This window comes from Hippocampus comes, unplaced genomic scaffold, assembly GCF_001891065.2.
Source record: "Hippocampus comes isolate QL1 unplaced genomic scaffold, H_comes_QL1_v1.1 scaffold60, whole genome shotgun sequence".
NCBI classification, from domain to species: domain Eukaryota; kingdom Metazoa; phylum Chordata; class Actinopteri; order Syngnathiformes; family Syngnathidae; genus Hippocampus; species Hippocampus comes.
The window spans coordinates 684525-756613 of NW_017805483.1; the positions used below are offsets into that span (position 1 = coordinate 684525).

At 43.2% G+C, this 72089-nt stretch overlaps 1 protein-coding gene across 1 annotated transcript in view; it reads left to right on the forward strand.

Moving 5' to 3' along the window:
- Nucleotides 1-1376, forward strand: part of zic1 (zic family member 1 (odd-paired homolog, Drosophila)) — a 3038-nt gene extending 1662 nt beyond the window's left edge. The window contains 2 exon segments of the mRNA XM_019876088.1: nucleotides 1-141; nucleotides 259-1376. The exon segment at nucleotides 1-141 is cut by the window's left edge and continues 23 nt beyond it. Of these exon segments, the coding sequence (XP_019731647.1) occupies nucleotides 1-141; nucleotides 259-483 (366 nt within the window). The 3' untranslated portion in view covers nucleotides 484-1376.
- The last annotated feature ends 70713 nt before the right edge of the window (nucleotides 1377-72089 follow it).

The following is a 72089-nucleotide window of genomic DNA, read 5'->3' on the forward strand; positions in this document are numbered from 1 at the left end:
TTCGACGGCTGCGACCGCCGCTTCGCCAACAGCAGCGATCGCAAGAAACACATGCACGTGCACACGTCCGACAAGCCCTACTTGTGCAAAATGTGCGATAAGTCCTACACGCACCCGAGTTCGCTGCGCAAACACATGAAGGTAAGGTCACTTAAACGCTCCTGTCAAGAGCTAAAAAAATGCAAAAAATTCTGCATATGATGTAAAAAAAAATCTACGGGTTCCCAAATAGACATTTTGTTGTTGTTGTTTTTCTAGGTCCACGAGTCGAGCAACCCGGGCTCGCAGCCTTCCCCCGCGGCCAGCTCGGGGTACGAGTCGTCCACTCCCCCCACCATCGTGTCCCCGTCGGCGGAGAACCCGAGCAGCGGCAGCTCCGTGTCGCCCACGGCCCCCGTGGCCGTGCAGCATCACGCCACCGCCACCACGGCGGGTGGCCACAGCGGCGCGCTCACGTCCAATTTCAATGAATGGTACGTGTAAAAAAAATATATTTCTGGGGAAAGGGCTGGGTTAAAAAAAATCGGGGTAAAGAGGTGATTTTTATTTTTTTTTGGGTGGACTGCAAAGACTTTTTTTTTGGAGCGTGGACTTAAAGAATGCATGGACCAAAAAAGTGAAAAGAAGGAGCCAACTTTCTTTTTTTTTTTTTTTTTTACCTAAGGAACTGCTCCAGTTGTTGCAAAACGGGGGAGGGGGACTAGCGGGAATTGTTTTTGTACATACCACAACCAAGATGGAAAGGAAACAAACATGTAATATTTTATTTTGTAAATATCATAAGTGGAGGAGAGGGGGGGGGTGTTCAAGAAAAAAAATGTGCTCCCTTGATATATGGACAATAGACGCCACTGAAAAAGAATGCTCTAGTCGTGTACCAAATGTGAATGATTCCCAGTATTACAAGGTGGAGCTTATAGTATTAAATGTGCTTTTTTTTTGCCATCATGTATAGCCCAGCGTGCAGCATTCTCGTCCCAAAAAGTTGGAGTGGCACACTTTTAATCCTTGTTGTTATTTAAATGTCATGTCGACGAAATCGTGTCGAATAGTGAAAAAGCCTGAACAATTCCGTGTCAACCTGTTTATTATGTATACGTGATAAATATACACAAAAAGTTACCTGTGTTGTCTGAAAGGAAGTATTATTATTATTCTGATACATGTATAACTAGCTCACTTTTCCATATTTATCCGCATGTTTTTTATTTTTTTTATTTTTTAGAAGTGCTCGGTATTTATGGAGAAATGCGCTCGTATGTCAAATTTAGTTTCGATTCAACAACAACCACTAAAAATGTTTGGATACATTTTCGTACTATATTCAACGATTAAAAAAATGCGAATGCAAAAAAAAAAAAAACAAAAAACAAAAATGCGTTGGGCTTGATTTAAGGCTGCAACTCGGACACCGACGTCAAGTTGTCAACATTTTATTCCCGCTTGTCAGTTGCGCAATAAAAAAAAACCCCACAAAAAACCTAATTGAAAATGCAGATATATTTTTAAAAACTGGTCACGTGACCCCCACTTCAGGCGGAATCGCTCAATTGGTTGAAGGCAAAGGTGGAATTCACAGCTTGTGTTTGCAACTTTAGTGACAGTCAAGAACAAGAATTGCCCTCACACACACACACACCCACACGCACACGCACACACACACGCACACACACAGACGCGGCGCGCACACACACGCACACGCAGTTCTAGCCTTCCACCCCCTTATTTCTGTTTATCCAAATTAACATCCAACACTTTTGCCCCGCAGTAATGTGCAAATTAAATCGATTAATCACGCCGGTTGTTCCTCTTGTGTATACACACAAAAAAATAAGTTGGCCTTACTTAATTGTTGGGGAATCTCATTTCGCAATCTAATTTATTTCCGTTTGTGGGATCGCCTGGATTTATCGGGGAGGAGGCAGTCAAGGGGGGGGGGGGTGCAGCAGTGCATGAAAAGCATGAAAAGTGAACCCCCTCTCCCCGACTCAAGCCCCCCCTCTGTTTTTTCTTTTTTTTTTCCCCCTCATTGTTTGTCTGCAGCTTGCTTGAGCGGCCCATTAGGCAGCCAGAGATCACGTCGTGATCGCCGTGCATGTGGCAAGTCTTTGTCAGCAATGCATGGACACCGAAAAAAAAAAGGCGAGGGAGTTTTACGAAAGATGGCGCGTACGTGCGTGTGCGTGTGTGTGTGTGTGTGTGTGTGTGTGTGTGTGTGTGTGTGTGGTCAAAATGAAAAGAAAAAATGAAGGAGGGTGTGTGTGTGTGGGGGGGCTGCAAAATGCATGCATCATCTCGGCAATATATTGAAATGTATTCATATTTCCCTTTTCATGGACTATTACATCCGGGGGATGACGCGGAAATGACTTTTTCGACGCTATTTAACAATTCTGTCGTCAGGCAGAGTCCATTCCACTCTTGTCTCACACACGGGCACGATCACACGAACACAGCAGATGCCTTAAGAAATAATCTCATTTTGGAAAAAAAAATATGTTGCGTGTATCGTGCTTCGCGTCGCAGCGAGGGATGTTTTTAAAATCGTGCGGACCATATTTGGGCAATTGAGGGCTGTCAGTGTGAGGCATACAACCACCGCAAGAATCGACTGAAGCGTTCAAAGAACACAACGGGCAAAAAAACAAAAAACAAAAAAAAAACAAAGATGTGCATGACATGTTTCAGAAAAACAACACTCGCAATCGTTTGTCTTGCTTTGCATATTTTCAACAACTCGGTCACGGTAAAGATGCCCTAAAATGTGCCTTTTAGAAACACGATGCCAACTTCATTTCATGTGCATACAATAATAAAGCCAGCTACAACCGCAACCATAAATTACACGAAAGCATCTTTGTTCACAACACAATATAAAGAAAATGAATCCATCCATATGAAACGTTTTAAAATGCCTTTAGTGACATTATAATACTCACGTTTGCTGAAATATCGCGATGCTGTGCAAACCGAAAGCACTCGAACGTTAACATATGAATCTACGATTACTTTAAATTCTCTCCTTTTATTGAATTGATTACACAATCTGAATTACTGTGCCATTTCAAACAATTTGATCCCCCGCATACAAGTGCAGGTAACCATAATGTTGCCTCATGGCTAATGTAATGTCACGGGGGGAAAAAAATGTCATTTCAAAATAAAGACGAGCTTTGAGGTATTAATAGAACGACTCCAGACTTGCACTGCCGAAAGTTGCTGACTATTTTTCAAGCTAAGTATAACCTGTCTCGCAAATGGGGTCATCATAAAAATCTTCGAAAGTGGCGAGTCGATGTCAACAGTTTTTTAATCGTGCTGTTAATTTCCAATATGGCGCCAAGTACAAGAAACATTTTTTTTCCACGACTGTCAATCAAAACTGAGCTCCATTCCCGCCCCACGTTTTTGTGCTCTGAACGAAGCGGCGTTGTATCGCTGTCTTTTGATCTATTCGAAAATACAATACGGTTGTGGAAGGGAACAAAAAAAATATCGTAACAACAACAAGAATGAGTTTATTGTGTCCTGCGCGGGCGGTGAGGATTGAGGCTGCGAGCCGTGCCTAATTTGCGGACGCGTTTCCACATGAAGCCCGATTTGGAAGCTTAGAAATCCACCCTGGATGCGTGCGCGCTCGCGCGGAAGAACTGCCAAGAAAAATAGTGCCCCCGGAAGAAGAAAAAAAAAAAACACCAACAGCAAAAGAAATCTCTTTTTAAAAAACTGCTATGTATTTCATGCGTGTACGCTCACGAGACACTTTATTCGGGATACCTTCGCAGTTACTCGAAACACCTTATTGAACAATTTGGTCCTCAGGGAACAATGTTGGACTTGGAGGTCCGCGGAGCAGGACACCAAGAGGGACGTGCCGAATATTTCCACCCTGAGGCTAAGTAAGGGAACAAAATGTGATTGACTTGCTACATAGTTAAGTAGTTGACTACCTTGTTTAACTGGATAATCTCCCATGAAAACATCACGTGGAATTAATAATTCAAGTGCTTGTGGTCTGCGGGGCAACGTTGTGAGTTGTCTCGAATAGTTTGAGGGAGGCAACCAAAATGTGATTTACATACTTCAATAGAGGACCACGAGGTTGTTTGCTACTTTTGATTGAGTTGAATGAGTAAGACGTGCTATGTTAATGAGTCCGGTTTGCAGTGCATTCCAGCTAAAGACAAATTACAATTTGCATAATGTGATGGAACGTAAATTTGGTGGGATAATTTAACACAGTGTTGTGGTCAGCAACCAAAATGTAATTGACACTTGGACTATGATCACCAGAGGTCGATTGCAATGACATAACACAGAGAAGACTCACTCTCGAATGTTGCAAAATTGGATCAGAAAATATTCCTGATTATTGTCAGAGTGTACCTAAGGCTGTGGCTGATGTGTGTGTGTGTGTGTGTGTGTGTGTGTGTGTGTGTGTGAGTCAATTTACTTGGAGGGACAAAATTAAAGTTGCTGTTTTTGAATATATCTAAATAAAAACAGGCATAAAAAAATTGGACTACACAGCAGTAGGCTACAAATATTAGACTGCGTAGTAGGTTACAGACAATTGACATTAAGGTGCTGTGCAAAAGTGGTAGGCCACCACCAGCTTCGTGCTTAGTATATACAGTACACTTGTGTATATATATATATATATATATACATACACACACACACACACACGCACGCATGCACACACACACACACACACACACACACAAGATGCATAATGTTAGAAAAATATCCAAACGGGTGTTGAATATAAGCGAGGACGGAATATTTAACAGATACGACCGATTTATTATCCCATGAAAGAAATAAAATAATTCTCCGTGCGGCAAAATTAGATGTATTCTTTGCAGTTTAATTGCAATGCCCCAAGATACTGTTCACCTATTGGAACATTTCGGGTTGTAGATGACTGGTCAGTCAGATAAAAGCATACAATTCCATAGGAAAGTGATTGCAGATCTTTGTACTGTGCAGACCGCACGGGACATGATTGCAATGATGATATTTTTGCAATATATCGGGCAGCCTCAATACAAACACACAAACAAATATATATATATATATATATATATATTTTTTTTTTTTACAAGTTGTCTAAATGTGTAATTTTTTTTTTTCCAAATGATGAAAGCACACGACTGATTGGGCCATTCATCTGCAGCTTGGGTGTTCGTTATGGTGACACATGGACTGTGAGGTGTGACCCCCGTAGCATCACTTGTGTTTTCTGACACACTATTAGGACTGCAAGGGAGATTTGTGGAGACCCCGAGTAATGTCACACACCCTTTAATTCCCAACAAAGTCACCCCTCCACCTCTATTTTTTGGGGGGGTGGGGGCGTGTTGCTAAACAAGGCTGGTCCAATTAGCTCCCTGCTGCAAGCTGGGGTAGAGAGGGCTGCAAGCGCGAGCAGGGTTCTCGGAACCTGGGGAAAGAAGTGCCTGGCTCAAGGGCTTTCTTATTAAGTACAAGTTAAATGACTCTGGGGCTCTCTACGGAACATTTTGGATTCAGGGGGAAAAAAAAAACCCTTTCCACGGACCACCACGTAATCCTAATGGTAACTGCAGATAACAATGTGCTCACAACTTGGAATCAAATTAACTAAATCCAATCTACCAAGCCATTTATTTTTCAAACCCCAAATTTTTTACCTGAGGTATTTCCAAGCTGCTAATATTTTACAGGTCACCTTGCCTTACCTCTATTGCTCTCCATGAGAAAAGAGTGAGAGGGAGCGAGAAAAAAAAATGCCAGGCTGCCAGATTTATGCGATGCAGTACAGCATAATCACATCGGTTTTTGATTAATATTTGGTACACTGAACACAAATCTCATCACTTGGATTGGATCAGCAGAAAGTTTCCATTTTTGCAAAACTATTGATCAATTTTAATGTCATAATTTTCCTATCGATCAATGACATCAAAGATCATACCCTCAGAATAAGTTATTACAGCAAACACAAACTCATTCAATCATTCTTTTAAAAAGACATTTCCAACACTTCAAAATTGTTTTTCCCCAATCCACATTTTCCATGTACTGAATGTTTATCAGCATTTTGGCAGAATTCTTCGGGTTTAATTTCCATTTTTGATCCAATGCATTTCAACGGGCCTCAAAATATGTACATTTTGGCTGAAGAGTAAATCCTTTGCGAATAAGGGTTTGGTCATGAACATTTTTTTTCTCTTTGCCTTACAAAATAATCTGAAAAATAAACAAAAGAGATTTGCAGGGTTAATTCTCGTGACCAGGAATGGGCAACTTCAATGCTGGAGAGCATCACAATTTGTCATCGGTGATACTGGATTTTAATCAGTGTCTTTTGACGAATTTTGGGGATTTGTGAAACATACAAACAATAAAAACAAATAGATAACTTTGAAAAAAAAATCAGATTACTTGATGACTCAAAAGAGGGATAATCAATAGAATTGTCAATTCGAAACATATTCACCAAGTGCAGCCCGAGTAGCCCTTCCATTTCCTGCTCTATGTTTATCATCACATTTACCATTTTTCCATGGTCAGATTAGTCCAAACACCTAAAAAAAAAAAAAAAACGACAATTTCAGCTCAAAAATATTATGTCACACATGACGGATTGAGCTCATCCTGTCCAAACGTTTGCGGTTTAAGGGATATGTTGGATGTTGGGCTATTCCCAAATTGTCTCCCAGCGCCACAAAAAAAAAAAAAAAAATGATCGCAACAATGTAAGACCATAAAGCAAAATGTGGGCGAGTAGGTCGCTCAGGCCCACATATCAACTTGATGTGGTGATAAAAGGTAAGCACAAAATGTTGCGCCGTCGCCACTCGCCGACATCTGCTTACGACTACGACTACGTTTTGTCTGCTTCCTGCTGAGCGATTCCCGATATATTCCCATCATTTCCCAATAGATTTGTTTCTCTTTTCTGGACTTTAAGGAGAGGTATCAAGTATCTGGCGTTGAAATGACAAAATGTTTGCCACTTCCAGAACGGAGTGGGTCAAATCCATTTAAAAAAAAAATAAATTCCTTGACTCTTTCCAGACGCGAACATGTGACTTGGTAAGGAATCATGGCACAACCACAAAACACAACAACAAAAAAAAAAAACATTTAAATCTTTCAAGAACGTGACATATTTCCCCCATCAAAGCACACCACCAGAACTGAGTGTTCACCATTGTGCTTTTATTTTTTTTTAACTTTTCTTCCTTGTCGTGCAACAGATTCGATGGTCATTTGATTAGGTACACATATGCAAAAGAAGTAAATATGCTATTCACATGGACAGACAATGTCTGCATCATTTGGATGGCGACCACAATATTAGGTACAGCCCTCGCTTTCATTTGGTTCCATCGACATTCCGCAAATGGACAAATTGAAGAGTTTTTGCTCTCCGCTTCCTTCGGGGATCGTCCCAAGTCATGATGATGTCACTGATTGATAGTTGAAGTGGGGCCGGGGGGGCAAGTTGGGGTGGTGGCAGGGGGTGGAGTAGGAGAGGATCGACTGCAGTGGGAGATTTGGCAAAGAAAAAGTGGTTGTCAGCTACCATCAAGCGGTGCGCTTGGCACACGCACGCACACACATGCAAACACGTCAGTTTTCACCAGGTGCAAGTGCAACATGACCACCGACGGATGCCAGCAAGCATGACTGTGTGTGTGTGTGTGTGTGTGTGTGTGTGTGTGTGTGTGTGTGTGTGTGTGTTTGTCAGTCCACTTTATAGCAAGGAGGGAAAATTATCAATGACCAGAAGAAAATACAAGCAAATGAAAAAAAAAAAAAGGGATTCAGTCTCTATGAAATGGAATTGCATCCCACAATAGAAGCAACTCATTGGTGGCCAATTAATTTCCTTATTAAACCCTTTCGGGAACAGCGGTTACTAGGGTGGACAGCTTATCATGTTATCAGGTTACAGGGTGCATGAAAGGGTGACTATCGGTCATGTAGTTGAACGTGCTTCCACACAATATCTGCGATACGTTCTGTTGACTGCTTTTCAATATATTTTAAACAAGCGGTGAATTGTTGGAGAGATTCCGCTGCAGTGCGACAAGGTGACCTCAAAGGTCATTCTGCTTGGACTGAATCTACTCGTGTGTGAATGTGATTTGTTCGTTCATTTATACAGTATGTATATATATAATTCTAAATGGGATGATTGCTAACCATTCCCAAAGTTTGCATCCAGCGCAGCACAAAAAATAATTTTGATTGTTGTATGAGCACAATAGATGAAAAAGAGCACCTGCGGTCCACACGAGCACCGCGCAGCTTTTTTTTTTTTGTCAATGCTGGTCGACGCCATCGATCAAACAAGGCAGCTGTGATCCTTCCAATTTGTTCCAATCAACACTTTGAAAATAAAATGCCAAACATCCCCTTGTACATAATAAGAGGTGTGTATCCAATTAGGCGCTGCTGCCTGTTGCTCTGATTGATCATAATTGGGCCAAAGCCGCTCGCTCGCCCTGTCCAGGTGTTTGCTGTTTATTACGCTTGCACTCACTTTGATTCATTAACTAATTGTGAGTTTCCCACCTGTGCTTCTCCGACGTGGCCAGACGCCTCACGCCGCCACTTGGCTCACAATTGAAGACAAATTGAATTTTTATTGCAAGCCGAAGGGTGGTGCTGATCTGCCTTCAACATGTCAGATATTCCTCCCTTCATCGGTCGTGCTGCCGTGTGATTCAATCAATTTCGCGGGGTTCACACGTAACCAAAAAGTGGGCCGAATTTCAGTATTTATCACCACTTTTGATCAAAATCAACAAAGGCCTGACTATCGGATGTCTGAAGTTTATCCTCTGTGATGATCTTGTCATGTATGTTAATACAATACAATACAATACAATACAATACAATACAATACAATACAATACATCCTGATTAAAGAGTGGTTTAGTCATTCCTAGCCTGCTAGGAAAATGGTTAATATCGACCACCATTAATGCTAAACCCACAATGTACTGCAGACTCCTATTGACTTCAGACACACCGATGTACAGGTTTACATCATATCTAGTTGGTCACACACCTTTAATTCAGCTAAAAGTGTTCATATCCCAACTATCAACTATCGCGTCTGGCATTCCCCAAGGGTCTTTGCTCTGCACACTTTAGTTCAATGAGCTCAAGCTGCTGACAGGCAAATAATAAAACATTTTTTTTTGGGGGGGGGGGTGCTTAATCATTTTCCTGATTTTCAGCCAGCCACACATTTCCCAAATTTTATCCGTATGTGACATAAGATATTAGGTGCAGCATTAACACAGTTTCAGGTGATAACCACAATGATCTCTCTCTCTCTCTCTCTCTCTCTCTCTCTCTCTCTCTCTCTCTCTGGCTGACTGACTGACTGAGCATTATCTTTGCATAAGCAGTTTCTGTGCAGGGTCTCATCAGTTTTCCTAAATCGTTCAGGGACAGCAGTTACTACAGTGGACAGCTTATCAGGTTATCAGTTTACAGGTTATGATTATTTGCGCACGAAAGGGTTATAGTTGTTGCTAGTGGGGGTGACGTAACAACAGATGCTGCAAATCTGTGTTTATTGATCACTGAACATTATCAGCTTTGTATTGAAATCGGCGGTTATGGATCCAGCAACAGTTTTCGGGTTAAGTCAAAGAAGCATGTAGCTTAAAAGTAAGGGGAAATGTTATAAAATACCAGCAAAACCTTGAACCCGCAAATATCAACAAGTATGTTGGTTTCACATTTGTGGCGTCAAGTCCACCAAATTCATTTTAAGATTTCAAAGAGCCATTCTTATCTGTTTCAAATGAAGTTTTGGAGGAAAGAGAATGTGAGCTACTACCACAGAGCATACAATGTTGAAAATGGTCGGCGGTGGAAGTGATAAGGCAAGATGTGTCTTATCGCATCTTGACACAAACAAGGTTCCATGTGCAGCTTCAACCCTCACAGAGTGAATAATCTGAACACGGACTGCAGAAAAACGTCATCGTGGCGTCTCCTCAACATGCTATGTTCGAAATGGCGGTGGCCACGGCGCAGCGGCGCGCGGGGAAAAGTATTGGGGTTGGCGGGGGGCGGCGGGGTGGCGACACGGGATGGAGCAAGATAAGACCGGACGCCCTTCATCTCACTGGCCACCGACAGACGTAAGTCAATTTTGCTCTCAGTGGGAGATTTTCTCTGGAGCAAGTTTTTGGCTAAATCCAATCAGCGGCTGGCGAGATCGCCGTGTTGCATGTCACCGGAACACATTTGGTTGGAGACCCGTCATTTGTAATAAACTACCGCATCGTTTACACCTCCTCCAAGAGCATTCATTATCACTTCAATTGATGTGTAATCTACATGTTTTATGTATGGAGATTTTTTTTTTCCAGAAAAAGGTTGAAGGGTTCCCATTCATTTGACATCATTCCATCATGCCAACCAACACTGCGGGTCATGCTTCATGACTTTCCCCAAACTACAGAGGCATACGTTTGGTTCAAGTGTATATGGGGTGCTTTCCTTCAAGACGGAGTCCAGTTTCAATAACTAATCTCCGCTAATGCACTGGTCAGAGTAACCAAGTTTTTTTTCTCCGTATAAAATTTCCTGTGGCCATTCTTCTCTTCTTACCAGAGTTTCAGGGGAAAAAAGGCAAAAGCAAAGGCAGAGTTTATCATTTGATGCTGGCAGAAATCAGGTCGATCGAGGGATACTGACTTTTTGTATTCCCAAAATTGGACAAGTTCAAGGCACAGCTTACCGTATTTTCCGGACTATAAATCACAGTTTTGGTTTGGTAAACTTACTAGCATGTTCTTTATGCTATAGTTATCTGAACAAGTCTTAATATGTTACGTGAACATACCAGGCACGTTCTCAGTTTGTTGTTTATGCGTCATGTAACGTTAGCATATCGTGAGCATATTTTATTTTGATTTTAAATTGCCTTTCAAGATGACATGTCTCTTTTTGGTGTTGGATTTGATCATATATATTTCCCCCAAAAATGCAACTTATACCCCAGTGCATTGCACTGCAGTGTGTGTTTTTCTTCTTTATTCTGCATTTTATAGCTGGTGCGATTTATACTCCAGAGTGATTTATAATCCGGAAAATACGGTAATTTTGCACTACTTTTGGTTTAAAAGCAAAAAAAAAAACCCCGTTCCATTAAATTATTTTTTTCCCCATTTTTGACAAGGCATGTATGAGGGGAGACACTGACTCTTGCTGGAGTGCTTTGGCGTGGCGGCCTAGCGTGAAATCTGTCCGTCTGCCAGGTGCCAGTTTCCAAATCTTTCTTCCCCCAAAACGCCCGTCACCTGACCTGACAGCCGAGACAGGCCCTGTTGCATTCTTTTTTTTTTTTTAATTCTCTTTGATTGGCTTCATTCCATCATTCCTCATTAGCATGTGCTATTATCTGCGGGAATATTCAGGGGAATGCTTCCAGGGCTGGAGTCTGACGGCTCCTTGAGCTTTTTTGTCCGGATCTTAAGTCACATGGTACTTGTTTCAAGGTCATCTGGTCCAAATTGGCCCAAAAGCGGGATGTAAAAATGTAGGGGGGGGGGGGGGGTGCATAAGGAAAGGATCCACCTTGAATTTGTGGAATTGCGTCGTTACGCTTGGATGCAACTTTGCTCACGTTGGCGGGTGACCGTTTTGGCTCTGGTACAAGCGTCAAATTCACATTAATTCACATCTGCTTTGTATTTAAGTGACAATGCATTCGCGGTATGTCTACACACCACCAAATGGATGCTTGTCCAACCAATTCAGGAGAAATTGAGTCAAACCCATCACTGAAAAACGATCGTAGTGCAATACATACATCCAACTAAAGAAGCCACTTTTCGAGTGGATTATTTCCGGCCCAAGCAACAAGCTGTGCCAAGGTCCTCTTGGAATTGTCATTTCTGCCAAGTGTTCTCAAGATAGTCTGCAAAATGTTTGGTTATAAATTATCTCGTTTCGCTGGAAAAAAAAAAAAAGCGCATTCCTACATAAGACGTGCGAAGCCAAGAAGCAGCTTTGAGCCAATTAAAAGCTCCGATATGCTTGTGGCGCATCATCACGTAAATCTGACATTCTGGATGAAGTTATTCTTGATTTTATCGTCATTCTTCTTCTTATTAATTATTATTATTATTATTTTTTAGATATAATAATCTAATTTGATCTCTTTCAGAATAAAAGGTGTAATATTAGTAAAGACGTGTTTTCGGAATTCACGAAATTTAAAATTTGATTCGTTCTTCATTAAACTTGGACTTCTTTTTACTCGCTATATTTACTCTCTCGACAGAACACGGCTTTGTTCTTGGAAAGAAAACACTTTGTCTTGAAAAAAAACCCGTTACTGTCATAACTTTACATTCTTGAACCCTTTCGGGGACAGCGGCCACTACAGTGGACAGCTTATCATGTTATCAGGTTACAGGGTGCGTGAAAGGGTTAAAACTGATGAATTTCTTGTCAGGATTCCAACTTAATCCTTACAACATTTTGGGGGATGTTCAAGTGTGGTTCGGATTACGAGAGGCACTTGGAAAGAATCTTTTCTGCCTATGCGTCGCTAATTTGGGTGGAGCCGAGTGTTTTAGCTCAAGTTTAGGCTACAAATTTGGATTTACTGTCTGAAAGTGTACATTCAGGACAAAATTTAATTCCTCAATTTAACCAGTAAAGGGTGTTAGACAGTGCGTTCGCGCTCGCATATTGAATGTGCGCATGTGGCTGATTGTCGGAGGACGACGGCATTATTTCGCTAACTCAATAATGCAGTTTAGTGGGATGGCAAGGATGAGCAATGACGCCCGCGGGGGGTCTGGACAATGAATACGAGCAGTGATGAATCTGCCGCAAGATAACAACAGGCCTAAGCATTTTTCCCAAGGATATTAATACCCTTTATTTTTTATTTATTTATTTATTTTTTATCCCCTCCATAAACTCCAGCTGTATTGGGATGTTTATGCTTGTGGTTTTGTGTTACCGCCGGGTGTGACAAATGAGTATTGTTACAATGCGAAAGATGGGAGGCATAATAGCTGTTTTATTTTTTTTTTAAGCCTTAATTCTGATATGAGCGAATATGTGTTCATTACACTCATTATTTTGATCGCAAATCTGTTGCAATCTGCAGTATGTAAATTGGAGTGAAGTGCTACGATCGTAGTACTCGGAAGCAATTTGGGGTGTACCATTACGATTTATGCAGGGTAGTTCAGGAGTTCATTTGGACTTGTTTGTGACAAAACCTGTTTGTCAACGTGCCCCCCCCAGCCCCCCAAGTCTACGCGTGTAGTCCCAGTTTATTTTGTATTGAGTGTTCCATACACCTGCCATGAATGTACTTGGAACATGGGAGTAAACTGGAATACCCGGAGAAAACCCACGCAGGCACGGGGAGAACATGCAAACTCCACACAGGAAGGCCGGAGCCACAGTCGAACTCTGCACCTCTGTACCGTGAGGCCGACGTGCTCACAAGTCATCCACCGGGCTGCCAATTTTTTTTTCCAATCATATTCAAATGTCAGAACCAGAAGGGCCTGCAAGAATTAAAATGTTGGAACAAAAGCTCAGTGAAAGCAAAGTGTATAAAGTTACTAAGGTTTTGAGAGGAAATGCTGGTCGGATTTGGGTCTGGAAAATCACCAGTATGCAAGATGAGGGTGATTAAAACTTTGTTAAATCCGGACCGATCAATCTTGTCTGTGTCACTGCACCTGCATGTTGCCAAAATGGAGCAAGCGGTATCCAAGATTTGGAGCAGGTGTGCCCCAAAAAATTTTGTGAGAACAGAGCACAGTGGCTTCAAAAGCGCTCTCTTGCGCAATTGATGAAAATCCCTCAGCCAGATTTACTCGGCAACGTAACGGGGTCTTCATTTGCCCAAATGGGATCTCGATGCAACCTTTTCACAAAAAATGATTTGATTCACCACACACACAAAAAACGGCAAATTTTGCTGACGACATTTGCGTTTGATTGTGTTCCTTGTGAGTTTTCTCAAGAGAAACACTGGTGTCGTTTTTTTTTTTCTTCTGATTGCTGCTCATTTTTGTGAATATCCTGGTATTCCATTCGAGTAGGATTTAGCACAAAATGACCGAAACAAATCAAAATGGCCGACTGCCTGTTCACTTATCGCACGTGAGTCATTCGTACGTCCCGTCATGTCCACTCAAAGTCATGACAATTGGAAAAATTGTATTTTCGGGGAGGCTTAAAATACAAATCTTCAGCAACATCCACGTTGCCGAGGACAAATTATTATTCATCGGAAGAGGAAGAAAGAGCAATCGGAGTGCCTCTGCGCTGCCCTGTCCTCCGAAAAACTCAAGGTTTTTGTCAAGGTGTCAAACCCAAGCGTTGTTTCCCTGGTGTACGTTGTTGCGTGGGCCACTTGGAGGTAGTTGAGACTGAAAGTGTGGTGGCAAAATATCGGCTAACAGCTCCCCGGAGAGTAGCAGTGATTGCACTTCAAGTCTATGAGGTGATATTATGCCTTAATGTGTTGATTTACTCCTCCGGGGCTTTTTTCCCCCAGCCGACATCTGGTGTGCTTTTAATTCTATGAACGCGTCACCTCAGTTTCACTCCACTGTCGATGCACAGCGTTCCCGCTCCGATATCGGCGCTCCCCTATTGTAGCCTCATTGTTGCAGATTTTCTCCAAGTGTTGAATACAGTGGTACCTCGACTTACGAAATTAATTGGTTCTGGTAGAATTGCGTTAACTAAAAAAAATTTGTAAGTAGAGACGCGTTTTCCATATAAATGCGCTAATCTGTTCCAAGACCCCTAAAATTCTGACATAAATGTTTTCTGAAGCATATAAATGCATCAAAATATGTAACAAATACATGTCACAATTAGATTATTGCAAAGTAAATGAGAGTTGTGTATAATGTAAAAAAACTAACAATAAAGAATCAAAATGATGGTCATTTAACTTTTAAACTGCGTTCTCATTGTTTTTCGCCTTCTTTAGAAGTCTATGTTCTTTCTCAGAAGTGGTTTTTCCCTGGCATTTTGGAAAAAACAGATCTAAGGATGCTTGCTTTTGTCGGCTTTTAACAATCCTTCGAAAATGTCCAAGGCAAACATCAGCATAGTGAGCGATCGCCCGACTGCTGAACACTTTTCCGGGTGATTCACATTTACGTAAAACTATCAGAACACCTCATGGCTCGAGGGGCGAATGACGAGGAAGCTGCATAGACACATATGGTAGAAGTCCCTCTTAGCCAATGGGATGCCAGGAAGATGCTAGGGAACAGCCAATGGCAGAGCAGCTATAATTATGTTGCGTTCAGGAAACTCGAAGCTGCGACCAGCAGCCCACCCTGTATTTTTACGTTTCATATCTTGAAATTTCTTACGTAAGAAGAGGCAATATTTTCCCGTTGAGATGTTTTGTAACTTGAAAATGTCGTCTGAAGAGACTTTCGTCCACTGTATATTGAATTGTCTATGGCAGAAAACAGCGGTTTCTCGTGTTGGCTCTGAATAAAGTGCAGTTACTGAGCTCCGTATCGTGCAGCTTCTCAGGTACAGCATCGAGCAGCGGTCTGGGACCACGGATCTAAAGCTCGAGAGTCCCGCCCACCCGCCAGAAACTGTCTTTGATTTGTTGCTGCCCCCGTGCACCGAGGGCAGTGGGGACCAAGCGTAAATGGGAGCAAGACAATAGGCCATCACTAATCAGAGACCTCAAGGTTGCCATGAGGTTAATTGTAATGCAGGTGGCGCTAGGGGAGGGCAGGGAGGGGGCAATAAGAAACATGGACTCCTTTACCCAAATAAAGCTGCCTTTAGTGCCTCGGTGGCCATTGTGCTCCGACGTGAAGCCCCGGGGCAAGGATTTGCCTTTCTCCCCCCTTGCCAGTATTTACCTTTTAATTTCTTATCATCCGCTGATTCTCCATTCACCCTCGTTGGGTTCGAGAAAACCTCTCGCCACGTGTCAAAAGGAAATGTTAATATCGGGTCTGGTCCCGCCTGTTGTGATGCACGGCCGCCCCATTGTGGGCGACTCAATAGCGTGTTTTGCATTGACTGGAAGCAGTCCTCTCACAGCATTGTTATGTGTTTAAAACGACAGAATCTCCCGGTCGCCATTGTGTCGCCCCCCCCCCCCCCGCACCAACCCAAAGACCGTCAGCCGAGTCGAGCCTCCCCATGAATACACAATGCTACGCTGTCTTTACAGCGGCATTAGCTTTGAGGGCTTTTTGTCACAAGCGCTTGGGCCTACTTTTCAGGGCCGCTGGACCAAGATATATTTACTAGCCAGGACAAGTGCTTTGGTAAGAAAGCACACGTCATCCCCTGTTCTCTGTAATACCAACAATTATCGCCCAAATGAGGTTTTAACGACTCCCACCCCCCCCAAAAAAATAAAAAAAACAACAACATGGAACTACGATCAGCCTTGACGTCCTGCAAGATTTTGTCCAGCTTTTTCATGCCATTTATTACGAAACAAGGGACGTTGGGGAAAAGTCCGCTTGGCGTGGAGATGGAATGTGCAATTTGCCGATTTCATTTCGACATTAAGAAGTGAAAAAAAAAAAATCGTAGCTCAGCAGTCGCTGGTCACGTGGGCCAAATTAACGGGTTCAAACAACTGTGACGTGTACACCGAGAGGTCACAGAATCAAAAATCAACCATGTCAAATCAAATTGCTTGTTCAGAATTAGCCGTTTCCACACCTCTGTTCAAGCTCAAATGTCAGCTTGATGTGATTAAAAAAAAAGAAATAAAATAGACCAACATAAATCAATTCAAAACTTGTTCGCACACCCGAATCGCATTTTCGGGACTCCGCACACACCTGCCACCATTTAAAGGGCCTCTGATGAAACCTAAATACATGTCAGATGTTCCACTAGCCTCTTTTACTTTCGAGCAGAACGTTATGTGCTAACATTGACATAACTATTCATAATTCCTTGCACATTAACCGGAGTTCCAGGTGAAGAAAAGCAGCCCAAATCATGACGCTGACTGCAGCTATGGTGTTCTGTTGGCGGTGGGCAGTGTTTGGTGCTTCGCCTCCACATTAACCTTCTTTTAAGGCAGGGGTTGGCAAACCAAAATATTGAAAGAGCCATACTGGACCGAAAAACAAAACAAAACAAAAAAAAAAAACCCAAAAAAACAAATATGTCCGGAGCTGCAAAAAATTAAAAGCCTTATGATGAAAGCAACGCATGCTGTATGTAGCTATATTAGCTATATTAGCCTACTATCAAAATGACGTTTGCTACAAATAAGCAAAGTTTTTTTTTCTCTTTGCAGTGCATCCTGTAGAGCAAGACCGGCGACCATTTTTAACCGAAATCTACTTTTTGATCAACCAACCACTCGCGATCGACCCATTACTGCACACGCACGTACTTACATGCGCATTACATAATGAGCAACAGCCACAACGGCCCCTAAGATGAACGAACCAGAAAAATAAAGTAGGTGATGATGTTGGCTATCCAAATACAGGTTGGAGACGATGAACAGTACCTTCGAAGGTTTTATTTACAGAATATTCCGGGCACCATTTACAGACAATGGCTGTGGATCACGAATGCAAAGAAACAAGGGATTCACACCATATTTATATCATCAGATGGGCGGTACCGAAACTTATGGTGCGGCATCAGGACTTTCGTTTCTCCTGAACAGATTCTTAGCTGACATCAACTGGCGCATTCCGATGCCTAACTGATGAGGTGGTGTGCTTCAAGGACACATCTGGCTACGAAATAGAGTTTCGCTATGGGCATGAGAAAGTTATACAGGCATGACTAAATATGGGCAGAATCCACAATTCGAGACCTGACGCGGAGGCATGGGACGCACTTTTGCGGCGTGCTAACTATTGTAGCTCATGTGTACCGTTTTCAAACGGCTCTCCAGATTCCCATTCTTTACCAGCATCCTCTGTGAATTGTACATGAAACGCCGCTAATAGAAACGTGTGTCGCAGGCTATGACGCAAATCCTCATTGAACGAAATGTTGAAATTTAATATTTATTTGACACATTTTTACAGCATTGGAAAATGTTTAGAATGTTGGTGCCATGTTTGTCCCCCTACAGAAACCATCTTAAAACCCCCCCACCATCTTTTTCCATTTTCAAACAATTTTGGGTAAAAGCTCCAGGGAACCACTAGGACGGCGCTAAAGAGCCGTATGCGGAGAGGAGAATGGTGCGCTTGACAATATTGTCCGGAGAGGATGTGGACGACATTTACATTACCGTTTTTTTTTGATAACCGGTATCTGCTGCTTGCTGTTAGCAATTTCCTGATCAATCGCAAAATTCAACCAGATGCTTCAGCTTCAAATGGAAGATCACAAGGTGGTGGCCTACGTGCAAAGTATGGGGCGGCTGATCAAGACTCAGACTCATGCATGGACCAATACTCATCCGATGAGGTGTTGGGAGTCACTTCGCGAAATGAAAAATTGATTGACTGGTTGATCAAGAATTTGTCAGATGGACCTATCTCCCTATTTTCATGTCACTGCCCCCTGAGCCTGTGACTGATCAGGTCTTGGCCTTGCAGCTGCAGGTGCAATGTCAAGGTTATGGCTCGAGGATTGTTGTTCTGTTTTTAAATGTACGCTTCATGTGCTGGGGTTTCTATCGTTTTTTTTTTCCCTTCCGCTTCCCGACTGTTTTCCTTCCACATCTAAGATACCAGGGCGCTTCACAGCGACCCGTCAGACTTCTCGTTCTGTCTCCCCCTCATGTTGGTTATTCTGAACGGCTTGTAACTGGGAAGTAAATATGGCTCGAGGATTGTTGTTCTGTTTTTAAATGTACGCTTCATGTGCTGGGGTTTCTATCGTTTTTTTTTTCCCTTCCGCTTCCCGACTGTTTTCCTTCCACATCTAAGATACCAGGGCGCTTCACAGCGACCCGTCAGACTTCTCGTTCTGTCTCCCCCTCATGTTGGTTATTCTGAACGGCTTGTAACTGGGAAGTAAATTCCTTGTGTGTTTCTTCACATACATGCCCAATAAATCGGATTCTGACGAAGGTTTTGACGGAGACGGAACAACGCCGCAGCCGAGGTTGGAATCCCAAATTTGTGATGAGTTCATGAGCAAAAGAATCAATATGTACATTGCTTCTTAATCTGTAACGTGGAAGACCCGATGCCTTATTCCATCAAACCGCCATCCTTAACCGTCGATTTAATCCTATCCGATTTAATCCCTTAGATATAATGTCCTGGAAAGTCAGACATTTCTATCCCCCCCCCCCTTCCTTATCACATTTTCCCTAAATTGCCGCATGGATGTTCTCAGCTATCAACATCGCTTCACCTTTGACTTTGAAAGGGAAACAGGTCAGGTTGTCTTTGTTCAGCCGAGGCCTGGATGACGGTCTTTGTGGAAGGATGCTGTAGTTTACGTTTGATATCAAACAAATGACACGATTAAGAACAACGGGGCTGCTGTGATGGAGCGCAGACGGAATGTTTGAAGGGGGAAGAGGCAGCTAGAGTTCCGCCAAATAGCTTTTGGGGCTTCGACATCACTTTGAAATGTAAAATATTCTTGTTCTGTGTGTTAATGCTGAAGGAGGTTATCAATATTTTTTTTTCCACCCCATTTCACGCATTGCTACATAGAGCCTGTGCATGCCTACGACAAAGTCAAACACTCTTCATCCAGACTCAGTGGTCCCAGGCTATAAAACGGGTTAAAAAGTAAAACATATTGATTGCGTTATTGCATTATTATCGATCAATGTACATACGATGCTGCTGACTATTCAATTGTATAGACTACAGGTGTCAAACTCAAGGCCCGGGGGCCAGATCCTGGCCCGCCACATCATTTTATGTGGTCCCCTGAAAGAAAATCACGTGTGTCAACTTGTATGGTCCTTGCTTAAAAAAAAAAAAAAGTCAAATTATTTTGTGTATAATAAACTATGTTGAGATTTTGCAATAATTTTGATACCCTTCCAAGTAACAATGAGATCATGCGATGAAACATTTTTGTGGTTTCACTGTCTTAACGGCCCTCCGAGGGAAGATGTAACTCAAAAGTGGCTCGCGACAAAAATGAGTTTGACACCCCTGGCATACATGATGTCTCGTATACTGTTGATATCCTGCCTGTTTTTGATTCAGAAATATTGTTTTTTTTTAACTCCACTGTTGGTGGTATCGCCGGTTTTAACGTGTGAGTGTTTATTGTTCCATGTCATCACATACGATCCTACTGACTAGTCATGCTTTGCGTTCACGTTCAGATCGGCATTGATAAGGATCAATTATTCACCAACAGTTGCCGGATACACTGCTCATTCTCATTGCCTGATCTTAGTCACCTTTCCATGCATTCTGGAACCTGATAACATGATAAGCTGTGCACTGTAGTGACCAATGAGCCTGAAAGGGTTAATAGACATATACTCGAATTATTTTTATTTATTTATTTATTTTTTTTATGGCCATCTACTGCTGCTGCTGCAAAAAAAAAAGGGCCACAAAACTAGAATGTCACAGCGGACCATGATGCGAACAGCACACTTATAAATACTACTGTACAGTCTGAGTTTTGCCAAAGATTTAGAGAGAGAAGAGAAAAAAACAAAACAAAACACTGTTGATATCTACTCCGGTGCGAAAGTAGGGGGAAAAAAAAACACGGGAAAAAAAAAAAAAAGAGTTCTTTGCTCGAGTAGAAATGTTTTCGGAAATCCTGACCACAAACAAGCCCAGCTGAGGTAACACCCCCTCCTCCCCCAAAAAGCTATTTGCCATTTGCGGAATTGCTAGCAAATACAAAGTAGTAGACCCGATTTGAACAGTCGATAAAGCCCTAATTGTTATTATTCTCCAATTACATGAAGACAAAAGCTATTGACCGAGGGCTGCAGCACCACACTTGTCTGCTGTGATCACTTGCGAGTGTCGAAAATGCTAATTAGCCTCCAAGCAGCCCTCTTTTTTTTTTTTTTTCGTTACGTCTCGCATGCAAAATTATTCATTCCGGCTTTATTTTTATTTTTTTTTAATCCGTGACTTCCAAACTTGCCCCATCCAAATAGTATTAACCAGGTGATTAAGGTGCGCGTGCTTTCAAACTGCACGTATTCTTCTACTCACCCTTCATCTCTCAGCCGCTTCGACATGACCAGCACATTGGCCTGACAAAAGCAGATTAAAAAAAAAAAAACGGTGTTCTTGAGACTCCAGGCTGATATTTACCACATTCATCCGGATATGTGACATTGAGAGGGACAAGCAGAACCAGCGGGGCGATTAAGGCCCCATTATCACCTGCGCCTCACAGACACGCGTGACTCCGGCACACATCCGCATGGGCAGGAAATCTGTCGAGCCGAGCGACTTTGAAATCAACCTCTTATGAGGGCTTGCGCCGCAAAGCGCTTTGAGAAGCAAGATGGTGTCTACCTGCGGCAGATGGGTTGTCAACATGCTTCTTACCGAGAAGGGCCATGTCGGTTGATGGCGGGCTCCGTCAACGTGTTCAGAAGTGTGCACGCACAATGCGGAAGGGTCTCCAATCACGCTTCCAGGCGGATTTTTTCTAAGCCGTCCATCGACATTTCTGTCTTTATCTCAACGCCCTAAAAAAAAAAAACAAAACTTTTCAAATTTGAATCCTTGAACTCCGTTTTGAAATCTAATTACATTCTTATTACATTGTAATTACATTCTTATGGCTTCAAATTATGTTTAAGCGGCTTGTCGATTGTTAGGTCCCATAATTATGCAATTACAAGCTTATAATATGGAAGGGGTCCTCATTTGATGACTGTGTTCCCTTCTTAGGGTGACAGCCTGTATGTTCCACAACTTGAAGCAGCTGGAAAATGAGCGTCAAAAACCTCATAGGATGGACCACAGGCACCTGAAATCTATCTCGTTATATATTTATTTAAAAAAAAAATAAAAAAAAGGGGCGGGGTCAAAATCTTCAGGTAAAGTAGCCTGGCCTTGTTGTTGGGACCTGCACTTGCAACCCCCGCCCTATCTTTTTAACATTCAAGTCAACAGCTGCAGTCCCCACTTCAGAGTCTTGTCTTCTGACAACTCTTTAAAAAAAAAAAGGTGATTACTCCAAAATGCCATTGCTTGTCTCTGGTGTAGCACCTGACTGGGAGGGTGTAGACCTTCTTAGGCTGGTGTGAAATGGTTTTAAGGCTCACTGATGGAGAATGTCACAGTCAGAGCCAGCTTCTGCCACCTCCATTCCGTGCAGTATGTGGCACACGCCATCTTAAACTTGTGAGAGGCTTTTAAGTCTTGATTTGGAGATGCTTTCACTCACCCCGGCAAACTGAATACAGTTTTAAATGCGAGCACGCTAGCGGATAATAAATGTCTGGCATTGTAACATGCAATAACTTTTGCATTTACATTGAGTCCAATGGGTTTGTCGAGAAAGTTTTTTTTCACACATTTGTTTGACATATGTTATTGTATGGAGACCTTGAGGCAGGGATGTCAGTCATTTTTTTGTCGCAGTCCACATTTCTGTTACCGTTTTCCTTGGAGGGCCGTTATGACTGGAAGCATAAAACGGTTCTTTCAACTATTGTTTAAATTACTGTCATGATGGGGTTTGGTGACCAAAAAATTCTTACAATACAGTTTCTCCCTTATTTATTACATCGAAGCATTTAAAAAATGTTGGAAGAGATTTTAGCAAGCATCATGAAAGTTGACATGTTTGATTTGCTTTCGCGCGCCCCATGAAATGATGTGGCGGGCCAGATCTGGCCCCCGGGCCTTGAGTTTGACACCTGTACCTTAAGGTGATAAGAAAGAAAAACAAAACAAAAAAAAAATGTGTGCCCTCGCAAAGTTTGGCGTTCCCTCGCAAAGATTGTGAGATAACGCAAAGTTTTTTATTACATTTTTTTCAAGGGAACGCTCTAAAAAAAAAAATGTGTGTTTATATACTTCCGGGTCATCTTCCGGGTCAATGAAAGCAACAAAGATGGAGCGTTTTCCACCCGTGAGCGAGTTTAATTGTATTTTACTTTGAGATTGGCTTGAAATACAAAGACATAAAATCCCTTTTCGATTTTAAGCATAAATAAGCGAAAGGCATCTGAAGCGGACTGTCCAGGGGCGCGAGTAGCCAAACTGACCCGGAAGTACATAAACGCGCATTTGATATCGCCGTTCCTTTGCAAAACATAAATAAAAAGAACTTTGCGTTAAGTAAAGTCATCGTAACGTAACTCGATCGCAACATTGAATCACACGGTTGCGGATGTCACGTATGCAAACATTTTCCGAAATCTAGAATGCCATTGAGTTCATTTCCGCGACGTGTGTCCATTTCTGCGATCGAGTATAGCGTGGGAACACCGCATCCGCCCAAAAAAAAAAAAAAAAAAAAAAAATTGTCTCACTCCAACCATGGAGTATAAATAAAGCCATACAGCATGTCGTGTATACTTGAGCCGATTGTCATCGGCCATAAAGACACTCAAGTGCGTTTCTCCTTTTGTTTTCTTGTGAGCCTCCGTGTCGCGATCGGGAAGCTTTTTTTTTTTCTTAAAGGACGTGAACGCTTGAGTCACAGGCTAAAATTTCACATAAGACAATAACCTCAAGTCGCAGCCCCTAAAGCTTGTGTAATTAGTCTTGCACTATAAATCAAGTCGTGTGATTGTATTTCGCCATGCCCTAATTGAAAAGCTTTTTTTTTTTTTTTTTTTTTTTTTAATAGACCGCACGGGACGGTGATGGATGCAGAATTGGGCACAAACAGTTTGAACCACTCAGGCTGTGATTGATCAGTCCTTCTGGGATATTGGGTGGATCTCCCCCCCTTTAGCCACAAGATAAAAGCCCGAACAACTCCCGACTCTTGTTGGACGTTCCGATTGTGCGCGCTTGTCAGAGTTATTATGTGGCGCTGTTTGACCTTGAAGTTTCTGTGTGCATTCAAGGCCGCATCGTCTCCGGGAGTGTTCTTTTAAGTGCCAAAACACACTTTTTTTTTTTTTTTTGCGTTTTTATGTCTCCATTGATGCTGCTGTACACACACACGACAAACGCCCCCACGGAGGAGCCCATTTGCATGAAAATTTAAGTGATTTATGACTGAATTCTATAGCGTTTTCCCCCATAATCGGATGGCGCATTTTTGCATGGCGCTTAGTAGTGGCCGTAGTGATGCCACAGTACAGTGCTTGGAAGCAGACTTCAAAGAGTATTTGGTTCACACACACACACACACACACACACACACACACACACACACACACACACACACACACACACACACACACACACACACACACACACACACAGGGGGGCACGAGAATCACAGCGAGCAGGAGAGCAGGCCACGCTGGAGGGGGGGATTCGGGTTTTGAAGCGTGGTATTTCCACGGGGTCGGGACTGATTGTAACTGGCGGCGGGGATGGATGTGGCTTTTTAGATCGGAGGAGATCGCTCGGCATCTGGCCCGAGACTCTTGTGTCATCGTGACCCCCACCGGCGAGGGCCCCCCTCAGCAGGGAGTCCCGCTGAAAGGCAACATAAATTTCAGAGGGACAATCAATAGAAGGGTGAGAATTGGAGGAGATGCATTGGTTCCGACTCTCTGACTGTGACCCTGATACTTCGCTCTTTACGGCAGACAACAATCCTCCACTCGAGAAAAAAAAACAACATCGGGAATAATATTTTCAAAATGGATTGTGACAATTTCAGGAATGGGTGTGTAATAATTCACGAGTCCGTTCATTGAACGTCAATTGCTGGTCGACTGATTATTCAAATTTAAAAAGAACGAGTCAATATTTTTGCCCCCTTCCAATATTCTTCCAACTGGAGTGCAGGAGTCAAAAATGCAATAAAGCTACTGTCTATTTGTTGACTTTGGTGAATTAATGTGACGTTTGGTTCAGTTTTTTTTTTTTGGGGGGGGACCACAGTTATTTCAAAGTGATCCTAATTTTTGAACACAGTCATGTATATATTCGTATCTGTTCATATTTGGTTCACACACACACACACATACACACACACACACACACACTGTCGACAAAAAACAACACAAATCCAATCGGCAAAAGGTAGACCAGCTGGCTTGTTTTGTTCTGCAATTCTCTTTTCCCCCCGCCGCCTTTTCTTTCCGTCTCTTCGTCGTCAACACTTTCCAATCTTTCTTTCCCGGAGCATTTGCGCGGAAGATTTACACGTTGTCCAGGAGGGGGTGGGTGGGTAAGGCAACATAAATTTCAGAGGGACAATCAATAGAAGGGTGAGAATTGGAGGAGATGCATTGGTTCCGACTCTCTGACTGTGACCCTGATACTTCGCTCTTTACGGCAGACAACAATCCTCCACTCGAGAAAAAAAAACAACATCGGGAAAAATATTTTCAAAATGGATTGTGACAATTTCAGGAATGGGTGTGTAATAATTCACGAGTCCGTTCATTGAACGTCAATTGCTGGTCGACTGATTATTCAAATTTAAAAAGAACGAGTCAATATTTTTGCCCCCTTCCAATATTCTTCCAACTGGAGTGCAGGAGTCAAAAATGCAATAAAGCTACTGTCTATTTGTTGACTTTGGTGAATTAATGTGACGTTTGGTTCAGTTTTTTTTTTTTGGGGGGGGACCACAGTTATTTCAAAGTGATCCTAATTTTTGAACACAGTCATGTATATATTCGTATCTGTTCATTTTTAATGAAACGGGCAGTGTGCATTTTTTTTTTTTAATTGTCGTATCATCGATTCTTAGGAAAATAACCAAATGGTCGTTCCTAATAACAGCGACAGATAAACAAAAAAAATCATTCGAGATCAAACATAGCACCCCAACTATACTACCGTACAGATCGGATGAAAAATTAGCTTGGGCTAGCTCAGGGGAATTGCTGGCTCCAAAACATTTACGTCACAAAAATAGTCCAATCGTGAAATGGAAACAGCTACCTACCGTGTTGGCCCGAATATAAGACGGCCCTGATTATAAGACGACCCCCTGTTTTATACAAGACTCAAGTTTGAAAAATGACTTTTTGAACACCAAATTAATTTTTATAGAGAAAATAATCACAGTACATCTGAAACAAATGATTATAACAATATATTTGAGAGAAAAAGCATGTTATTTTTCCTCATTCAAATCTCAATATCTGAACATTTAAATATGTAAACTAAAGTGCAATCACATTCGTAAATGAATGGCTTCTGGTTTTTGAAATGTAAATTACATCATAACTTCTTCTCAGCTGCCGGTTAACCTGGCCGAACTTTGACCCACTTTTCTTCAGATTGTCGCTACGTTTCTCCATTTTTTTGTTATCTCTTCTATTATTTTGTTCTCTTTTCTTTCTTGCCGCTTTTTTTTATTTTTCTTCTTTGTGCTACCGCTATTTTTATTTTTATTCTTCGTGACAGGGGTTCATTTTGGCCTGGGGAGTCAAGTTCAGCATTCGCTTCAATGATATCTGGTGCCATCGAGCGTTGTTAATGGGTATAATGTCTAGACCCCGAATATAAGACGACCCCCACTTTTTCAGTCTTATTTCAATGCAAAAAACACCGTCTTATATTCGGGCCAATACAGTACATTTGAACAAAGTTGTACACTTGATTTTTTTTTTTTTGGGGGGGGGGGATGCCCATGCGGGTTTTGCTCATTCGCCACGAAAAAAAAAAGTGATTCCAGCAGAATAGCCTACACCAAATTCGCAAATGAATGCTATTCTTTCCGTCCATACGGTACTGTTGTATACAGTAGCGACTCTGACTACTAGTGGCTGAATTGACAATGGGGGTTGGGGGTCCAGTCATGTTGGATACACGGGGGCGGGGGGGACCATTCTCCCACAAGATGTATAAATAGCTGCAGGCATTGGGCTCCCTGTGTCAAAGTTAGGACACTCAGCAGGGTGCAAACTTCAAAGCGAGCAAGAAAATTGTCCAAAAACAACTGCTGGAAATTTCAAATCCCCATTCCCTCTCAAAACTGTGAAACCTTGACGCCGGATTATTTGGATTATGAAACGATGGCGTCTCCCGCTTTTGTAGTTCCAATTGTGTGTTGAGCCTAAATCAATTGTAAAAGCACAAAGAAAATTGGATGGTTAGCATGAAGCTAATTGGACGAAGAGCTGCACATAAAGGCGAAAAAGACCCCAAAAAAACATCCGTATGCATTTTTGGGCGTTCTGTGTATGAATGCTGTTGGTCGTTATGTGTGAAATGACATTCCCACATATGGAAAAGCCACTGTTCTCCCGCGCCCGCCCACCCCAAACATCAAAGCGGTGCCCCTGCTGAACATTATACAAGACTGCCCCCAAACCCGTCCACTTCTCTTTCTAATCCGATTGGAGGCGTGAGCTTTATGAAGGAAAATCTCAGCGAGAGATTTTTTTTTTTTTTTAACGGCTGTTTTTTCAGGCGGGAGGCAAAAAAAGTTTCGCGGAGGAAGAATGTGGGCGGGGGGCGATGCCCCATGTATTGCAGCAGCAATCTATCGACGGTACGACATCTAAAATGACAATGAAGGGGGGGAGGGGAAGGGAGGATGTGCACTTTACAGTCACTTTATTGATTTTTTTTTTTTTTTTTTTTACAAGCTTCTGGGGATGAACATAATAGTTTGCATCGATGTGGGAGCTGTGAATGAGATTATTGCTTACACTCACTGTACGGATTTACTAACAAAATGATTATTTTCCCCATTTGGTTCATTTGAGGGTATAAAGATGATTTTTTTTTTTGAAGGCCGGTAAATACGATCATTGGATTTGGAGTAGGCCTTATGGGCTCAATATGATAGCAAATTTTGGGTGAACAGATGGTTAGCGAGGGTATCTGCAGGTTTAAAGACTGTTTTGTTTTCTTTTTAATTAATGCCACTTCAATTTTTTTGTCCTTTCGATTACTAATTCGAAGCATTTGGAGCAGGCAATGTGAATTCAATATGACATAGACGGGATTCAAGATGGGGCCGTATCTTTTATTTATATGGTGTTTGTTGTCCTTCGTGTGGACCCGATGTGGACTGTTTTCAAGTGTTTTGGCCACGACATTCGTCAAAGTAGAAGAATCTGTGCGTGATGGGTGCGCCTTCTTGGCGGCACGCGTGTACCAGCACTGATTTGGATTTTGATGGGGAGAAATGCCGGCGCTTGTGGTTTTTTTTTTTTTTTGCGCCTGTAATGGGCAGCATTTTTCCGCAGCCCCGTTTTGTTTAGCGGTGATGTTGGCGCTGTTGGATAGTCTGCATTTTTGCGGCTGGATGGACAGCTGCTGGAGCCGAGGATGAGGAGAGAGGAGCGTCGGTGCCGAGCGTGGATGCGTATTTGGAATTGAGAGTCGCCGCTTGGAATTGAAGCGGATTTACATGGGACGAGGGAAGTGAATCGAACGTTTGCAGGAATAGTGGTTTACGATTGCATGACCGTCCGTTTCTTCTGTTATGTGTTGTGTTATACTATTTTGTTATTTTATGTTAACTGTTCTGTAAAGCATTTTGTTGTAGCTGCAGCTGTTGTGAAAGCGCTATACAGTCATACCTCGGTTTTCGACCATAATCCGTTCCAGAAGGCTGTTTGAAAACCGATTTGTTCGAAAACCGAAACCACGCTCTTTAAAAAAAAAAAAAAATCTTTACTATACACATCTGGTCACAATGGAATGCTACACGAGGAAGCGTCACTTCCTCGTCTACCTGAGGAAGTCACACTTCCTCGTGTAAGGAAGGCGAGAGGAGTCAAGTGGTGCATTCAAGTGCGCTCAGTTTGGTCGAGAAACGATTTTCGGTCGTAATCCGAGGCATAAAAAACTCGAAATTTTTGGTCGAAAACCGATTTAGTCCAGAACAGAGAAGTTCGAAAACTGAGGTTTGACTGTATAAATAAAGACGTACACTAATAAAAATAAGAAAACCTTTATTTGTCTCACAATGGAGAAATTCCCAATTTACAACAGCAAAGTTTGAAAGGAAGAAAGTAGAAGTACAAAAAGAAGGACAGTAGAAAAACAAAAAATATAGGAGCTGCTTTAAAGGCAGTGTGTTGTATTGCAGCGTTTGAAACAGTTTACAAAAATGCTCCGAGGAAGCAGGATAGAAAATGGATGGATCTGTCGACAGCCTCTCTATTGAATTAAAATGTAAGATTTCTATTCGTCAACAAGACCACCGTTGTTTTCTACTCTTCAAACAGTGGACATTTTCAGATGGCTGCCCTTCTTTCTTTGGCGTAACGTCAAAAGGACGGCGAGGAAGGTTGAGGAGAAATAATTGTTTGATCTGTCCTTTTGCCCGCCGCTGCCCTAATCATTCAAGACTGATTCAGAAAATGCAGGCTTGAATGTCAGAGGGCCTCCTGCGGCGAGGCGGAGCGTTTTTGCCGGCTTTGGACAGCCGCCACCCAGTAATCACCGCTCTCCCCGACCTGGTTGGGGCACTCCAGAGCTCACCCTTGATTGAGCGCCTCCATCTAACAAGGTGCTATTGCTGGAGCCAGGTTCTGACAAACCAGCGGATTGATGCCCGATCATCATGGGACATTGCGTCTGCACCTCCCCCCCACCCGCTCCCAAATCAACCATGTGTGCAGCTTCCGCAGAAGCAAACCTTAATGGGAACACCGCACAAAAAATGTGCTCAAACAACTGTGATAACTGCATATTCTGACTTGTGTACAAATTCTGGTGATGTCACCTCCATACGGACTTCAAAATTATAACCGTCAACACTATCGGAGGGTGAGGGGGAACAAAAATAAATGTCTGGGTTTAATGTGATACTTGCTGATAATTCCAGTCTACTTCATGCGTTCGTTGTAACCTTCTGCTCGTTGCCAGTTGAATACTTGATAACGCAGCTGTGGAGGGGGGGGGAAGGATTCAAATGCGTGCAGATTAAGTGCCGAGTGCATTCACAAATGATGATCAATTGTCGCTTTCTGCAAAGCTGGATTTAAAGTGTCATAAATGTCGCCATGCGGCAGGAAATAATAGCCCCGTCGATGCTCGCGAGAGTCGAAATTCATTGTGGCCTTGCCTCCAGTCTTTTAACCCCTCATCTGTTTTCAGATTAATGTAATATTGTTGATTTATCTGCGATAAATTTGGCGCTGCGGGCGTCCGCCGCTTCGATTGTGAAACGAATAGACTTTTTTTTTTTTTTTTTGGTTTGGGTGTTTCATTCTCGTGGCGGCTTTGACTGAACTGTAGCGACAACGTGGCACCCCTCGATGGTGAGACATGACGTCCGGCGTCTCGCAAAGACATTTGTCATTCAAGGCAGCCCATATGTGGCCGACGAGACACTTACAGTAATTCCAACTCAAGTCAGTCACTTGACTTCTACCTACGGAAAGAAGTGGGGGGATAAAAAAAAAAAAAAAAAAATCCACTAATTTCCAAAGCAGGTCCTCATAATGTGCTGGCCAGCGTTGATTAATAGCGCATTGAGCGCAACTTACAGGCTTCCTCTTTGTAATGAATTAGGGCCATTAATCAATAAAGAGCACGGCACTTCCAGTAGACAGGGGACATGCTGGCTGCTAATAGAAAAAAAAGTCAGGAAGTGGCACTCAGGCCTTTAGCAGGCATTGACCGCCATGGTTGAGGTGTGCATTGTGCACCTGCCTCCAATGCAATTAGATGACATCATTAATCAACATCCCTTTCAAATCAGGATGACCCATTTGTACTCTGCACCCTATTGATTTGTCAGACGACAAAACACGGCAGTCTTTCACTGTCAATTTCGGAGATTTCAAGGAGACTCTCTGAAACTTTTTCAGCAACGCATGTACGACGCAGACATACCACATTTGCGGTAATTTGCTGGATCGCAGGTATGACGGCAGAGACAGGACAGGATTTATGTGGCTGTGCCTTTTCGACTGAACTCAAAAGTGAAATACTGCTGTGTCCCAAGTGCATGTTCACACAACTATTGTGGGTTGGTTGCCCACAAGTGTTAAACTTCACATTCTGGTGAAGGTTGGTGGCGTTTCACACTGTTACGCCTTGAGTACAATGTCAGGACTTTGACCTAAAAGGAAAAAAAAAAAAAAAAACAGCGTGAAAGACTAACTGCACCTAAGATAACAGACGCTTATACGCATTTAATATGCTGAGGGACAGGGGGCGTGTTCAATCACAAAAAATTGAAAATGTGCCATTGTAAAAGCAGACCAATTTAAAATCTGGTGGAGAACGAAGAACTTAAGTCCAACATGGTCCACTTGAGTTAACCCTTTCATGCACCATTAATGATAACGTGTAACCTGATAATATGATAAGATGTCCACTGTAGTAACCGCTGTACCCGAAAGGGTTAAACAGGAGTTGAATTTTTATATTTCCCGCCTAAAAATAAAATAATCCAAAGCAGTGGTGTCAAAATCATTTTTGTCGCGGGCCACATTGTGGTTACGGTCTCCCTTGGAGGGCCGTTATGAATTTTGGGGAAACCATATAAATGTTGAATCCCCTCAAGAATAATAACTGTTATTGTGGATAACATATGACAATTTGAAATTTTGGTTCCGACTTTAGCAAGCATCGTGGAAGTTGACCTGCTTGATTTGCTTTCGCGGGCCACATAAAATGATGTGGCGGGCCAGATCTGGTCCCCGTGCCTTGACTTTGACACCAGTGATCTAAAGGGCGTGTTTCAAGTAAAATTCTAGCAGTTTTTTGTCTGCACTAGTAACTTGTGAATGCTAAAGATAAAAAAAAAAAAACTTTAGCTTTGAATACCACAGGAACATTTTATGCAGAAAAGACGTGTCTAGCAAGAGTGTTTTACAAACACGATCGTTGAATTAGTTGATCGTTGCGATTTTTTTCTTCAGTTGCTATTGGCCTGATACGAAAGGCTTTTTTTTTTTTTTTTGCTCTTGTTTGAAATGAGTGGCGTGACGTTTAAACAACAAAAGAGCCCAGAGGGATGCTACATGCTAGCAGCCAAGCATAGATGCCCAAAGACTAGATTTATTATTCAGTGAATATGAGTGAACGATTCATGACAACACATGACACTTGAATGGATAACTCTGACTGGCTAGCTGAGAATGTTGATTTCCTTCACGTAAGCAGGAGCAAAGCTGCAACCAAGCAAAGTGCTTCCTTCACACTTGATGAATGACAAGCTGTGGGGCAATGCTAGCGGGTCTCGTCTCAATTATAAGAAAAAAAAGGGGCAGCCACTACTCCGTTGCGCTGATGCCTTCATTCTCCACACAGCGCTATCACTCACGAAAAAACTGAATTAAGAGTCAGCGCTTGCTAGCTACAATGCTAAATGGCTATTTATACACCTCCGAAGAAAGTGAGGACTGCATAATGTGAATAAATCTACTTCGAAATGAGAGCTAACTTCCCCTTTTGAGCTCATGCCGCCGGCGTAAGAGCAGAAGATTAGCGAGTTTAATATGCACCGGAGGGTAAAGAACATTCTATTACTGTACGTCGTGTAGAAATAACCCCCATAAAGAAAGCCAGATAGCAATTTGGGGAACAATTTTCAATATGATTTTTATGACACACATTTCTACTTATGCTAATGAAGTTGTCCTGGCGCTTGCTCACTGCCGCTAATGCCAAGAGCTCATCGTTCAATTTGTACGAATTACACTAAACTGTAATGCATGAACTTCATTAATGCTGCAAATGAGAAAAAGCATGTTATTGCATTTCCGGACCAGTGGCTGTGGCTTGGCGTGTTTTATATTGTTTTCATCTAATTTTGGAAGATGCAGAGGGAAGCGCTCTCCAAGGTATAACCGGCACGGCGGCAAAATATAAACAAACAGCGGGGGGACGCTTATCGAGCGCCGACAAGAAAATCTCATTGAGGAGAGAGATTGTTCCGTTTATGAGTTAACTGAATAAACGTCACATCCATTCCGGCTCGAGTGGGTTTAGTGTCACGTGGGCTTCAATTGGGGGTAACAAGATGACACCGTAATTGATGACACTGCCAGTCAAAATGTAAAATATAAGTTGGATTCCCCCCCCCCCCCATTCGATACGTTAAAGTCGAAATGCACCATAGTGTACGTAATATTTACATGAAGGAAATTTGAGGCCCATACCGGCCTTATTTTAAGGTATTGAGGATTGATGAGGCAGCCGATACTAGCCAGCGATACTTAAGACAAAAAAAAAAAGTCTGACATCCTCCTCACCAGCAGTTGGTGCTTTACTGCGGCAGTTGGACACATTGGTGAATCTGCATCACAAAGAAAGTTCTTTGGGTCACAACTTTTAATTATTGTGTTAAATTAAAATTTAAACGTGTTCGCGGTATCACAGCTTGGCATTGATGAGGACGTTTTTGTTTTTTTTTAAGTGTTGACAACAAAACTAGCGTTGTCTTTGTATTTTCGTCTGTGGCTACTGTGTGAGGTTGCAGTGCAAATCGCAAATCATCAAACACACCGCGGCTCCGTGTTTTATGCTCGCAATGAACTTGTTTTTGCAGCGGCCAAGAAATACGCCCCGCGGTACAGCACACTCACTTCTTGCTGAATTTGTTGTTTTTCCATTGGATTATTTGTGACAGTAAATGCAGTATGTTTGGCTAATAAATATTTATTCTAATTTACCGCATTAGCATAGGCTAGTAACCGTCTATAGCATGTTCGAATTTGCGCACAAATCTGTTTTACGCCGACATAGAAATGGTCTCAGATAGCTTTCTTCTCTTGACGAAAGTAAAGATCGAACAGTGCTCAGGACTTGGCGCTGTATAAGAGGTGTTTATAATTTGCAAAAAAAAAAAGAAAAAAATCATTTCAAGACATCTGAGCACAGAAACAGAAACACGAGTGAATAAATCAGCGGCTCTGGTCGATATCAGCAGAAGTAATTACCTGTTGGCTCTTCACTCATTTTCAAAGTGAACACCGAGCGAACTTGGCTCAATGACTTTAATCCCTTAATGTGATTCCGTTCACTGATTGAGGAAGCCGGAAAAAAATGTCCTAATGTGTCTGGACAGACGTTGGGAATCAGGCTTGATTCTTTTAATTGCAGGGTGGGTTCTTCAGCCACGTTTTCATTCGACAAACGGATGATGCACAACTGTCTTCGGAATTGTTGTGGGTTTTTTTTTTCAGTATTACAAACTGGTATTTCCTGGTACTGCCTGGGTGTGTATGAAAGCATAAATGTACAGTATATTAGAGTGGTAAAGAAGTAAGCTAACAATGTGAGCTGAGTGCAAGTTGCTAACTAAACGGAGCGTACGAAGTCATCGTCAAGCAGGCTAGCGTGATTTCACATCTGTTGATTTGAAAATCATTAAGTAGCAATTTTGTTTCTTGAAAAGCAGGCGAGCTGTCTCCTTATGATTCTAATCACAAAAGCAAAAGGCTAATTCCAATATTGTAACCAGGAAAAGGTAGCTAGCTTCTTTCGCTTAGCTAATGCCACAAATGGTAACTAGGCCTAAAATTAGGTTAGCCTTTTGGATAACAAGCTAACAGCATCATACCATTATTTTACGGATAATATGGGTTGTACACTACTTAAATTGGAGCAGGCCACCTGTCTAATTTTGACAGATTAAAATGACTATGCAAATACCCACTTAGCTTTAGCATTAACTTACAGCTAAAATAAAAAATTGAGCATTCTACCTATTTGTTGGAATTCCCTTTGCTGTGAGTGACTGAAATGCAGCCATAAAATTAAAAAGACAAAATATTAAAAAAGGCGTTTGCTATGATGCCCTGTTCACTCCTAAACTCAAAATTAGCCACTTGCGGTGTATTCCTCAATGTAACCGGATGAACCAAAACAGTCAAATTGCTTTATTAGAGGAAGAATTCCGCTGACATGAAATTCAAATGGTGTCAATCTGGCAAGTACATACAGCATGCAAGTCAAAATTCATACGAGCATGGCTGAATAGTTTGCCGTCAAACTTGGGGACGCGTGAGCTGACTGACTTCCTTTTCGGACCCCTCTCAGTCTTGATCTGACACTCACAAAACACTCGACATTTTCGACTTGTCTGCGAGAGCGCTGACGCGCGCTATTAGCTGTTTTTGGAGGGGTTGTCTTTGGCGATTTATTTGCGAGGTTCGGAAAAATGAATTTCACATCACGGGATTAGACGGCACGGGATTTATTGCATCCATCAACGTAGCGCTGAGTGACACTAAGCTGTCTCTCAAGCGTCCAAATGACACGTGCAAATTTAATGAGATCTTAAGCTCTGACAACATATAATAAAAAAAGGGGTGACAGAGAAATAAGACAGCAAAAAAAAAAAGTCTCCCAAGACTGCAGTGAACTTTGCCAAGAGCCATAATACTCAGAAATAGTTCAAGTAGGACGGCCAACTCGTGTTTTGATGGATTTTATGAGAAGATAATCATTAACAACCTGCTAATTCAAGGATTATTTTTATTATTTTTTTAATATTTGTGCCTTCTGAATTCCAAAGCTGAATTTATTTCACTGTATGCGCCAAACCTACAAATATGCAACTCTACAACAAATGTCGCAAAATAAAAGTATGACTGTGTTATTACTACAATATTTGTTTGCCAAAAAAGAGTGTGAATAAAACTTTCTTCCCGACATAGCGGTTTGCAAAAATATATGTAACTGTCTCATATTCAGACAGATAGATAGATAGATAGATAGATAGATAGATAGATAGATAGATAGATAGATACTAAAAAGTTGAACCAGAACCTGAGCTGCAAAGTGTTTGTTTACAGGCTACATGTGTGGTAACAGCACGAGGCAGTAACACTTCCTGTCCCTTACTTAACATTTTCTATGCCGTCGGACTGCATAATTGCCCCTGCATCAGATTAACACTTTGACATAACTATTCTTTGAAGAGAAATCAAGAAAAATTGGAGGCAACAAAATGATTTGGAGGGCCAGATCTGGCCCTTGGGCCTAAAGTTTGACACCAGCGGTCCAAAAGGAAACATTTTTGCAGTTTTCCGGACAGGAATGGGACGCAAATATACTTGTGTTCCCAGGAGGAGGAGGTGATGACTGGATTTGGTGGCAGGCCAATGTTGAGCCAGCACATGTTGTTCCTTCACCCACTCATTTCCTGTGGGTGGAGGAGCCATGGAGCCACTGGCTCGCTTCCCAGCCGGCCGTCACCTTTGCCAGCGAACAGCAAAACAAAATGCCCCAGAAGCGTGTTCCGTTTCTGTATGTCTGAATTGCGAGTGAGCCACACGACGGAGGAGTGGTGAGCAAAAATCTGCCTGACAGTTCAGAGTTTCGGGGTTTGAATCCTGGCTCGGACCCATCCTCTCCCTATGCTTGCACGGCTTTTCTTTGGGTATTCTGGCTGAATGGTGCCCGAGGTATGAATGCTTCTTTGTCAGTATGTGCCTTACGTACGGAACAACAGCAGCAGCATCTGGCGCTGACAGTCTTCCGGCCTTTTCCAAGTCAATTTGCCGCGTTAGCCGTTCGAACAGCGGTATGGGGCGTCGAAATCCAAAGACCGCCCAAAGGAGCCCTTGGCCGTCACTTTGAATGGACGCAAGGTAGTCAGGCTGAAGGCTTCCCACTGACCGGAGAGGAGTCGTCGGCCAGCCTTTCCTTGTCACTGGCGGTTAAGGCAGTCACTGATCCTAATGCCCGCACTGTTGAAGCGGCATTCCAATTTCTAATCACTGCGTGACTTGTCAGACCTAATGAGGCCGGTCGGGGAGGAACAGAGCGCTAATGAGAGCGTCACACGCTGACCGCATCCATCTTGCTTAAGATCTGCATACAGGGAAAGCCTTGCGGACGGAGAAGTAAACCACGTAAAAAAAAATTTTAAACGGGGTACAGGCATGCCGATATGGGCGAATTTGCACGAGTCGGAAAACGCTTGATTGTTGAATGAGGGAAAGTTTATGCTAAGCGATTAGCTTGCGGTGTCATAAGCTACTTTTCACCCTCGATCTGCTCGGGAAACAGGCTGACAATCCTACATGCCAAACCTGTTCAATATTTAAACCGGGGTCCACTCGTGCCAAAAAGGCCAGATTTGAACATTTCTTGTTTTTCTGATAGACGTCTCCATGAGATTTTACTTGAGGGGTTATCCTGTGGCGTGGACTGTGAAAATCTGCTTGGAAAACATTAGGGTCCCACAATCATAAATATTGTCAAATAGCTTTGTATTGTACAATGGATGTCAAATTCTGCCGAGTCATGGACTATCTATTCAATCAGGAAGCTCCCTGAAGCTAACTCTTCTGCATGTATAAAAAGAGTCCATGTTTGTTTGTATCAACCGCAAAGTACTGAACAAAGGAGAAAAGCCCGGCTTCTTCCAGTTCTTCTTCTACAACTGTTTTTCTTTGGGGGCGGGGGGGTCTGTGAGTCTGGATGCTCTCGAGCACCATACTACCTCTGACAGGTTCGTTTGGTACGCGGACAGACATCTGGCGATCGATGGTGACGAAATCAGTCCAGTTAACTCTAATGCTTAGTTCAAGTGTTGTTCAAGTGAGGGTAAACAGTGTAACAAAAGTATTGCAAAATCTCAATGTTAGATATCACACGTGAGAATGTGACATTTCGGTACAGATTTTAGCCGGGATCATGCAAATTGACACACATGATTAGCTTTTGCGGGCCACATAAAATGAAATGGTGGGCCGGATCTGGCCCCCAGGCCTTAGGTTTGATAACTGGGCAAAAGTATTTTTAAAAAAAATTATATATATACAGTCAAACCTCATTTTTCGAACGTCTCGGTTCTCGATGAATTTGGTTTTCGACCAAAAATTTCGTTTTTTTTATGCCTCGGATGATGAACAAATTTCGGTTCTCGAACAAACTGAGTGCACTTGAATGCATCATTTGACTTATCCTGCTTCCTCGTGTTGCTTTCCATTGTGAGCAGACGTGTTCAGGAAACATTTTTATTTTAAAAAGAGCGTGGTTTCGGTTTTCGAACAATTTCGCTTTTCGAACAGCCTTCTGGAACGGATTAAGGACGAAAATCGAGGTTTGACTATATATATATATATACAGTATTTGCAATAGTGTCATCATTTTTTTTCAATTTTTTTCATCATCCCTGTTCTGCATGTTTTAAGATTCACTTGATTTTACACACGTTATGATTACATCCATATTTATTTTTAAAGCTTGAAGTCACATTTGTGGCAGGAAGTCAAATTTCATGAGACAGTCGTGGGAGCGAAAGCCTATCTTTTCATACCTCAAATTGGGTTGACCCGCGGCGAATATCAGCACACCTTCCTCTTTGTGTGCAGCCCAACGCTGGCTCCACAAGCTCGTCTGAGAATTTTTCTCCGAGGACGACACCCCTTGTGCACATTGCGCAAAGCTTTTCACTGGTATCCCCTGGAAACTGCTCCCCATTCTTTAAACTCCAGGGGGTATTTAAAAAAAAAATGGGAAGAGGAGGGAGAGAAGTGCCCTTTCCACATTTTGAAATGCACTTTGCCTTGGTCTTTGACACGAGTGACTGACCATCCCACTCTTGTCACCAGCGCGCCTTGGAGTACATAAATCACAATTCACTCAAACATTAAGACATTTTGCACCATGGGCAAACTCAACGATGCGACTTCCATCTCACATTCTCTATGTCGGGGGTGTCCAAGCTTTTTTGACCGAAGATCTACGCACGGGCACACACGTACGGCCCCTAACATGAACGAAACAGAAAATAAAATTGTGAAAAAGAAATTACTGCCCACCTTCGTCGAGACCTGACGAGGAGGCACAGGGATACACATTTGTAGCGTGTCAAGCGCAGGAACATCATTATCGTAGCTCACGTGTGTCATGTTCTGTCTTGATTGTGTTTCAGCTGCAGCTGGAGTGAAGGGCGTTTCCCTCCAGCAGGCGCACCTGCAAATCGTTACCCCGTCAAACTTGGCTGGGTATTGAAGGTACTCTGACTTTTGCTGTTACTCGTCGGATTATTGAACTCGCTTGTTGTTACGCTTCAAGTGTGATTTTTTTCGAAACCTCAGTATACACTTCATAGTGGCTCTCGTTTGTTCATAAATACTCATTTGTAAATATTTTGTTAGTTTAGTATTACTCTTGATTGTTTTCGTGTTATTGGATTTTTGAAATTTTGGGGGAAATTTTTTTGTGTGTATACTTTGTGTTCTATTTTGCCTTGCCTAACATGCAACATGCTTTTGGTTTCATGCGTTGTTTATTCCCGGCTCCTTGCGACCAGCGATTTCAGTTGATACTTTGTTGGTGTGATTTTTCTTGAATAAACATTTTTGTCATCGCACTTTGTTTGAGCCTGCATATTTGGGATCCTAAGAAACATTATTCGGTGTGAACCTTAACAACGTGTACCGTTTTAAAATGCTTCTCCTGGCACTCCAGATTACAGTTCTTTGCCAGCACCATTGGTGAATTGTACATGAAACTAACTTTAAATGAGAATAATAATTTAAAAAAAAAATATAGCGCAAGAGGGGCGGCCCGGTGATCCAATGGTTGGCGCGTTGACCTCACAGTGCAGAGGTACCGCATAATTTTTTAAAAAAATATAGTGCAAGAGGGGTGGCCCGGTGGTCCAGTGGTTGGCGCGTTGACCTCACAGTGCAGAGGTCGTGGGTTCGATCGGCCTTCCTGTGTGGAGTTTGCATGTTCTGCCCGGGCCTGCGTGGGTTTTCTCCGGGTACTCCGGTTTCCTCCCACATTCCAAAAACATGCATGGTAGGCTAATTGAACACTCTAAGTTGTCCCTAGGTGCGAATGTGAGCGTGGATGGTTGTTCGTCTCTGTGTGCCCTGTGATTGGCTGGCAACCGATTCAGGGTGTCCCCCGCCTACTGCGGCGGTTCGGAAAATGTATGGATATAACGCAACAGCTCTGTTCACAAGCTGCGATTGCAGACGGCTGACCGCTAACAACTTCCGGTGATTGAGAAAAAGGCAGTTCGGAAAATGTATGGATGGATATCGTGCAACAGCTCTGCTCACAAGCTGTGATTGCAGACGGCTGAACCGCTAACAACTTCCGGTGATGCAAGTCACGCAGCAGTGGAACACACATTTATTTAATTTTTTTTCCATTTCCCCCTACACCCCTCCCAATCAACTTGGGAGCAGTCCGTGGACTACCGGTCAAACACGATCGACATATTTGCCACCCCTCCTTCATGTCCCAAGCTTGTGTGTGTGTGTGTATATATATATATATATACAGTCACGCGGCAGTGGAACACACATTTATTTTATTTTTTTTTCCATTTCCCCCTACACCCCTCGCAAACAACTTGGGAGCAGTCCGTGGGCTACCGGTCGAACACGATCGACATATTAACCACCCCTCCTTTATGTCCAAAGCTTGTGTCTATCATGTATGCAAGGGCGTATGATGTAATATTTGCTTCTGAAATGACTTGTTTGTCTACCAAATGCTGTCCTGCAGAAGTGAGTGTTGGGTCACGTCCCACTGCGTCGGAGGAAAAACTTTTTCCACACCCTGGCAGTACACCAAAACACGCACACTCGACCCCCCCCACCCCCTCCACCCCAGTGACATGTGACCTTGCCGGCAATATCCGGACCACCGGTGCGCATACACCTGCTCGCCGGTCATCATGGTAATGGAAGTTATTTGCTGTATGAGGCGTGTTGCACCTCCAAGTTACTTTTTCAGATCAATCCGACACTTAAAAGGGCAAAGTTTAATTTGATCTTTGCAACTCCATTTATGGGTGTGCCCAAACTAATAAGCTCCACACAAACAATGTATTTTGGTCTTTCTTCATACTGTTGGAAAGAACACGTTTTGCGATGTTCACATCATTGTAGTTGGCAGTGGTGAAGGACTGCACAGCATCAGACTGAGAGCTGTTGGTAATATTTTACCCCGCCTGTAAACATTTGTTTGGTAAATGTCAAAAAATATCAGAAATGTTCTTTTTTGCTGGGGTAGGGGGCGGGGCCTGCACAATTTGGCGCAACTCTGCAAGCCATCACACAGCAATAACATCCTCCGAAGCGGAGGCAGTAATTGAAGTCGTGTCATCCGGCCAACAGATTTGCTAATATCGAAAATAATTTTCGCCCAACTTCAATGAATGATTACTGCTAACCTTCAGCATCCAAAGATCCCACGCCAGACCGTTTAAAACTCATTCACTCCCAAAGACGTTTTTAAACGTCTTTTCAGACTTGGTCCAGAATTGGCTGGTACTGAATACGTTTTATGAAAATTACTCAACGCATTTTACAGCATTTTGAATATTGATAAGGGTCAACGTTTTTGACGTTCTCATTTCTACTCCAAGTACACCAACGTGATACCTTCTACAGTCGAAAATCCGACGCCGCAGTGAGGTTCAAACCGAGTTAACAAATCCAACTTTTCAATTGCATGTCGGTGGTGCGACACAAAACAAGAGTGCGACCAAAATTTGGTGATTTTCGGTAAGCCGCCAGACAACAGCCACCTTGGGGAATGGCCTTTGTTCCCTGGTGGAAACTGACACTTAACAACAGGTTAGCAACCTCTCATCGGTTGCATGAATCAAGGGGGTCATGAGCTCCTGATGATGAATGGCAGCCAACCTCTGCCGAGACACTTTTCCAACCGTGTCACCTCGCGGTTGGTTGCGACGACGGCCGCGGGGGCAATTTAAGCGTCAAACGTCTCCACCGGGGGGAAGGGAGGGAAGTGGCGCCAGGGCCACCGGGTGCCCTCTCGGGGTAAGTGGCTTTGCGGTGGAAAGCTGACGCCTGCCATCGCCGTCAAGGTTGTTGTCACCAGGCGGTTCTTTAAGCACAACGCTGCCACGTTAAAGGATGAACGCCGGCGGGGGGGTGGGGTGGGCGGGGAGGGGGTCGGGGGGGAAGCCAATGCGAAGTACAAGAATTACAGGGCGATAGGCGGCAGTGAAATGAGTCGTGCGAATGTTGCTTACACGGGAACACGGGGGAATATTACCTAATCAGTCAAATCCTCCCGAGCTGACACCTCTTGTGCGGCGCCCAACGAGACCCCCCTGAACCCTGCTGCCCCCCACCCGTGGTTCAGCCCTGAGGGAACCCCCGCGAGGGATGATCTGCTGGTTGGGAATTTCTCCTTGACAGCCACTCTTAGAATTACTCGGATGGTTTTGCATACAGTGCAGTATCTAACAACCGGAGGCCATTTTACCCTCAATTAAAAGTGCAGCGGTGAAGCTGCATATTTTGCATTTGGGCAACAATGCACGTGTTAAACTGAAGGTGATGGTAATAGGATTTTCTGCGCTTGGGAACCAGAGATTAGGAGATTTATATGGCGGATCTGCAGAATGTGAACAGGGGAGTGTTTTAATCTGGACTGGATGCCTGACTGTTGAGAAAAAAAAAAAAAAAGGTAATGGATGAGACATCAAAAAGAAATAATTACTTCATTTTAAAGGAGGTGTGAACGAGCACATTACATGCTAATATCTTGCTGACTCCAGATGAGACTATTTTGAAGCGCTCCAAAATCTTAACCCCTTTCCTGCACAAATGATGATAACCTACATCGGGATTTTTTTTTTTCCTCAACTGTTTTTATTCGTCTTTCGGCATGGAAAAAAAATAATCACCTTGGATGGCAACATACATAAGGGTCCATTGTAATGGTTGAAAACATTTGAATAGCTGTCCACTCTAGTAAACGCTGTGCCCGAAAGGGTTCAGCAAACCTAGCCATTAATTTTTTTTTTTTTTTTTTTTGCTCACTCATCAAGAACAACACTGTGCGGTGTCGTCGACAAAAACTATCTTCTTACTAATCTCTGACATTTCAAAAATAATTAAACACAATTGTTCATTTTCCCTGTGATCAATCAAGGAAATTCAGTAACAAGCCCACCCGCGGCAGCGTAACGTCGGGGTGTTATTTTGCCAACAAAATGCAATGTCGTTGAAGTAAAAAAAAACCATTGGCGGGATATATGTAAATTGTATGCTAATGAGCTGCGCAGAAACCCCCTAATGGAGCGTTGCACCGAGACCTAGTCAGCCTACTCATGTTAAATATATAATCCATCTGGAATCAAATTTGACGGTTAATCAAAGGAAGCGCTGCTCGAGCAGACGTTTGGATAGACATAACGAACCCCGTCAGTGTTTGCAGAAGAAACGGAGCACTTCAATGATGCTTCCGCAGGAAGTCATGTTTCCGCCGCTCGCTTTTTAAATGATTCTGCTGTTTCTTTAGTTCAGCTCTAGATGGCCGCTGGAAGCGAGGGTTACGTCAAGGTTGAGCGAAGGTGCGGCTGCCTTTTAAAGGGAGGGAATTTGACAGAAAGGGGAGGGTGTGTGTGCGCGAGGGGTGAGGGTCTGGGGGGGCGGGGTCATCAAGATAGGATGAATTCATTCTCTAATACCATTCAGGCGCTTTTGCATGACAGCTGCTTGGGTGCGTTTCGAGAACAGCGGCGAGTGAAGGAGTCCTTTTGATGGTCGGACAAAGGGGACTATCATTTACAGAAAGCGGGCTTCAGCCGGAGAGGGTGCGAGTGACACGTCAACAAAACCCAAGTCGGGCTTCCTCTATGGGTTCCTGACGACAACAAAGCCTCGGACATGTGCTTCATCTCCTTCTCCTTCAATGAGCCAAGACTGCTTGAAAAGTGACAAGAAATATGTTGGGTGCGTGTCTATTCACAGACAATAAGTACAGTCGTACCTCAACTTACGAATGTCTCTTCATACGAACATTTCAAGTTACAAAACGCCTCAACAGGAAAATATTGCCTCTTGTTATGAAAGAAATGTCAAGATACAAAAGGTTAAAATACAGTACGGGCTGCTAATCGCAGCTCCGAGTTTCCTGAACCCAACATATGTATAGCTGCTCTGCCATTGGCTATTACGATCATCATCCTGGCATACCATTGGCTAAGAGGGACCTCGACCGTATGTGTCTATATGTTTAGATAGTGTTGAAGAAAATTCTTCCAGAAGCAATTAACTTCGTAAGTAGAGGTGCCACTGTACTCCATGTCTGACATTTTCTACACATTCTATATATTCTATCGGTTCATATGTAATTTATGTGGCATAACAATGAAACCTCTGTGATGATTTTTGTCAAGTGCTAGTCAACTTCACGACACTCTCACACAAGATTTTCAAACACCAAGTTGGTGGAAGGAAACCTAAATTGGCTGAAATGTGCAACGCGCACACACCACGATGGGTTGCAATTGTTTGATGCGTTTTTACAGCTGTGCACTTTGTCAGGAACACCGATTGGAATGTCCCGTGGAAGGGACATTACTATAAATAAATGTGTTTATAAACTGTAGAACTTTTGTCTGTATTCAAAGATACAAATAAACCATTTATGATTAAGAGAATAATTTATCTTCAAAACACTGACGGGAATTCAGATGATTCCATTTTAGTAAAAAGTTTCTTCCACTTTGTGCTCTATGGCCGATTTATGAAGACGTCACATGAATGAAAATAGTCACTTCACGACAGAGTTAAAAATTTTTTTTGGGGGGGGTTCTGAATATGGAGATTAAAAAAAAATACTCAACTATTTGCCTGAATGCCTTCAACAGAAAAAAATGAATTCGACAATACAAACAATATATACCAACAATAATTGCTTTCTTGACTGACTTTGGGGTGTTTTTTCTATATGCGGCCCTCAATGAAAAAAATATGGAGACCCTGACTTAGATCAATAAAAATATTTTTTCTTTGGCACTGAAGTATAAAAAAATATTTAAAAAAATATATATATATTTTTAATTACATTCGGTCCTTGGTTTATGACAGAGTTGCTATATAAAACAAAAGATGATGGTCAATATCCCGAAAAGTGCTGAAAATGATTTAATGTTGCATCTATTAGTCCAAACAATGGTTTCATGAGTTCTTGGTTTGTCTGGATGTCGCCGCTTCCACTAAAAACCCGCATGAGAGGTCCACATGCTGACAAGCACATTTGTAGCATTCTTCAAACATTAAGATATTCCCCGCAAGCCCGGGAGTTGACGTTACATCTTGTCGTGTTTATTCAAAGGATTACATGACTCGGCCCCTCGCAGACACGGGTGACACGCCGTAACACGCTTCTCTTTCTGGATGCTTGTTCTCGGATCGGTCCGAATGAGGCATCGTGCCACAAAAGGTCGGTCAGTCTAATTACACGGGCACCAAATTGTCCCCTCCTCTCAGCGGCTAACACCTAATCACGAGACTGGATGTGCGTCCACATTTCCAGCGTGTCTCCCCGGCTTTCCAGGAGGGCCGGCGGCCTCAGCGGTTAGCGGCTTTGACGAGGTCCTCTCCGTGCTACCTCGCCGGGGAGAACGCAGGCTTCAGCTCCCCTCAGCGTCAAACTTTAACCTTTCTCAACTTTAATTACACAGAGTAAGTTGGGAGCGCGCCGCGGCGCTGTCTGGCCGCTTCACTTGCGCGGCTGCACTGATGGGAAGCCCGCATGGGTGCCGCGGCCCCCGCTGCCTCTGACACAGTGATGTTGCACAACACTGACGCCTGCGCTGACGCTTCCTCCTTTAGCTGCTTCCTGACCGCCGTGCCAGTCCTTTGGAACTGATTTGCCCTTGGGAACATCCTACTTCCGGGGTGATTTGCACATCAAAAAAAAAAAAATTACAAAAAATCAGGAGGTACTGCAGAGTTCAACAAGCTTGAAAACTACCTTGCTGGTGTGGAGCAGAATCCTTACAGTCCGAAACCATCACGTGAAATGTTTGTTGAACCACTGGGACACTTTTAGTTCACAATATGACGAACATGAGGACCAAATTTGCACATGGGATGTTTCCACTTGATTGTGAGGCTACTTGAAACTAAAAAAAACATTTAAAAAAAGGGTGCATACCGCTTACAGAGCTGGCAAGGAACAAAGTGCTAGATTTTTTTTTTTTTTTTGCAAACGAAACGCACCAGCTTCATTGGTCAAGTCAGCAAGCTGAGCGCCAGACGAGTATTCCTCCGGGGAGGATGGCTGACTGCGATTGAGGCAAATACGGTTGGCGATGTCCCCATTATTGCACAATAAATGAGAGTTGTAAAAAACAAAGGATAGAGTAAAAACTAAAAATGATGGTCATTTAACTTTCAACTGCGTCCTCATCGTGTTTTGCCCTCTTTGGTTCATGTTCTCTCTCAGAAGTGGTTTTTGCCTGGCGTTTAGTAAAGAACGGATCCAAGGACGTTTGCTTTTGGCGGCTTTTAACAATGCGAAAATGTCCAAGGCAAACATCAGCATCGTGAGCGATCGCCCGACTGGTGAACACTTTTTTTCTGGGTGATTCACAGTAAAATTATCGGAACACCTCATGGCGAAAGATTTGCGAAAGACGAGGTTGCTGCATCCACACATATCTATCCATTTATTTATCTATCAACACACAGACGCATAGGGTCCCGCTTAGCCAATCGGATGCCAGGAAGATGCCAGGTCATAGCCAATGGCAGAGCAGCTATATGTATGTTGCGTTCAGGAAACTCGGAGCTGCGAGCAGCAGACTAAACTGTATTTTTACCTTTCGAAACTTTCTTTCGTAGCAGGAGGCAATATTTTCATGTTGCGGCGTTTCGTAACTTGAACATTTCGTGTGAGTATGAGTACCACTGTACATTTGATTCATCAATTTGTATTATTGTGGTTTTTGGAGTCCAAACCCAAAACGTAGTCCATATTTACAGTATACTGTCGAGCGCATCTAAACCACACAACCCTCCTCACAGCAGGCAGGTGAATTAGGAGATCTGAGCTTAAAAAAAAAAAAAAAAAACGTTTGGCAAAAGTCTGCTGACTGATATATTGAGTGAAAACATTTTTAAGAAACACATCTCGGGTCGGTGAAAAGGGGAAAAATTCGATTTTATGCTCCAATAATGATCACCTGAAACCTGACAACATGATAAACTAGTAACTGCCGTCCCTAAAAGGGTTTAAGAACATTCAAAGCTAAGGGGGCAATCAAGTGGACTTGCTTTTTGCAAACAAATTTATTACAAACGCCAAGTGCCCGAGTCGGAGTTTTCATCGACTGGTAGGTTAGTCGATTGTGCCCCTTATCAAAATAGGCACCCTTGCAGTCCTCTAATTCTGTTGATGAATTCGACTACCAGAGGGAGCTTAAAAAAACCCCAAAAACAAGTTACTGTGGCAACCACATGACCTGTCAATCACTTGCAATCAGTCTGCCCCCACCCCCACCGCACCTCTGGCTCTGTTTCTCTCTTCATTGCTTGGTGCATCCAGATTCTCCCTCTTGACAGGGGGGGCTACAAAATATTTGAAGGAAATGAAAAAGCCTTTGCGAGTTTCACACCCCATGTTGGAAAACTTGGCAGAGTGCCACTCATTCGACTTGGACTTGCTTAGCACCCGAGTCGGGCATCAAACGCTCAGTGAAACGGCATGAAGCTCTCCAATTAACCCTTTCAGAGACGGCGGTTATGACAGTGGACAGCTTATCATGTTATCGGTTTACAAGGTGCATTAAAGGGTTCAATGCCCACATTGGGGTCACAAACCATTTCGATGCAAATGCCGCCAACGTCGTGTATGAGCTTTGGGGAAGTAATGGAAACGTCCGGCGGTGCGTCACGCCCCGCTCCGAAGATAACGACACAGACTCGCAAAATGAATTGTTTTGAAGCATTTGACTTGCCGCAAAGTTTCCATCCGTGCGCAAATTTGCGAGGAATAGCTCCGCTCTCAAACCGAGCGCGCGCACGCTCGACGGGGTCACATTTTTAGCATTTCATCCAACTGGCGGCGGTGGCGTCTTGAATTGAAGTGCGGCGAATGCACCGGGGCGGTAGGGCGAACTGTGACGTTGCATCGTGGAAGAAAAGGGGCACACGGGCTGTCAAGATCTTAACTCTCCATTAGTTCCTTATTCTCTCCAATGACAAAGACGAGGCCCTTTCGGTTTTCAGTTCGCCCTCGCATACCAAAGTCATTCAACGGGAGAGACCTTTGCAAAGCGCAATGCTCTATTCAAGCCGCCTTAATTACAATTTTAAACCGTGATTTGTTTCACCACCTGGTTAACCTATTCAGACCTGTTGAAATCCTCTTTATTATCCCAGGTGTGATAGGAAGGCTCTGAGGAGTGAAAGGGTCTTGTCTGGGTGCAGCGGGAACATAATCAAGCCCGCACTAGAGCACTGAATGGCTTTTTTGGGGGGGGGATGAGATCAGATGTTACACACTCCAGTCCTCCAGTAAAAGGTGGATTAGGTGTGAAAAGAGGATTTTGTCAAGGATGTGTCCTCAACTTTTCCTTTTCACCGGCGACGCCGTCGTTGAATGGAGCGCGACTTCTTCAGCGGCTGTATTAGGGCTCCCCAACGAAATCAATTGTGGTCTTAAAAGCTTTTGTTGTGCATTTTTGTGCATCTTATTTGTGTTGTGGTTGGAGGGCTTAGAGAGTGGGCGGTGGGGGGGAAGGGGGGGGCACGTCGCCTCGTGAGACTGGATGGCGTTTGTATTAGAAGAGGTCTTCTCATCTGCTAAGCTCCTTTGAAGTCGAAGGTAGTAAGAACAAGCTCCTGTGTCCATTATAGCCTCATTAGCGAGGCTCGACGAAGGAACTTGACCCCTGCGGTGCCTTTGTTGATATGACCGCTTATTCGGCTTACCTGGCCGGGTACTTGCTTGGGATGATCCCATTACAATCGGAAATATCAACAGAGGGGCATAATGGGGCAACATGATGGAAAAACCGGAGAGAATATTTCATCTTCACAAGAATTCGCTCAAAGCCTTTTTTTTTTTTTTTTTGTAATTTGCCAGCCCCGCCACCTCCTGCATCCACAATGGCCGCAGGCTGTTTGTGTACGCCACCTGCCGCGTGCTTCACATCTAGCGCAGCCTTCAGTACAGTAAAGGATAGCCGTGCCGAGCTCTGATGAACAAATTAACACCCTCTAATAGCCCTTTGCCAGTCCTCTAAATGGATTAAAAACCCCTCTCGCCCGACGTTTTCTTTTGGCGCAAAATCTAATTTGGATTTAGATTTGCTCAGAACACGCCAGGACAGATCGGCGCTGGATTCATGATCGACTTCAATTAGGGAGCAAAAAGCAACTTAAGCGGCTTCGCCAGTAATTAGGCTGTCGCTAAGAAAGAGATGCCATCTTATTAGGTTTCATCTTAATTAAATTTCTTTGCAAGTTATAGTGTGGACCATGTCACCTTTGTGTTTTGTGTGTGTGTGTGTGTGTGTGTGTGTGTGTGTGTGTGTGTGTGTGTGTGTGTGTGTGTGTGGCTATCACGACAGCTTTTCAACCAAAATATAGTGGTACCTCTACTTAGGAAATTTATATGTTCTGGAAGAAATGTCTAAACTAGAAAATGTAAGTAGAGACGTGTTTTCCATATAAATGCCCTAATCCGTTCCAAGCCCAACCAAAATTCAGACATAAATGTTTCCTAAAGCATAAAAAATGCATCAAAATATGTAACAAATACATGTTACAATTAGATTGATGGTTGTTGTATTTGTCTAAGCCATTGTTCCAGGCGGGTACAAAAGGTGAAGCATGGCTAAATCCTTGCTACTTCCGTTCCAGGTTCTTGTATGTGCACTCATGCAAGGCCCTCCCCTCCCATGAATGAATTTTTTGAATCTGTCAATGTGCTTGCTGGTGTGTTTAGAACCTTCATTTAGTCTTCCCTCTCAGTCCATCAGTGAGTGAGCAGCGGCAGGTCCGGTACGGAGAAAAGCCCTGCCTAGGATTGGATGCCGTCTAATAGAGCCATCAGTCAACCGTACCGCAAGGTGTTAGTGTTAACACTCAGGAAACGTGCGGTAACCACTGAAGAGCGGGGCTGTTTGTCAAAGTGCATCAAATGTGAAGGAAGTGGTTCAGTAGGGCGAGCCTAGCGTCACATTTGCATGGTCAGACCACAACCTTTTCGGAGCTCCCCTGGGACCTACAGTAGTTGTCTTGCATCTAAGTGTCAGTCAAGGGGACCTTTTCAAGGATTGATTTGTTCCATTTTGGATTTTCTCTTGATAAAATGAAGGTGATTGAATCCCAAACGAGCAATATATAGTTTTAATAAAATGTGTGTGGAAAAAGTAAGCTATACAAGTGATGAACTACAGTGGTACCTCTACTTATGAAATTATTTCTTAAAAAGAACATTTTGTAAGTAGAGACGCATTTTCCATTTTAATGCTCTAATCCGTTCCAAGGCCCCCCCAAAATTGAGACATGTTTCCTAAAGCATAAACATGCATCAAAATGTGTAACAAATACATGTTAAAATTAGATTATTGCACAATAAGTGAGAGTTGTGCAAAATGTAAAAAACAAACAATAGAGTAAAGAATAAAAATTATGGTCATTTAACTTTTAACTGTGTCCTCATCGTTTTTTGCCCTCTTTCGCTTTTAACAATCCTTTGAAAATGTCCAGGGCAAATATTAGCATAGTGAGCCATTGCCCGACTGGTGAACACTTTTTCTGGGTGACTTACATTTATTTAAAACTATCGGAACACCTCATGGGCGAATGACGAGGACGCTACATAGACACATTTTTCTCAATCTACATAAATAGACACATACTGTGGCTAAGTTCCCTCTTCACCAATTGGGTGGCAGGAAGATTCTCGGTAATAGCCAATGGCAGAGCAGTTATAAGTATGTCCAGGTACCTCGGAGCTGCGACTTGCAGCCCACACTGTATTTTTACCTTTTATATCTTGAAATTTCTTTTGTATCAAGAGGCAATATTTTCCGATTGAGGCATTTTGTAACTTGAACATTTCGTATGAAGAGACATTTATAACTGGAGGTACCACTGTATCAACAATCTGAGGCGTTTCTTGTCAATGTGCAGTGTTCGGGATTTGGCAAAAATATGGAAAAATGACTCCAGAATGACATTCAGGCAGTGGTGTCAAACAGAAGGGTGCTCCAAAATATCCGAGTTCAAGCATCTAGATCCCGCAATCAACACTGGCTAAGTGAGTGTCCCATCCAATTAAAAATGTCTATTCATTGTTCATTTTTCCTCATGTGAATCAAGACCAGGGAAGAATCAATCTAATCTAGCACGGCTATGTGCACTATACATACAGCGTCTCCAAACAATAAGTATTGTTGCCCATGTATTTGTCTAGTGATTTAAAACAAGCGAGAATGTCCTGCCCTGTGTTAATATACTCAAAGCAGCAGGGGTCACCGGCCGGGCCACTGACCATTACACAGTAGGACAAGGGTGTCCAGCTGACTGTCCTTTTAATCGACAACAGCAGGCCTAAGGAATTTAACAGCATGGATTTTTCACCCCCCTCCCTCAACAAATAACGTTTATGGAAGATTTACGAGTGACTGCAATTGTCTGGGCTTTCCCTCCCTCTAGCTCATTCAATTAGCGACTGTGAATGTCTCAGTTAAAGGGGGCGACGAGACAATTGAAGGTGTCATCTAATTATTTTAGCCCAGCACTACGCAAAACCACTACCGTGCTGGAAACCCCGGCCTTGGCTTGATGATATGAAGGAAATCAGTTCACGCTGTAGGGGGGGTCGAAGACAATGCGGCTGTCCTGCAGGTGTTCCTCAACCTCAACCATCTTAAAAATGAATCATGGACCCGCAGTGTGGCAATTTGATTTGATAGGAAAATATATGCTGTGTGGGCTAAATGAAATCACTTGGGTTTTAAATGCAAGTTTATGAGCAGACTATATTTATGAGCAAGGGTAGACATGTATTGCGTCCATTGGGCTTGAAAAGTTGGGGGGTGGCGGGGGAAAAATAGGTCCGGATAAAGCCAGTAAAAATAATTTTGAAAACCAAAATAGCGAAAAGCCAAATTATGAACCAGTCAACTTTAAAATGGCGAAAAAGTGTCATGCCCAAAACCAATATGGCGGAAAAGTTGCGAAGCCAAGTTGCTCCTTCTGCAACTTAGCTTAAATCTAGTGGATAATGCTGACCAAGCCATTTGAGTAAAAATAAATAAATAAATAAGCAAATAAATACATTAAAAAGCCTGGATGGAAGAGAAATCTCTTCACCAAGCCTGCATGGAATGTGACTACTTCTTCCTGTGACCGTCACCGGAATGAACAAAACTGTAGCTACGGCTAATGCTACATGCAAAATGGAGATGCAGAAACATGACCACTACAACGACTAAACATGCCAGCAATTACACTATGTTAATCTTATCTTAAGACAAGCACAGGACCCACCGGCAGGCATGATGAACTTAGTTCTGGTTTCTTGTCAGGAGGAGGGACAGGTCAAGGAGGCAGGAACCGAAGGCAGTCAGAGAAACCAAAACCAAGGTGGACAGGAATTCTGAGGCCAACAGTTGGGCAGCAGAGAGTATGGCAGGGGGTGTGACTGATGAGGTGAAGACTGGCAGGTGTGTCGGTGAGACAGGTGCAGTGATTGGGGACACGCCCAGCCCACACCAAATAAAATAGGAGGGCGGGGCCACACAGTGGAACACTGAAGACACACACAATGTTTTCGAACACACCGGTCAACAATTTTTTTAATCAGAGATGCAAGTAAACTTTTCTACTTGTTTTTTGAGTGTTGATTCGGAATCTTTTTTTCTCCAGCACATCAGGTTTTCACCCTCCCCCAAAACTAAGATTACATTGTACAAAATAATGAGAATATTGTTTGTTTTGTTTGTTTGAACATTTTTATTGAACATACAATAACAGATTGACAAAAGGCAAGCAAAGGTTATAAAAGGAAAAAATTTTAAAAAGTAAGTAAAACACACATCATCACAGTTAATATGCTCAAAGGAGTAGGAAGAAGTATACAACTTATCTAGTCCTACCCCTTGTTGTGTAATAATATAAATTGATCATTTTTCAATACAAAAGAAAAGGAAGAGATCCACATCTCATCAAATACTTTTACCCTTATGTGTACTGTACTTATCTATTTATACACATTTCGGTTTGTTTATCTTCTTAACTTTGATTTTTGTAGTTTGTTTGTACTAATCTTTTAAATTTGTTTTTGAACTCGTCCAGCGATTTACTCATTTTCAGATCAGTTTCAAGCTTATTCCACAGATTGACTCCTATTACTGATACACACCTTTGCTTGATGTTTGTTCTTGTTCTGGATTTTTTTATTTTGATTGATACCTCTTAGATTATAACAACTATCTCTAATTTCAAACTGCTTCTGGATATTTTGGCAAAGGAGATTGTGATGTGCTTTATACATTAATTGGGCGATTTTGAAGTTAACCAGGTCATAGAATTTCATTGTGTTTAATTTGATGAATAGCGGATTTGTGGGTTCTATATATTTGGACCTATTGATTATTCTGATTGCTTTTTTTTTGTAGTTTTAAGACAGGGAGTGTGTTTGATTTACAGGTGTTCCCCCATATTTCCACACAGTAGGTCATATATGGGAGTAATAATGAGTAATATAGTGTGTACAAAGAACTCTTATCCAACACATCCTTAGTTTTGTGGAGTATCCAGACAGTTTTGGATATTTTTCTTTTAACGTTATCTATGTGTGGCTTCCAAGATAGTTTAGTATCTATTCCTAGTCCAAGAAACTTATTTTCATAAACTCGTTCAATTTCAATTGAATTTATCCTTATTTTAACTTGGTCTTTGATTGGTCTCGTGCCAAAAACAACTAACTTAGTTTTTGTTAAATTTAAAGATAGTTTATTTCTGTCGAACCAGTTTTTTAATTTGTTTAATTCATTTTCCACAGTTTTCAGGAGTTGTTTCATATTTTCTCCAGAGCAGTAAAAGGTTGTATCATCGGCGAATAGGACACATTTGAATTGTTTTGAAACACTACAGATATCATTTATGTATAAAATGAATAGTTTTGGTCCAAGCACTGATCCCTGAGGAACTCCATGGGTGATCTTCAGTAAATTGGATTTTTTTGTTTTTGAACTGTACATACTGATATCTGTTTTCTAAATAGCTTTCAATCCATTTATATGCTATGCCTCTGATACCATATCTCTCTAATTTATTCAATAATATAGTATGATCTATTGTATCAAAAGCTTTTTTCAGATCGAGAAAAATCCCAACAGTGAATTCTTTATTGTCTATATTAGTAGCTATTGCTTCCACGAACTCCATTACTGCCATTAAGGTGGTCTGTTTTTCTCTGAAGCCATATTGATTTTCACTTAATAGCGGAGCGACAGGGCGGAAGTAGCGGAGCTATATATAATAAGATAAGATATCCTTTATTTGTCCCACACTGGGGAAATTTACAGCCTTCAGCAGCAAGATTGTGGGTAGAAAGAAGAGAAAAGAAAACACAGTTCAATTAAGTGCAATATAAATACAAATATGGATAAGGTCAATAAGTTCAATTAAGTGCAATATAAATACAATAGTCACAGTACTATTCACATTCACATTTGTTGTCATATCATTTAAATAATTTTATGATTTATTTATTTATTCATTTTTTATTCAGCAGCCTGACAGCAGTCGGTAGGAACGAGCGGCGGTATCTCTCCGTCTTGCAACGCGGGGGTAACAGTCTCTGACTGAAGGAGCTACCGAGTGCTGTCAGGGCGGGCTGGAGGGGGTGGGAGGGACTGTCCAACATAGCTTTTAGCTTAGCTAGCATCCTGCTGTTGCCCACCTCCTCCAGAGTGTCGAGGGAGCAGCCTGAGGGAGCATATGGTAATAACTGGGTAATACCCTGGATAATATGTACTATAGCAGGGGTGTCAAACTAATTTTTGGCAGGGGCCGCATTTTAGTTACCGTTTTACTTAGAGGGCCTTTATGACTGAAACCATATAAAGAAATCCGGAATAACTGTATACTGGGTTTGGTAACAAGAAAATTCTGAGGGTACATCTCTTATTTATTACATAAGAGAATTTGAAATTTTGGTCATCATTTTCGAAAAGATCGTGGAAGTCGACATGTTTGAGCTGCTTTCGCGGGCCACATAAAATGATGTGGCGGGCCAGATCCGGGCCCTGGCCTTGGGTTTGAGAGCTGTGCACTATAGTAATAATGAGCACTAATTCTGAGTGAAGGGTTAGGTTCAACAACAGGTGCAATTTTTTTTTTCTGAAACGTCATGCTTATAGCTATAAAATACAGTGCTAGAAAAAAAAAGCTCTCATGCGATTTGGAAGCCCTGCAATAGTCCACTCGTGCCGAGACCCCATTCCTTCCCTGGGGCCAGAGTCATGTGAACCGTTTCAGCCGCCGCTGCTGGTGCTGGTGGCAAGAAAACTGCAATCGCAACTTGACTTAAACTGCACGTTTCTGGACCAAGTTCAGCAATATTAATCAACAAGCCCACAATCTAGCAGGTTCTCGTATGAACAAACAATACAAAAAAATTTGCATGTTTGTTGTGAAACAGTATTTGCACCGTTATTTAAAAAAAAACAAAAAAAACTAAAAAAAACACGTTTAAATCCCTGGTTTATTTGTCCCTGATAAAGAGCCTTGGCTATGACTACCACATGGGTCCCCAAGCGCACATTAGGGAGCCCGAGGGAGGGCAGCGGGGGGGACCCTAAGTGTCACCCATGAAATCAAAATGTTAGGGTATGAAAAACAGGGGTGGGACCGCAAGTAATTCTCCTTATTGTTAAGTGTTTCGTCGTTCCTTGGTGTTGACTTTTCGCCGTCTGCCGAGAAACAACACGAATCCTGCCGCCGTCACTTCCAAAAGAAATAGATTTTTTTGGGTGGGGGGGTGGGTGGGAAATCCTCTTAAATCCGAGTATAACCCTAAATTAATTACTACAAGACCAGACTCATTAAAAGGTTTCGTATTTTCCTCGTCACTTGCTGATTATTGTCAAATCCTAAATGAAAGACGGCGGAAGATTCATCACTTTATGGTTGTACATCCCAATGTTGAAAAGGTTAAGTGGCCCCCCTCCCCCCCTCTTGTAAGGAGGAAGTTCTTCAGGGCAGGCACACATTTAGGCTGGCAGAAAATCCGGGACGCAGTTCTGATGAGTGGCAGACGCAAAAGAACTTCTTAATGGCAGATTCTTGACATCAATAATGGCTTAACGTCGTCTTTTGACAGAGAGATTGGGGGTTGTGGGAGGGAGGGGGTGGCAAAAAAAAAAGAGTGACTCTCTGCGCATCGGTGTGGCCCAAAGGCTTTTGCTGTCACCGCCGATGACAGTAACTTTCTCCATGCAGATTAAATTGGTGTTTACAGATTTGCCCTGGGTGTACATTTTTGTCCCCCCGCTGGGTTTCACTGGCTGATGATGAGTCGCAGATGAGCGCCAGCCAGCGTTTTTGACACTGATGCTGATGTTTCCATCATGCGGGGTGGGGCGGGGGGGTAGTGGTGGCTTACACCAGGCAACACCCGATCCGAGGTAGCAAATGAGACGCTATTAACAACTACAGTGGTACCTCTACTTACGAACGTCTCTTCATACGAAATTTTTAAGTTACGAAACGCCTCAACAAGAAAATATTGCCTCCCAGATAGCAAAGACATTTGGCCCACATTCGGCATGAAGCTGGCTAAGGTGGCATTGCGTCGGCACTGGCATAAGGCATGTGGGCCGAACATGGCCCAGGAGTAGCAAAGGAGGCACTGGCTTGACTCTGGCAAACAAGATGTGGGCCAGTTGTTGAGTAAAGTATGTGGCCCAGAAATCAATTTACAACTCGGGGCCATGTATGGACAGCCAGTATTGTGCCACCCTTAAATGTAGTTTCAGATTTTTTTTTTCGTCACACAGCCTTGTTTTACTTCGCAGTCGTATGCGGAATTCTATTCATCACACACACACACACACACACACACACACACACACACACACACACACACACACACACACACACACACACGCACACACACATTGGCACACACACAATCTAATGCTTGTGCATGCTCGCTCGTGCGCACACACAAATTAAACGTGGTCAAATAAGATTATGTTGAAGTCAACTGACGTCAGCGAAAGAAGGTTCAAGTACAAGTATTGAATTTGTTTGTTGTTACAATACAACATTCATGTATCGCTACACTACGACACAGTAGGTGGTGATGCACCGGGAATGTTAGCTTAGCTGCCACCCGCCAAATAATAATAAGAAGAAGAAGTGCAAGTGGTGTATGTGGCCCAGAGCTGGGCCAGAGCAATTTTGTTGACTGGGCTCTTGTTATGAAATAACTTTCAACATACGAAAGGTAAAAAATGCAGTGTGGGCTGCAAGTCGCAGCTCAGAGTTTCCTGAACGCGAGAACCGAATTTCGGTCGTAATCCGAGGCATAAAAAACTCGAAATTTTTGGTCGAAAACCGATTTGGTCGAGAACAGAGACGTTCGAAAACCGAGGTTTGACTGTATGTCTGAAGTTCGGGTGTGCTTGGAACGGATTGGTGCATTAAAATGAAAAATGCGTCTCTACTTACAAAATGTTCTAGTTAAGAAATTTCTTCCAGAACATATTAATTTCATAAGTAGAGGTACCACTGTATTTACTTTACATTTCTGCTTCAGCCCCTCCAAATACAATCATGGCTGCCTTGGCCGTTGCTTGCTTGCTGCGTAGCGGAGGGAAATCGAACTGTCATCGAGGAATCCAAAAGGGGGCAGATGTTGATGGTAGACCCTAACCCATAAGGTCCCACAGCGCTAAAATGGACAACCGTGATCCGCCGGTGTTTTTTTGAACAGCTCGAGTTGTTACAGCTGCTAAGTGAAGAATGTGCTCAGAGTTTAAAGACACAGTGGGTTGTTTTCACAGATGCCTCCCCCCCACCCCCCTCTCCTCTTTGGAGCGCACTTCAAAAGAGAAACGGGGAGGGAGCTTGGCTCATCACAAGGCACAAGTTTGGTTTTATGGGAATCACTCAAAACTGAATTGAGACATTTTTTGCTCCAGATGATTTCACAGCTATATTTCCAATACTCGGCAAAAGGCAAAATTCTTTACGGCCGGCGTCCAATGTGTCTCCGATGTGTCTGTATAAATATGAAAAATATAAAAAAATCCGCGACAGAATTACCCACAGCGTATTTCAAAAACACGAATGCCAAGCAGCGGTTTGATACCGACGAAAGAACCGTTCGAGTGATTTCGAAACATGTTTATACAAAGCTTTAAAACACCTTAATCGGCAAAACCAAAGTCATAATTTGGTCAATGATGGCACTTTAATGGATTGTTTTGAACATGAGCCCGCATGATATTGCACTTGAAGTTAGCGCGAGTCACCCAAGATAAACTTTTGACACATTTCTTCTCCCACCTCAATTCCAGCCTATATGTTGACATGCCCGTTTTTGTTTTTTTTTAAGGCTGCATTGGCCCAATGTCGCTTAATATTGATGTTTTAATCAGCCACACGCTACGGTCAATAGCCATTACAAATGTGCATAATTGAAATATCATTAAAAAAAATCCGCTTGTTTCTCAACACGTGCTTATTTGCAACACACGTCGCCCTGCACCAAACACAAATAAGAAGGAATTGTTCCGGCGGTATGATAACCGAAACGTGAAGCCGCGAGTTACCTGAAATTTGCATTGATTCATCTGTGAGCGCGGGGGTGACGCTTTGATTGCCTCGAGTGCGGGAAGCAGAGCATTTACTCTGAATGGCACTTGGTTAGTTCAAATGAACAGCACTGGATTAAAAATAAATCAAGGGAGCACAAGTGTATCCGCGTGACATTGGACTCGCTTCGTCGATATCCTTTTTTGTTTTTTTGAAAGCTTTGATATGTAAACCGGACATGAGGACATTGTCAAAATTATTACAGTTGGTTGAGGATTGTGTTAATTACATCTATCCATCCATTTTCCGATCCGCATTATCCTCACAAGGGTCGCAGGGTGTGCTGGAGCCTATCCCAGCCGTCTTCAGGCAGTAGGCGGGGGACACCATGAACTGGTTGCCACATAGATGAACAACCATGCACACTCACATTCAAACCTAGGGACAATTTAGAGTGTTCAATCAGCCCACCATGCATGTTTTTGGAATGTGGGAGGAAACTGGAGTACCCAGAGAAATCCCATGCAGGCACAGACGAACAACTATCCGCACTCACATTCACACCTAGGGACAATTTAGAGTGTTCTGTTAACTTGCCACGCATGTTTTGGGAATGTGGGAGGAAACCAGAGTACCCGGAGAAATCCCACGCAGGCCCGGGGAGAACATGCAAACTCCACACAGGAAGGCCGGAGCTGGGATCGAACCCACGACCTCTGCACTCTGAGGCCAATGCACTAACCAGTCGACCACCAGGCTGCAGATGTAATTTCCGTCCAGATTTAGGCCATCTTGCAAAGCGACGATGTCGACAGATGAGTCGGACGGAGTGTATTAATTTCAGGTGGTAAACAGTAGCCAGGGAGCACCGGGTTGTTATTGAGTTGTGGCTCCTGGCAGAGGATTGATCCACTTCAGTCCAGCAGCGGGGAGGCGGAGAGCTCCGGAGGGGCTCAGCGGGGCTCCAAATCAATAAGGTTAATAGATGTGGGGGCCACGCAGTCAGAGGTGCGTGGTCTGGCATTTTCGGTGCCAATGAGGAAAATTCCCGATGACGAGGTGTCTCCTTTGGAGCCTGCATTAATGTCAGTCTGATTACCTGCTGACCACGATGTCGCATCCAGCCTGGGTGAGCGCTGCCCAGCCCTCCCCCCCAGCTCCTGGCCATTAACTGGAATTAGCTTTCCGAGGAGACCCTTCAGACAGAAGACTAACCTGCTTCCTCTTCATCGGCTGTCCATTGAGAACAAATTGCCGAAAGCCCTCCCTCTTCTCCTGGCTCCAATCTTTGCACCCTGATTTCTATCACGACAACAGCTTCACAATCACTTGATGAGTAATTTCCTCTCATTTGGGATTTGAAGAGGAAGGTTTCATTAAGAAGTTGCTTTTTCCCTTCCTTTCTTAAAAACATAAGTAGAGGATGGTCAATACAAAAAAAAAAAAAAATCCCGCAAAAGGCGTCAATGGAGTGGTTCCTGTTTCCAAGGCAGTGAGTTGTCGAGCATAACAATACTGCCCTGGATGAATCGCCCCAAAGGAAACAGGTACTGTAGCTCAGTCGCGGACCGATAGCGGTCCGCGGATCATTTGGTACCAAGCTGCACAAAGAGAATAAATAACTTCCATTTTATTCATTTCGGAACCTGAAAGATGCTTTATTTTAAAGAATTACCGCATTCTCTGTTACATCCGTCTACAATGTCACACTTGACGCAGGTGAAGGCACGCTTCTCAGTCACGTGATAGGGTACCGCTAAAATGAAACCCAGGAGCATGCAAAATGAGTAAAAAAAAAACGTCTTTGGAAAGGGGAAAAGGCCCAGCCAGGAGACAGAAGAGGAGCCGCCGATTTTCAAGAAAAAGAAGGCTAAATTTAATCGACAGTATCAGGCGTCCTACTTAAAATACGGATTTATTTCAACGAGAGATTCCCACGCACCAAGCCCACTCTGCATAATATGCGGCGATGATGAGTCGTATTTTTCATGCACTTTGTATTTGCAATGTAACTTATTTTGAAGGCACATTTAAACATTACCATAGCAACCAGAGAGTGTTGGCCAGATGGGATGTTCCTCGTGTCATGATTAGGGTTTATTATTATTTTTCGAAAACACCACAGTTTTCATACAGGTCATATCATATTATTTTGTTGTATTTATCCGTCACACCTGAAAGGCGGGTCCCTAAAAATATTGTCTGACATTAACCCGTTCCGTGGGGCTTAAAAAGGTTGGGGACCGCTGCTGTAGCTCACCCTTCCAGAGCTATTGCATTGTTGTTCTTCGCTGAATTATTTGGGCTGTCTCAAATGAAAGATAAGAATGTGGGGGCGGGGGCGGTGGTGTTCCAAATCGTTAACGGTGGCGGTGAGACAACGAGCAAAGGAGTTGAAGTTGGTGCTGACCACACACACACACACACACACACACACACACACACACACACACACACACACGATTAAAAAAAATGACATGCTCAACTAACCATCATAGGCTGTTCTCTTTTCGAGGTGATCCAATAAGAATAATCACGAGAGACCCCGCACCACGAGAAAATCGCTGTGGATGATTTTTTGAGCTATTCAACAATCTTGCCTGATCATAAAGTGGGAGAGATGCTTAAATTTGACCCACTTGTGTGTGTGTGTGTGTGTGTGCGTGTGTGTGTGTGTGTGTGTGTGTGTGTGTGTGTGTGTGTGTGTGTGTGTCTTCCCTGAAAATTTGACTGGCGCAACACCTGTAATTAGCCATGCACCTGCATGGGACCAAATTTAAGCATTCAAGCAGGAGGCATGCTGGCTCAGCCCCCAAACCAAAAACTGAAGTCATTTGCAATAACATGGACCCCCCCTCCCCCCTCCCATTCACCCTCCCCTCAACAAAGGGACCCTTTCGCATAGGAAATCAGTTGTCAGTGCCTTCGTGAACACCGTGCCGTGTGAGCTCCCATGGAAATGAGTTTTGGCATTGTTGTGGAGAGGCACTCCCCCCTTGAATAAATTGAGGAGGATTACCGGAGAAGAATGTAATAAAAGGATAGTCATTTCATCATGGCAGACATTTTTTCTTTTTTAATCGAGGGGAGGGAGGGGCTTTGGGCAGTGGGAGATTTAAAGGATAATCAGCGGTGGGTTTATTTCCATAACATGCTTTACAAACTGCTTCTTTGAACTCAGCAGCCACTTATATTGGTAGATTTGGGAGTGCGGAAGAAAAAAAAAATCATGATTTAGTGTTGAGACGAGTAATATATTAGATACATCTTAAGTGAGTTGTTAAACCGTTATGGCGCTTGGAGATTATCAAGCGTTAATCGAAAGGCTTTGAAGTGAGCATACGTGCGGAGTGATAAAGCATTTTAAGAGTGCATTTAGGAGCCTTGCATGTTGTCACTTTGAAAATGTGGAAAAGGTATCAATGGAATCCACCTCAAGTGGCCGTTTGGATATTTGTGGTCTGATCAGGGTGCCAACGTGGAAATCATGCGGAGGTTTGTTTGTTTGTTTAGACCTGATTGGAAAGGCGTCACGATTTGGATTGGCGGGTAGCAGCAGGTGACTGCGGCCGGCGCTTTGAAGTTCCTGGGCCCCGATTGATCCGCTGCATATTCCTGAAAATCAAAGGCCACATCAAAGGCATAGCTCGACTCTTAAAAGAGGGAGCAAGCACCAAAAAAAGGGCACCAGTGACAGCGTGAACAAGCAAAGCAGGTGGTCGGCTGCCGGCCGGGGCGATCACCCCGACGACCCCGTCAACGACACACGCAGACAGACTGCCCGGGGCTCCTATTTTAATGTCGGACAGCAGGGAGGGTCCCGCTTGACTGACACTTGTCTTTCATTAGTGCATGAAACCAACTCGAGTCAAACTGTTAAGGATTGTATGTGAGCCCCAAACGCACGACAACAGACGGGAATGGCGTTAGCCAAAAACCTGGCGTAATTTATTAAAAACGTTGCAAAGTCAACTCAGGAAAAATCCACACTGAAACTTACTTCCAGTTCAAGGGAGAACACGAAGACTCCACAGGGAGAGGAAGGAAGGAAAGAAGGAAGGAAGGACGAAAGGAAGCCAATACTTTCTACTAGAGTTCACCTTGCACCAAGGACTGGTTTGGGAGCCAAGTTAACCCAGCCCTAACGAGCTGATGAGCTACAGGTGAGTGATTAGCGGGTGAGCCTCAGGTGTGAGATACAGAGCACACCTGGCTGAGAAGGCTGCCTGATTGGCCCCTCCCTAACACAAGCATTCAAATTATGTCTCGAGTTTTTTCATTCAACACTTTAGAGTAGACACTGGATTTTCACTGCAGGTCTCCAGGCCCGATTCTGTTTTCATAACTATTTCCATGTGTCGCATGTTGTTTGTGTATTTCGATGAGGATCAAGCTCTCGTTGACGAAGAATATCCTGCCTGCCCATTGGCGTATATCAAATGATCACATTGCGATTTGAAAATACCCAATATCATGGCTAATTGTGTCACGGGAGAGTCCAAATAGTTGAACTTGTGTCACCTGAACCATGCAGTGCAAATACAACAGAAATCATTCAAACAGTAGCAGGGTCACAGAATTATGAAGGCTCGATGGACGGGGGCCGCTGTCGGGGCCACCATGAACGTCAGAGTGATGCTTGCCTGACCAGGCCAGTACAAATTTCATCAATCCATCCATCCATCAATTTTCTGATCCACTTTATCCTCGCAAGGGTCACGAGGCATACTGGAGCCTGTCTAAGCTGTCTTCAGGCAGTAGGCGGGGACACCCTGAACCGGTTGCCAGCCAATCGCAGGGCACACACAGACGAACAACCATCCCAGCTCACACTCATGCCCAATGACAATTCGAACTCTAAATTGTCCCTAAATTGAACACTCTAAATTTTAGAGCGTTCAATCAGCCTGCCATGCATGTTTTTGGAATGTGGGGGGCACCCGGAGAAAACCTACGCAAGCACGGGCAGAAGATGCAAAATCCACACAGGGAGGCCGGAGCTGGAATCGAATCCGGTGCCTCTGCACTGTGAGGTTGACGCGCTCGCCACTCACCCACCGGGGCGCCCAGCGATTAGACAAATTAGTGAAATCATCAACAATCGCATGAATTGACTACAGTCATAACCTCAGTTTTCATTCATAATCCGTTCCAGAAGGCTGTTCGAAAACCGATTTGTTCGAAAACCGAAACCACGCTCTTTAAAAAAAAAAAAAAAAAATCTTTATTGAACCCGTGTGCTTACAATGGAACGCTACACGAGGAAGCGTCACTTCCTCGTGTAAGGAAGGCGAGAGGAGTCAAGTGACGCATTCAAGTGCGCTCACTTTGGTCGAGAACCGATTTTCGGTCGTAATCCGAGGCATAAAAAACTCGAAATTTTTGGTCGAAAACCGATTTGGTCCAGAACAGAGACGTTCGAAAACCGAGGTTTGACTGTATTTGGTCATCCTTCGAAAAGACGAATTAGACAAAACACAATTGGTCACATAATATATAACATCAGGCTTTAATACTAGACCGGGTAACAAAAGAAGGTGGGGTGAGGTTCGACCGTCTTTGGCGGATGGTAAGCCCTCTTGGTGAGAGGCAACCGTATACGGAGCCATTAGCTCCTCATTCAATGACTCCACTAAGGACACGATTGATGGCGCTAAAACAACAAGGGGGAGGGTGCCACATTTGGAGGAATAAGACAAATCCTTTCTGCCTTCCGGATCCAGTCTGCCATCTGATCCATGGCCGTCCTCTGTGCTCCCCTTTGGCTGACTTATTGAAGGCGTTCTGAGATCAGCGGGCGGGGAGGTGCTGCCACACCGGCTCACTGTTGGATTTCCCCCGTTGCGTGCGACGTTGGCCCTTTTTTTTTTTTCCCTCCCCCTCTCTCATGCGACGACACGGGGTCGAGTTGGCGTGGGGCTGATTTAACTTGTTCGCCGCGGTCCACTGCCACTGGCCACATGCCTGCCAGCCCAGAGACCCCGACACAATGCTAAGTGCTCCTGAAATGAGCGGGCAAAAATGCTGATTCAGATTAGAGTCGTTTCTTTTGTTGTTTGTTTTTGTTTTTAACTCCCTTTGACAAATTTGTCAGCTGACAAGTGTTCCACGAGTATTTAGAGACTAATGCGGATGGGCTTGCTAATCGATTTGTTGGTCGTTAAGAAGTGCGTACGATTGATTGTTGATTGATGTTAATGTTAAGATACAGGTTACAATGCACTAAATGTAACATATTGAGCTAACGTAGCATGACGTGATACACGCGTGGTCGTCGTGCGTTTCAAGAACAAAACTGTCAATGAAACATGCCACAAATAAGCATTAGTGTCGCCCGTCACTTCTGCACGGGGAGTTCATGACTTATGAAGCGTCTCGGCAAGGAGCACCTCGAGTCGGCGGGCCAACGCGCTCTCACCGCTGCGGTGCTCCTTCAGAAGACGGGGACGTCAATTTCCACACAGTGATAAATCTGTGGCATGAAATTGTCGTTGCCGCGTTCTAAGCCCTGAGGTCTCGCGTTATTGCTTTATTCTATTAGTCAGTTATTACCAGCAATCACAGTCAAGCCCCACAACGTGCACACAAAGGCCCCTTTTACATTCCATTTATCAGGCGTTGTACACATGATGAAAACATATGACGGCGACCCTCATAGCTGTGTTTCCTCCGGGGCTTTGGAGGAAGGTGGTGGTGGTGGTTGTGGCGGGGGAGCAGCCAGCTGGCCTACAGCGCATCTGTTCGCATAACTGGGCGGCAGTGACACCATGAGGGCCACTTCTTCCTTGATATATACAGCGGTAGTTCTACTTCCGAACGTCTCTTTATACGATATTTTCAAGTGACGAAACGCCTCAACAGGAAAAAATTGCCTCTTGTTCCGAAAGAAATTTCAAGATAAGAAAGGTAAAAATACAGTATGGCGTGCTACTCGCAGCTCAGAGTTTCCTGAACGCAACATTCTTATAGCTCCTCTGCCATTGGCTATTACCGAGCATAATCCTGGCCTCCCATTGGCTAAGAGGGACCTCTACCGAATGTGTCTCTGTGTGTATATAGATAAATAGAGACAGTGTTTTATGTAAATGTGAATCACCCAGAAAAAGTGTTCACTGGGTCGGGTGATCGCTCACTATGCTGATGTTTGCCTTGGATAAATAGAGACAGTGTTTTACGTAAATGTGAATCACCCAGAAAAGAAATGTTCACTGGGTCGGGTGATCGCTCACTATGCCGATGTTTGCCTTGGACATTTTCGAAAGATTGTTAAAAGCCGACGAAAGCAAACGTCCTTGGATCAATTCCTTACAAAACACCAGGCAAAAACCTCTTCTGAGAGACAACATGAACTAAAGAGGGCAAAAATGCCAGGCAAAAACCTCTTCTGAGAGACAACATGAATTAAAGAGGGCAAAAACAATGAGGACACAGTTAAAAAGTTAAATGACCATCATTTTTATTTTTTACTCCATTCTTTGTTTTGTTCCATTATGCACAACTCTCCGATGAGGACACAGTTTAAAAGTTAAATGACCATCATTTTTATTTTGTACTCCATTCTTTGTTTTGTTCCATTATGCACAACTCTCATTTATTGTGCAATAATCTAATCGGAACATTTATTTGTGACATATGATGCATTTTAATGCTTCAGAAAACATTTATGTCCGAATTTTGGGGCGCTTGGAACGGATTAGGGCATTTACATGGAAAACACGTCTCTACTTGCGACATTTTCAAGGTAGGAAATTACTTCCAGAACCAATTAATTTTGTAAGTCGAGGTACCACTGTAACCATTTACGTATTTGATGGCGGGATACCGCGCCATCAAGCGTGTTTCTGCTAACACATTTGTGCTAATCCCGAGTGCGCACTTGGAATCTTGGCCCCGTTTGCAGATGTTCAGGCCCAGTTGCCACTCGAGAACCGCGGCCCCAAGGCTAGCTAATGGTGTCACAACGTGGAGAATAATTATCACGCCGTCGTATATAATGTCGAGGCAATCGCAAGGTGATAACATGCAATTAAGTCGCAATCTCGGATTTGTACACTCTTGCATCTCCACAGACATGAAGATAAAGTGGCCATTTGAAAATGTCAAAGAGAAGTAGCTTCATCTGATTATTTTCAATTAGTATGCATGCCCTTCTGTCTTGGAAACGCTGCACTTATTGACATTGATGAATTGAGCTCATTGCGTCTGGAATCCAGGTCGGAGATAGCTTCGTTTTATTTGCCGTCGTCCCTTTTACTTTGCTCTCTACTTGCCGCTTTCATTAAATCTCGCGCACGCGAATCCGTTTTAGGACGGCTAGCGCTCAAAGCGGCAAAATCGCCATTGAAAGGTGTCGGGAAATAATTGTCATGTCATTTCAGCACCTTGCAAAGTCCATTCGAGTCCTGTTGGAAGGGAGTAGGCAGCCGTGGATGACAGGTTCCAGAGAGCAAGGGCTGAGGGAAATGAAGTGTTTATTGTGTCACCCGGGAGGGAAGTGGCAGGCCCGCTCTGTAGAGTCAGTGCAGTCGGGATCGCGACGAGCTCGCCCACAGATGAGATTTGCGGTGAGAAATGAAAACCAGCGAGTCTCTGGTGAGGTTCTTAGAACCACCTTTGCAGTTGAATAGACATTTATAAAGGATTTTCCACCCCTTCTGTCGAGAGGGAAAAAAAATAAAAAGTGAAACGGTGCCGTCACATTTGAGCAGATCCTTCCATCTTGCCTGAGGGAGAGTGGTGCTCAACGTTTGAAGATTAAAACATCCACTGTCATTTCCTGCTCCAGTGGTTGCTTTCGCGGGGAGAGCGCCGATATGAATTGTATTTTCCACCCCCTTCCGAGCTGATTATCAGGGATCCAGCCTTTCAGTGGCCACCCAATGTTTCATGGTGGTCCCAGAGACAAGCTGCCACAGAGGCAGAACCAGAGGGGTGCGGATCAGCTGGGTGTTGTATTTGTCTAAGCCATTGTTCCAAGCGGGTACAAAAGGTGAAGCATGGCTAAATCCTTGCTACTTCCGTTCCAGGTTCTTGTATGTGCACTCATGCAAGGCCCTCCCCTCCCATGAATGAATTTTTTGAATCTGTCAATGTGCTTGCTGGTGTGTTTAGAACCTTCATTTAGTCTTCCCTCTCAGTCCATCAGTGAGTAAGCAGCGGCAGGTCCGGTACAGAGAAAAGCCCTGCCTAGGATTGGATGCCGTCTAATAGAGCCATCAGTCAACCGTACCGCAAGGTGTTAGTGTTAACGCTCAGGAAACGTGCGGTAACCACTGAAGAGCGGGGCTGTTTGTCAAAGTGCATCAAATGTGAAGGAAGTGGTTCAGTAGGGCGAGCCTAGCGTCACATTTGCATGGTCAGACCACAACCTTTTCGGAGCTCCCCTGGGACCTACAGTAGTTGTCTTGCATCTAAGTGTCAGTCAAGGGGACCTTTTCAAGGATTGATTTGTTCCATTTTGGATTTTCTCTTGATAAAATGAAGGTGATTTAATCCCAAATGAGCAATATATTATCTTCGTCAAATGTATGTGGAAATAGGAAGTTATACAAGTGATGAAATATAGTCGTGCCTCGACTTGAGAAATTAATTGGTTCTGGAAGAAATCTCTTTACGAGAAAATGTAAATAGAGACACGTTTTCCATGGAAAAGGCCTAATCCGTTCCAACCCCCCCCTCCCCCAAAATTCAGACAAAAATGTTTCCTGAAGCATAAAAGTGATTAAGATTGCACGACTGTCTGTGTATTATGTGTTGTGTTGTGTTATTTTGTTATTTTGACTTTGCTGCGAGAGTGGCTGCCTTTCCAGCAGCTCCTATATTTTGTTCTGCTACTTCTTTCTTTCATAACTTTGCTGCTGTGAATTGAGAATTTCTCCATTGCGAGACTTATAAAGGTTTTCTTATCTTATCTTATCTTATCTTATCTTATCTTATATCATTGAGTAAGTGTTTTAAGAGCTGTTTCTGCACTGTGCTGAGGTCGGAAACGCCATTAGAATTTCATTAAAAAAAAAAACTTTCTCAGTTGATTGAAAAACACGTTCTCCACCATCTTGGTTAAGAAGGCAAGTTTTGAGATGGGTTTTTTCTCAGAAGTGGTTTTTGCCTGGCGTTTTGTCAAGAACTGATGTAAGGCCGTTTGCTTTTGTCGGCTTTTAACAATCCTTCGAAATTGTCCAAGACAAACATCAGCAGAGTGAGCAATTGCCCGACTAGTCAACATTTTTTTCTGGGTGATTCACATTGACCTAAAACTATCGGAACACCTCATGGCCTGAGTTGCGAATGACTAGGACGCTGCATCGACACATATCTTTCTCTTGACACATACAGACTCATTCGATAGAAGTCCCTCTTAGCCAATCGGGTGCCAGGAAGATTCTCGGTAATAGCCAATGGCAGAGCAGTTATAAGTATGTTGTGTTCAGGAAACGTCCATACTGTATTTTTACCTTTTGTATCTTTAAATTTCTTTCATAACTAGAGGTAGTATTTTCCTGTTGAGGCGTTTCGGAACTTGAAAATTTAGTATGAAGAGACGTTCGGAGGTTGAGGTACCACTGTAATTGAAAACAAAGAGCAGTGAAGCTTAACCCTTTCATGCACCTTGTAACCTGATAACAAGATAGGCTGTCCACTGTAGTCACCGCTGTACCTGAAAGGGTTAGTCTGTGGAGTCCCCCCCCATTATCATGACCAATTCCCACTTTGGCCCCTTATTAGTGGTGACTCTTGCGAAACATTGTGCACAAATTAATCCAAATACATCTTCACTCTTTCTAATCGACACTGGGGCTCGACCGAGATGGATTTTTTGAGACTGAAGCAGTTTCCACTATTCAGCAGGATAAAATTTCACTAATTGATCAACCGGCCAATTGAAATAAAGAACATAAATTATAAAAACATAATTTAGGTCTCTTAACACAAGACTATGAAAGATATTAATTACAGGCAGAACATTAATTCCCCTAACGAGTCTTCTTCTGCTATGTGATGATGGCTGCGTGCCATTCGTAAGTCAAGTCAAGTCAGCTTTTATTGTCAAATATGCTCTATGCGTAACATACAGCACAGATGAAATTACTTTCCTCTCTCAACCACAGTGCAAACGTAACCTTGAAATCTCGTGTCAGGATTCGACATCAACGAAGTATGTATCGACAAAATCCTCATCTTTAGTAAATGCCACAACCGGAAAATGTGCGATGAGGAACATTGCTTGTTCTGTCCACATGTCAAAAAAAAAAAAAAAAAAGGCAAGCTCAGCAAATCGGCTGCAAGATGGATTGGGTTCATCTTTAGCCCATGCTCCGAAACCTACACTTTTACCAAAGTCAGGCTGTCGCGTTTTGCTCAGTCATCCTGTACGTACGCACACGCTGACGCTCTGCAGCACTGATGGATGCCAATGAGAAAAAAAAAAATGCTGATTATGTTAAACAGAAAAGCTCTGAAATATAAGGAGGCTCTTTCTTGGCCTCTGCAGGAAGCCTGCAGCACGTTCAGATGATGGGAGCATTCAAACAAGGAAGTTCTGATCAGTCGTAAGGTCCCTCGCAGCAATTTTCAAACGGGCTCAAGACCGGCGGGTGGGCGGGCACGAGTGTGGGCAGCGGCCAGCTTCTGCGTGACCTTGGAGAGTGTGAGAGGAGCCACAGTAAGAGTCGGCACGGTGTGCCAAGCCAACCCGACCCACTTGCCATCTTGGAGAGCTCAGCACACACCAATACACTTCTGCTGCTCTCCAGCGCTATTTTTATATTATTTATTTATTTATTTGTTGTTTTTTTTTGCTCGTTCAAAATCCCAACTCCGTTCCGAGCGTGCTTCGTTTTCATACCTAATTATTGGCATCCTGTGTAAATTGCTTGTAACGCCGCGTATTATCGCTCAGCGGATATGGCAAGCGTGCTTTGCATGCCGCCTTCATCTCATAGCTTGGCGTATGAAACGGCCGAGCATATACGGTGTCTTATTTTCATGCCAATCATGCTGGTGCGAATATAAAAGTCAGATTGGAGGGGGGCAAAAAAAGAAAAAAAAAACTGAAAAAGGGAGTCTATTTACAGAAAATATTTCTGACATGCATCTCGACACTTCTTTGAGAATGTTGCCTCGGGCGCAGGGTGAGATGCTTCAGCTGTTTCCAATACAAAACTCTCCTTTAGCAAAAACAGCAGCGGAGATGCAAAGATAGCACATGTTGGAGGTTATGGATCCCGATTCACTCGGGAGCGACTGCTTGTTTACAGACTCGGTGATCAAAGCCGCCCCCCTCCCGAGAACGGCTCTATTAGATTTCACACTTTCCCCCCAGGAGCCCAGGAGACAACACAAAGCATACTTTCCAATGTCAATAAATATTAATTTTGCGCTTAGATCAATCCCCTTTTTCCAAGTGTGTCTCCAACACAACTTGTTACTACTGACCAGGGCCAGAGAGATCAACAAATATTAAGATTAGAAATATTTTGGGGGCATGACAAATCAATTCTGACATGTAAAGTAACCCTAGATATTAAAAGTGACAGGAAGGAAAAACAAAAAAAACAAAACACGCATTAAATAGGATATCGGAGATCGAAACAGGGCTTCTTTCAAGAATGGATAAAAATCAGTTCCAAGTCGGACATGTAAACCAGTGCATATGTGAACAAGTCAGCAACACCCTGTCAATTTTATCCCGATGCCGTAAAAATAACTACATGTATTTCATACCCAACTCTTGCACACCACAGTTTCGTAATCCTTGGTAAATAGCATTCAAATCGAGAAAATGACCCCTAGACTGCTGATGTCAGCGTGCATTTGAACAAAAACAGAAATAGTGAGTATAAGCTGGCTAAATGCGATGGAATCGTGAATACCGTATTTTCCGCATTATAAGGCGCTTCGGAGTCAAAGGCGCACCTTCAATGACTGGCCTTTTTAAAACTGTTTTCATATACAGTTTTAAAAAGAACAGAGACGTTCGGTTTTGGAACGTCTCTGTTCTGGACCAAATCAGTTTTCAACCAAAAATTTTGAGTTTTTTATGCCTCGGATTACGACCGAAAATCGGTTCTCGACCAAACTGAGCGCACTTGAATGCGCCACTTGACTCCTCTCGCCGGGTAGACGAGGAAGTCACGCTTCCTCGTGAAGCGTTCCATTGTGAGCGGACGTGTTCAATAAAGATTTTTTTTTAAAAGAGCCTGGTTTCGGTTTTCGAACAAATCGGTTTTCGAACAAATTGGTTTTCGAGCAGCCTTCTGGAACGGATTATGGTCGAAAACCGAGGTATGACTGTATAGGGCACACCACATTATAAGGCGCATAGAATAGAAGCTACAATAGTGGCTGTGGTTGCATTATGCATCCACTAGATGGAGCTGTGCTAAAGGGAATACAATACAACACAATTCATTCATTCATTCATTCATTTTCCGATCCGCTTTAATCTTAAAAGGGTCGTGGGGGTCGCTGGAGCCTATCCCAGCCGTCTTCGGGCAGTAGGCGGGGGACACCCTGAACCAGTTGCCAGCCAATCGCAGGGCACACAGAGACGAACAACCATCCACGCACACACTCACACCGAGGGACAATT